Source organism: Mercenaria mercenaria, chromosome 13 (genome assembly GCF_021730395.1).
Source record: "Mercenaria mercenaria strain notata chromosome 13, MADL_Memer_1, whole genome shotgun sequence".
Lineage (NCBI taxonomy): Eukaryota > Metazoa > Mollusca > Bivalvia > Venerida > Veneridae > Mercenaria > Mercenaria mercenaria.
Genome location: NC_069373.1, coordinates 68,932,079 through 69,000,563, shown reverse-complemented (window position 1 = coordinate 69,000,563; position 68,485 = coordinate 68,932,079). Strand labels below are relative to the sequence as shown.

The following is a 68,485-nucleotide window of genomic DNA, read 5'->3' as shown; positions in this document are numbered from 1 at the left end:
AAATGAGGTAGGTGTTTTTTTTTTTTGTTCTTGTTGACTTTTTTTCCCCTCCAAAATGGGTGGGGGGCGTTAATTAAAGGGGGGGGCCTTAATTCGGGAAAATACGGTAGTTCCGTTTTTTATTTAAAAACCGCAGTCTATTTTCGATAGTTCTATCTCTAATAAATGTATTTCTAGCTATATTATAAGATTTTCTTGCTTCATAACACTCTCTGTTAAACCACTGTTTTTTACCGTCTCATGCATTTTTTATCTGAGACTTGGTATTTTGTTTACGTACTTTTCCGAACACATTGAATGCATTTTTTTGCATAAAATCAGTGAACGACTGAACCGTTTCATCAATACTACAATTGTACATACTATTTGTTATTTGCCGAACTGTGGTTTCTAAAAAACGTAGAATGAGCATATACCTGCATACGAAAGGTGTTAAAGGTTATTAATCACATTAAAAGGCGTTGCTTGGGCTGATTGGAAGGTGTTAATGGTATTTAATTGCATGAGAAGTTGTTGACTGACCGAATGAAATGTGTGAAAATTTTCCCAAAGTAGAATTAAATGTGTTAGTAGTTGCATGACTGGAGTGAGGAAATTATTTGTTATAAAAAAAAGTTTAATAAAAATTTTAATCTTATTCAAGAGTTTGAAAATAAGCAGCATCAAATACGGACATTTAAACAGCAATCATGTTGAGATTGGAAAGAGAAAAAAAAAACAGAAAAAAAACCACAGAAAATCCTCCTTGTTACATCCATCACTTTTAAAGCAAAAAGTTCTTAAAACAAACGAGAACTTATGTATATTTTTAGCATAAAATATACTTATTTGAAAGAAAAACCCGACTTAATTTATCATACTTTTTTCAAAATTCGTTTTAAAAAGGGGGCCGAAAAAGGGGGGACGAAATGACCAATTTGAAATCGCCAAGGGGGACGAAATGACCAATTTGGGGCGAGTTAACTGGGGGACAAGTTGACTGTAAATCAAACTGACAGCTACCTCTTCATTTTCACTTTGCGGTATGAATACTACAGCAAATATGCACACAAGCTGAAATATTGCACCAAGGAATAGGCCATAATATAAGAAATTGTCCAAGAATGTTGGCTCGTCAATCGTAAGAGTCGACATGTTGAAAACTGCTTTGCTTGATTGGAATTTTTTTTACCGATTAAATGCAATGGGAATTTCCCGGTATGACTGAATAGCGAAATCTAGTAGATTTCGCGAAATCTAATCAAATTAGCGAAATCTAGACATAAAATTTAAACTAATGAATATTTTTAAAAATCGTTTAAAGCTTTTATTAAAGATATAAATTTACGTGTGTATGCCAATTTTCAAGAAAAAATATTTATATTTAAGGTGTTTTTGAAGCGAAAAACGTATACGGGTCAAGATTTCGCCCGATTCTACATGCGCGGAAATCCCAAGTGTCAGGCAAAATCAAGATATAAAATCTAAAGTGATAAATTTTCTTTCTAAATCTTTTTAGGTTTTTATTAAGAATATATTTATAAGTTTGCATGTCAATTTTCAAGAAAAAATATTTATATATAAGGTGGTTTTGAAACGAAAAACGTATACGGGTGATGATTTCGCCAGAGTTTATATGGGCAGACATTACAAGTGACAAGTAAAATCAAGACATAAAATTTAAAGTAAAAAAAATCCTTTAAAGCTTTTATTCAGAATATATTTCTACGTGTGCATGTCAATTTTCAAGAAAAAGTATTTATATAAAGTTTGGTTTTAAAACGAAAACGTATACGGATGTTGATTTCGCCAGAATTTATATGCGAAGAAATCTCAAATGACAGGCAAAATCAAGACATAAAATCTAAAGTGATGAATACTTTTTAAAATCCTTTTAAGCTTTTATTAAGAATATATTTCTACGTGTGCATGTCAATTTTCAAGAATTTTTTATATACTAAGTATTAATTAGAAACGAAAAATATATACGGATGTTGATTTTGCCAGATGGTCAGTGACATGCAAAATCAAGTCATAAAATTTAAAGTAGTGAATAATTTTTAAAATCCTATTAAGCTTTTATCAGGAATAAAAATATACATTTGCATGTCAATTTTCAAGAAAAAATATTTATATTTAAGGTGGTGTTGAAGCGAAAAACGTATACGGGTGTTGATTTCGCCAGATTTTATATGCGAAGAAATCTCAAGTGACAGGCAAAATCAAGACATAAAATCTAAAGTGATGAATACTTTTTAAAATCCTTTTAAGATTAAGAATACATTTCTACGTGTGCATGTCAGTTTTCAAGAAAAAATATTTATATTTAGCAAGGTTCTGAAAAGAATATCCTATGCGAGTGTTGATTTCGTGCTATTCTGCGCGAAAGAAAAAAAATCAACTCGAAAAATTAAAAGTTTGTATTATTTATTAAAATCGTGTTGAGCCGTTATTGAGAATATAATTATGTTTGCACATGTCATATTTATCAATCATCATCTAAATTTTTTAATACCTGAAAGAGATTGTATTCAACAATGATTGGGGAAAGAATGCATATATGAATGACATTAAGAAAATGGGCCATATCCTAAACATTTAACTTCAATTTAATTCTTAGAAAGACGTTTTCATATGGAAAATGTGTTAATGAAAAATAAATTGCAAATCTAAATAATTACTGTTTGTTACATAATAAACTAATAATTGTCGGATGATATAAATCGGCACAATTTTGACCGAATGATTACCTGCTGCATTTCGCACCTCTTTAAACGTGTGAGAAAACCACCTTTAATTAAATTATCGTTTACCCCCGCTTAACTAATTGGATTTAATTTAATTTGATTAACTAATCAACTGTATATGCCGACCAGTGTGACGACCGTTGTATCTTCTGTGAGGTAAGATTAGAAATATTTAACTTACAGAAATCAAATTTTTGTAGAAAATTATAGTCTCTGTATATCAACGGATTGCAGTTCCGTGAAAATTGTTGGAACGAGCGTAAAACACAATCGCATTATTTAGATACATCTGGGATTATTTTCGTCATGTTGAAATCTTAATTTCAAATCCAAGTGATGTTTAAATATTAGTGTACTGATTATACACTCATAGACTTTTAAAATCGGTCAGGACTATAACTGCGATATTTTTAATAATATTTAAATTACACGCCTGAAATTTCATTCCTTAAAATTTAAAGAGTTTAAATTTTATGACCTGTCACTTGAGATTTCCGCGCATATAGAATCGGGCGAAATCTAGGCCCGTATAATTGTGTTTTTCGCTTCAAAACCACCCGAAATATAAATATTTTTTCTTGAAAATTGACATGCTAACGTATATTTATATTCCTGATAAAAGCTTTGTGTATTGTGTTGTATATTGCCACCGCGTGCATTGCATGTAACACTGTCCCACTGCAACACGGTCCAATTATTATCACACCTTCCTTATTTGATTAAATTACCAGATTATTATGAAAATAAGTAGCAACTTTAAAACCCAATTTAGATTTAATATTGGAATAATGCATCAAGATACACCCGTATACGTTATACAAAACAATACTATTTTTCGACATGTCAGTGTGGAATTATATAATAAATAATACAAACTTATAATTAACGATTTGATTTTGCTTCCGCGCAGAATAGGATGAAAGGAACACTCTTATAGGATTTTCTTTTCAAAACCATGCTAAATATTAATATTTTTTCTTTAAATTTGACTTGGACAGGTAGAAATATAGAATCAGGCAAATTCATAGGCTTTCTTTTCAAAGCCACACTAATTATCATTATTTCTTGAAACTTAAAATGGACACGTAGAAATATATTCTTAATAAAAGCTCACAAGGATTTTTTTTTAGAAACTCTCATTCCTTAAAATTTTAAGATTTGATTTTGCCTCTCAGTTGAGATTTCAGCGCATATAAAATCGGGCGAAATCAACATCAGTATATGTTATTAATCATACTAAATATGAATATTTTTTCCTGAAAATAGACATGCACACGTAGAAATTTATTCTGAATAAAACCTTTAAATGATTTTCAAAAAATATCCATCACTTTCAATTTTATGTCTTGATTTTACCTGCCACTTGAAATTTCTGCCCATATAAACTCTGGCGAAATCATCACACGTATACGTTTTTCGTTTCAAAACCACCTTACATATAAATATTTTTTCTTGAAAAATGACATGCAAACTTATAAATATATTCTTAATAAAAACCTAAAAAGATTTAGAAAGAAAATTCATCACTTTAGATTTTATATCTTGATTTTGCCCGACACTTGAGATTTCCGCACATGTAGAATCGGGCGAAATCTAGACCCGTATACGTTTTCGCTTCAAAAAACGCTAAATATAAATATTTTTTCTTGAAAATTGACATGCACACGTAAATTTATATTTTTAATAAAAGGTTAAAATGATTTTTAAAAATATTCATTAGTTTAAATTTTATGTCTAGATTTTGCTTGCCACTTGAAATTTCTGCCCATATAAACTCTGGCGAAATCATCACCCGTATACGTTTTTCGTTTCAAAACCACCTTATATATCAATATTTTTTTCTTGAAAATTGACATGCAAACTTATAAATATATTTTTAATGAAAACCTAAAAAGATTTAGAAAGAAAATTCATCATTTTAGATTTTATATCTTGATTTTGCCTGACACTTGAGATTTCCGCGCATGTAGAATCGGGCGAAATCTAGACCCGTATACGTTTTTCGCTTCAAACCCACCCTAAATATAAACATTTGTTCTTGAAAATTGGCATGCAAACGTAGATTTACACTTTTAACAAAAGCTTAAAAGGATTTTTAAAAATATTCATTAGTTTACATTTTATGTCTAGATTTCGCTAAGTTGATTAGATTTCGCGAAATCTACTAGATTTCGCTATTCAGTCATACCCGGAATTTCCATAGGAGCCTAAAATAGTTAAGGTAGTTCTGCACGTTTGGATCGAATTTTTTTCTACAATGTAGAATTTGATTTAACTCTGATTTTTCCAGAATATACCTAGAAAATTCAGCAAAGAAAAAAGATAGGGTCGTGTGCTTGACTTTTTGCTAGACTGATTTGAAAAATATGGACCTTGAGCATGCAATATTTCATAATGGAAGTCTATGGGAAAATCATAACTTTTATAACATTTTCGCGAATAGAATTTTTTCTACAATGTAGATTTTGATGAAGCTTCTCACAGTTGTGAATAAAGACATGGCCTGTAAATTGATGAAATAAAATGTATAGGTCCGTGTGCTTATTTTTAAGATATTTGACCATGATTAAAGTGAACCGGACATTTCACGCTTATTCTAAGACATTATTTTGAATTATTTAACGTGTTATATGTTTTTATCATGCAACTACTATGCAAAGTGCCTGATCTCACTTGCCTGATATTTTATTTTGTTATCAGGTCATTGACCTGATATCAAAATTAAGCCCCTCCCATATTGGCGGACTAGTTTTTTCATCATTCCAGATTGAATTTTATTACAGAGTCCAGTTTCGATGTTGCACAACATTTTTTCTAAATAGATTCTGTAATCTCAACAAATTTCCTCGAATATGGTTGTCTCTAATTTTATCACACAGACAACACTAAGCACTGAATGACGTCATTGTGAAACGTTCATCATGACATCACAAAGTTTACATGGATCTATTCTTTGAAAGGTTTACAATACACTTGACAATGTATGATATACTTATTCTTGTTTTATGCCTTATTTAAGGCATGCACATTTTATTAAGTATTAGCAAAAGTATTTGTGTTAATTATTATTCTTGGATCAGTTAATTATAATTCTTGGATCCGTGTAAATTTAGTGATTTTAAAAACTTTACTGTAGAGTATCCCAAAGACTCTGACCTGAGTCTGGAAATGGAAGTGAAATTTTCAGCGCTTTGGACATGTAGTTGTCTGAGTCAAAGAACTATAAAATACATTATTTTTTATAGCTCTTTGTCTGAGTCAAATGTTTCATAATATGGAAATAGAGCATGTTCTGGTTTATTCAAGCGGATGATTTTTTATTTTTTATGCAGGTAAGAGTTTATTTCATTGTTTAAAATGAATAACAGAAAGTCAGTAAACTTTGTCGGAGTTGAAATCAATATAGTAACTTACACTAATGGCCCTCTTGGCTGACCACCTGTTATGTAATGTGTGGTTCCTAGAAATTTTCAGTGAATAGACAGTGTTTATAAGTGTATATAAACTCGTTTGTGGTGTTGGATATTTTCTTATCGTCGATAACTCAATCATTACCCAGTTTGCAACTGGGGTTCGCCTTTGTTGGCGGGAAGGATAGAAGATACAGATACAGATATGGCTGCCGCATTGTTTCGTTCAGATGTTTCAGGGGCGGATGAATTTTCAAATCCGTAAAATATAAATTTAATTTTTTGCTTCAGTAGATTTTTTTACTAAATAAGAGATGAAGACATATGTTGTTCTAAGCAGTTTGTTTGAGTTTCATGATAAACAGAATAACAGGCTAAGTACTGTCTTTTGATATCAATGTTATCAGGTCTCGGCTGATATGGGCGGAAGGGGTTCGGTTCCCTCACCCCTTTCAGCCCATATCAACCTCGACCTGATAACATTGATATCAAAAGACAGTAGCCTTTTATTCTCTATTAATACCATATTTTTACTTTAGAAATATATCAACAGTGCTAATATAATAAATTACTCACAGGTTACGATTAATTTTATAAAATGATTTTCATTTTCGTACGCGGAATCCAGGCTTTATTCTACGTTTTTCAGATAAATGACGTTACGCCATCACTTCCGGTTTCTCAAACGTGCAGAGCTACCTTATGATAATGATACGCGCAAGCAGTGACTAAAGTAAAATTCTAGCGATAGAAAACTTAAAATGAACTTCTAAAGTACAATACATAATACATATAATATACAGGTTTTTGTTTGATTAAAAACGATATGGAAGACTGTTTAGAAAAATGGGAAAAAGAATGGTCAATGGAATTTAATCCCGATAAATATTTATGTGAAGTTCTGAGGAAATCCTGTCATATATCCTTACACCCTACATAATGTCCTCCAACTTAAATAACATAACATCCAAGGCCAGTAATGTCCTCCGCTTCATCAAAAGGAATGTAAAGACTATTAACAGACAGGTTAAAGAACATGGCCTATAAAACCTATGTCCGCCCCTAGGTCGAGTACCGTGTTCCACAGTCTGGCACCCCTGGCAAAATTATCTCGCTTATAAAGTAGAAAGGGTACAAAGATCTGCAGTCCGCTATGTTTTTAATGATTACCAGTATACCAGTAGCGTCTGAGATATGTTATCAGAACTAAATTGGAAAACCCTAGAACAAAGAAGAAATCGTTCCTCACTGGTTATGTTCTATAAGATAAGAAATGAATTAGTGTCTGTGAACCATTATCATCTCACACAAACACGAAATTTAAACTTCTTAAGACAGTTGAAGTTGAAGTTGAAGACAAAACACTGACCGGACCACTCGAAGCAACAGACTAGCCTACTGACTAGTCAAGTTAAGGTATTGGACCCGTAATAGAGTATTTTCTTTTTGAAGAGTATTCAATTCCTACCATAAACCTACTTTGACTGCAATTTTCAGGGGAGCGTAGGTTCAAACCCCACTGGGACCAATTTTTTTCTCCATGTTTTCTTTTTTTTCTAGTAAGTTTTTACTTCTTTCAAGACTAATTATTGATGAATTGTACAAAAGTGGAAAATTTTCATTTTATAAGCGATTTTTTGCTGTTTAATGTGAATTTACCTCTAAATCAGGAGGGGTAGAGTTAGACATCTTTAAAAATACTGAGTAACGTGCGGTAAAAGTTCTCTATTTTGCCTTCATTCGTTAGATTACATGTTGTGAAAGAAATGCAGGTAGGTTTTACTATTGCCCCAAGGATATTTTTGAATGAAGTGAGCAAAATTCAAAACAGACCCACCGGATTCGACCTTAATTTTTCAATGTTGGAGTTAGAATTCTGTCTCATTAAATCTGTTTACTTGAGGCACACTAGACAAAAATGATTTTTAAAGTTTTATTTTGTGTTTTATAATTGTTTAACAATAGTTTGATGTTTCTTTTATCAAAATTAATGTTGTAATGAATTCTCTGCAAGCATTTTAGATTGTGGCCATCATGATGCGCACATTTAATTTTGTTCATGAGGCCGCGATCATATTGAATAGGTAAAGTATATGCGCGCTGGGAAAATATTTCGCGATGGACCTGTGAATTCTTTACTTATGGGTAGAACAGGTCTCATAATCGTAAATACGACTAGCTTCTACTGATTATAAAACATACCGTACGATTTGTTGTGAATTAACTGTTGTTGTACTTTTAGTAGTTCAACCGCCGCCCTTGTTTAAGAGCTACATTTAAAAAAAAACATATTTTTTTTCATCCTCAAGTAATAAGGAAGTAGACTCGCCCAGTTTAATCAATCTAGACGCACAATCTAACTCTATACATAGAGCGCCTACTTCACCCGATTTACATTCGGAACATTTTCACGCGTTTCGGGCTTTATCGTATGTTTAACATGGGATTTTTGAACCGTCCAAAGATGTTGTAAATGTTTGTCTTATTGTTTATTTTTTTTTAATAAAACTGTTACTGCTTTCATTGTCTACCACTTTTTTTCCTCCCTTGCCTGAAAAAACAGCAATGAGTTTGTACACTGTTCAGACAATTGTACTCTGTTGAAATTTAACCAAACACAAGTTTACCTGCATAAACAGAAAGCATGATATGTCACCATGCGCGGATCCAGACGGGGTGGGGAGGACCGGGGTCCGGACCCCCTCTGGAAAATCTTTAAAGAAGCAAAGAAGACAAGAAGGAAAGAAAATGTTTTTCGAAAAAGGCAACATTAGGACTGCATGTAAAGTATATGCGGCTGCTGCTACATACGACCCCGACATAATTCATATTATTTATCTAAAAGAAACTAAGAATTTTACTTTCAAGAAAGCTTGATTTTATCATTTTCCCAAATTTAACAGGTTAGTCCATAAAACTGTCCCAGAATGCAAAAAATGAAGTGCTAAATTTCAAAATTTCCAAGGGGGGGAGGGGCAGGGGATCGGACCCCCTCTGAGAAAATTGGCTGTGTCCATGCATGGTCACTATACCTGTCCAGTACTGGACATTATGGTAAACGCTTTTTTCCTGCACAAATGACAATTTCTCAACTTCTGTCCGGTTTATACAAATTTCTGGCCGCGATAAACCATTTGACTTGTCTCTTCTTGAGCAAGAGGAAAAACCATATATTATACAAAATTTACACAAAAAAAAACGGCACGGTGAAAATTGTTTAAAATTTGCAACACAGTGCGAAACATGGTCACTTTAAGAATATATTGAGCAAATGCCATTTTTAAAACATTACTATTAGGGGTCCAATACCTTAACAGACTGGGTACAATTTGCAGACCACTGGTTTACAGACCAGATATAACCTATTTAAGATGACAAACATGTTATATTAAATGCAAAAAAAAACATATATGTTAGACACCACTTTGGTTGCAGTTCAAACAACCAGTGAAATTTTAAAGCACTTTACTGTCATAATTTAATATGATTATACTAGCTGAGAAAATTACCCAGCAAGGTAATCAACCTTTTAAAAGGCATGCGGCAGCTGTCGACATGTTTCTTCCTCATGTTGTTCTTGGTGAAATATTCAAATCAGGACATCAGATTTCACCAATCCGGATTACTGACCTTTCGTACAATACTGATTATTGATGAGGCCGCGATCATATTAAATAGGACAAGTATTTGCACGCTGGGGAAAATATTTCATGATGGACCTGTGAATTCTTTACTTATGGGTGAAACAGGTCTCATTAGCGTAAATACGACTAGCTTCTACTGATCATAAAAACATACCGTACGATTTGTTGTGAATTAACTGTTGTTGTACTTTTAGTAGTTCAACCGCCACCCTTGTTTAAGAGCAACATTTAAAAAACACGTTTTTTCATCCTCAAGTAATTAGTAAGTAGACTCGCCCAGTTTAATCAATCTAGACGCATAATCTAACTATACGAGCGTCTATTTCACCCGATTTACATTCGGAACATTTTCACGCGCTTCGGGCTTTATCGTATGTTTAACATGGGATTTTTGAACCGTCCAAAGATGTTGGAAATGTTTGTCTCATTGTTTATTTTTTTTAATAAAACTGTTACTGCTTTCATTGTTTACCACTTTTTTTCCACCCTTGCCCGAAAAAAACAGTAATGAGTTTGTACACTGTTCAGACAACTGTGCTCTGTTGAAATTTAACCAAACACAAGTTTACCTGTATAAACAGAAAGCATGATATGTCGCCATGCGCGGATCCTGAGAGGGGGGGGTACCGGGGGTCCGGACCCCCTCTGGAAAATCTTTAAAAAAAAGGAAAGAAGACAAGAAGGAAAGAAAATGTTTTTCGAAAAAAGCAACATTAGGACTGCATGTAAAGTATATGCGGCTGCTGCTACATACGACCCCGACATAATTCATATTATTTATCTAAAAGAAACTAAGAATTTTACCTTCAAGAAAGCTTGATTTTATCATTTTCCCAAATTTAACAAGTTAGTCCATAAAACTGTCCCAGAATGCAAAAAATGAAGTGCTAAATTTCAAAATGTCCAGGGTGGGGTGGGGGGGGCAGGGGATCAGCCCCCCTCTGGGAAAATTGGCTGAGTCCGTGCATGGTCACTATACCTGTCCAGTACTGGACATTACGGTAAACGCTTTATTCCTGCACAAATGATAATTTCGCAACTTCTGTCCGGTTTGTACAAATTTCTGGCCGCGATAAACCATTTGACTTGTTACATATGGGGCAGGTAATATGTAACAACTATGGTCAAACAAGCAGTGTAACCCAAATGCTTAAAGATCTCAACTGACAATCCCTTGAACAACGCCGCATCAAAAATCCCGTATTATATTTTTTAAAATAAAGTACACACACCTACAAGGAACCTAAATTACTTGATCCCACAATCTCATACGCAGTACCATAATCTAACTCCTTTTTTCCAATAACAATTCGTTCCTGGAATAGTCTTCCCCTACGCATACAGTCCAACCCCAGTTTGATTCTATTCACTGAGAGGCTGGCAACTGTAACCTTCTAATCTATATCTGTGTTTTTTAATCTTAGTAATTGTAGTTCTTTTTAACTTTGCACCTAATGGGCTTGCTCATCTTTTAACAGTCTGTCCCAGAAAAAGCGCCTCCCAGTTGTAATCAGAATTGATAGTTGGGCAGTACACAGTAGATGTAGATGTACGCCAGGACCAAGTTATCTGCTCCGAGAGTGAATCATGGCCAGTTGAGGCGGACAAATGGAAGATACGACACAGGCCATCTGGCTGGCCTAGCGAGGATAAGATAGGTAAAAAAAGATAAAGGTAAAGGTAAACTTAAGAACAGTAAAACAATTATACCTTACCCCAGCAATTTGCTGATACCCATTTACAGCTGGGTCGACTGAGGCAATTATGATAAAGCGCCTTGCCTAAGGACACACCGCGATGGGAATAGCCAGGAATCGAACCCGGGGCCTTCACCAAGGCCCTCCATAGGAAAGCGTCTTAGACCACTCGACCAATGCGTACACTTTAGAAATAGTTGTTCAGACTGGTTGCATATTTGCTCCAATAGGAAACAGAGTCAGCTCATATAGACATAGAATGGCGTATATAGGCCCCTACATGTAACAATAAAGGGGAGTCCCTGCTTTCTATGTCTTTCAATGATACGCAGCTACAGTGCTATTTTTTGCTAAAAGTATTTCACACAGAGGTATTAAAGCATGTATCAAAAACAAATGACATCGTTTATAATGAAGCATTTGGTGTTTTGGATGTCCGAAGTAATACCAAATGCGAAATGACAACCACACATTCCCGTGCAATGGTTCCTTAAATGCATCAAGAAATTGAGAGAATGGGTACGAGCACGATTTATGCCCAACTACTTCATAGCCGAACGAAACATGTTTTTGAAATCAGAATTTACCCCGCAAATGGTGTTAGACACTATTTCGGCAGTTGACGAACTTTGTCAAGATCCGAAAATTGCTTTAGATAAACTATAAGAATCGTTGAAACGACTCAAACATTGGAGTGATACCGACTCCGCTGACCCAAAAAAAGATGAGACTGTGTAACGAAATATGCCTTTGGCTAGAATGTCGACTTCAAATGACAGAAAATTTCTATTTAATCAGAAATCAGAATCTGCATACAGCACTTGTATTTTAGATGTTCTGAAGAGTATTGAAAATTGCAAGAAAATCAAATGGGATCTCCAGAAACAAGTAGGCTATTACATACCAATGAGCAACTTGTTCAAATTAGTCATAGAGTACTTTGTTTTGCAAATGCTCAGAAGCTGATGGATCCGGACAAACGTAAAAGGACGTTGGACTGACGTATTTAGAAGAAAGGGCTTTCCCGGATTATACTCACTCAAGACTTTACCAAGTCACATATCTTCTGCATAGAAAGCGATATGCCGACGCTGAAAATCTCATTTTAGAGTCAGCATATGCTCTTGACGCAACAATGAACGAATAATTTGGTAATTTAAATTATAGGAAACGATGTAAACACGTTTTAGATGCTGCAATGTGACTGCACGAAAGAGCAGAAAGATCTGCAGCAACTTCATAACATTATAAAGCGAGATATTATTTTCAAAGATTTAAAGCAAACAAAAGAAGCTGTAGAAGACAGGTTCCCGGTAATTTATGGAGCTTTGGTGACTTTCTGGGATGCAATATCTTTTGATATCATTTCCATAAAGAATCAGAAGTTTTGCACAAACCACTTGAAGCAATGAAGAAACAAAATGAGCTAAAAGTGAAGCCAGTTACCGGTATGGTAGCAGAGAAATCAACATCTGACGGAGGTTTTATTCATCCTAAAGTCTATATGTGATATCTAAAATATCTTGTTAATCTTGAAATGGCTAGATGTGAAGAAAACAATCCCAAGTTGCTAGAAAATGTCAAAGAGTGTAAAAAAGGTCTTCAATTTTTGGAAACTGTCGTCAGGGAAACAAGGCTTCCCGTCGAGCAACAAATGATTGCGTACAATTTGCTTGTATATGGCTTAACGGAGCTAGATGTTTGCTGGAGACTACTACGCACGGAACCACCGCTAGGTACTGACAATCACACCCATTCGGATTATGTCGCTTTCGATCACTTAAGAAACATTACAGAGGTACTTCTGAATGGTTACAAAACTGACGTGCATGAAGAAACAACCATACTATACGTGCGTTCATCATAGAAAGGTTTTGACACATTGAAATAAGTATAATCGAAACTTGCTAGGCATGCATAAATTGTTGCAGACTGAAGGAAATCATATGCTAAAAGACAATGGCTGTGGCTTTCCAAAGGTAGTTCGCATTTACTGTTGTTCTATTTTTGCAATACTGTACATATCTGTAAGTTAAGTAAAAACGTTTAAGCACGAATCTCCAATATAAAACAGAAAAAAATGGAAAGCCACAGGTCGCCAAACACGACATAAATAAAAATGTTGCACGCTAGGTTTGAGTGAGCCTGTTCAAGTAGTGGAAATGCAATGCAAACTACCGTCCACGCCCTCTAGCCCCGGGTAGAGCAGAACTCAACATTTACACATGTTATAAGTAGCAGAATATAATTTAGAGAAATTCGCAGATGTATTCATACGGCGATGAACATGTAACCTTCAATGACACACAAAGTGCAATTCCATGAAAAGCGGCGTATGCTCCCCAATTAAAATGATGCTTTTGCCCTAACGAAAAAAAAACAATGAGCAGAACTGAACAAACTGGAATTTAGAGAGGGGATCTGAGGTTATGGAACCTGCATATCACAGGCATTGCCAGAAGACAAAATTAAAAAGCAAGCAACATATCCAAGGGGTGATTAAACAATATCCAAAGCTATTAAACCGGGAGTATTTGAACCACCCAAGCCGAAATGTTCATGCTGAAAAATTAAACAGTATAAACTTATTTCGGGAAATACCCCCGCTGGGTCGTTCAAGCAGTGCGTAAGCTGGTACGATCACCACGTCTCAATAACATGAATGGTTATTGTATGACGTAAATGAAATTAACTTATCCATGTTAAAAACATAAAAAGGTAGCCTTATAGAGTTCTACTTTCCTAAAAATTACAACATGTGTTCATTGTTAATGTGCATAACTGCATCAATATAACTAAGACTTTTGCCCAAATTTTAAGATTCAACTTTTATAAATTTAAAGCGCACCTAAGAATTAATAGTATGCATACCGATCGAATTTATAAGGTGACCTTTGATCGTTTAAATCAAATCTATATTATTTTTGTGCACAAGAGTAGTATATGTAGAGTACTTTATATAACACCTTGCAGATTATTATCAGATTAACCTGATTTCAACACCGAAATGCCATGAGCGATTTTTGTAAAACGCAATAAAAAGTTTTCAAAACTTCTCCAACAACAGTCGACTACAGGATTTTCAAAACCTCTCGAAGCCTTGTAACCATAGACCTGAAATAAACATATTGTAATTTTAACAGAACTTTTTGTGTGTGTCATAACAAACCATCAAAAATAGATATTCAATATCTAGTTTTACATTTGCAGATAATAAACTTTGGTTTTACATGTTGCGAAATCGGCACAAGAACCATGTTTAACAGTTTTCAAATCGCTGCTGAAATTTCTTGCAAATGACGACAGCTACATTGCTTCCTACGACAGTATCACTACTATTTTCGGGTATCACTACTATTTCCGAAAATAAGCTACACAACAAGTGCCATTGATGCCATTTTTATGAGTATTTCAATTCTGTTAAGACGCGAATTAAAGTGATATATTTTTATGTTGAACGTTTGTTGTAGTACTTGCAATTGCAAGCTACTGCGTTATCTTTTAGATATCAGGTCGCTTAGTCAAATTTTACTAATAACTAATACTCTAAAACTAGAATTGCTGCATGTATTATCATTTTAATTGTTTTGTCATCACAAAAAGACATCATAATCATTTATTTTATAAAAGTAATTTCGGAATATAAAACTGCGCCTACAATTCTAAAATTCTTCTTATTTGTAAACTTGATCCTGGCTAGTTGGACACTAACCAATGAAAACTGTTTACTGCCTCCTTATTCAGAAGGAATTTTTTCGGGTTTTTATATTTATCCGTGCATGTGCATTTTTACATACATTTATATACATAAATTTGTAACTGTAAGAAGAACTCAATAACAGACTCAGTTGGACACAGTCAATTTATGATGGGTAATGTAATTGTCAAGAGTAAGCAGAATTCTGTTATAGAGTAATGTAATTGTCAAGTGTAAGTAGAATTCTGTTATAAGGTAATGTAATTGTCAAGAGTAAGCAGAATTCTGTTATAGAGTAATGTAATTGTCAAGTGTAAGGAGAATTCTGTTATAAGGTAATGTAATTGTCAAGTGTAAGCAGAATTCTGTTATAAGGTAATGAAATTGTCATGTGTTAGCAGAATTCTGTTATAAGGTAATGTAATTGTCAAGTGTAAGCAGAATTCTGTTATAAGGTAATGTAATTGTCAAGTGTAAGCAGAATTCTGTTATAGAGTAATGTAATTGTCAAGTGTAAGCAGAATTCTGTTATAAGGTAATGTAATTGTCAAGTGTAAGCAGAAATCTGTTATAAGGTAATGTAATTGTCAAGTGTAAGCAGAATTCTGTTAATAGGTAATGTAATTGTCACTTGTAAGCAGAATTCTGTTATAAGGTAATGTAATTGTCAAGTGTAAGCAGAATTCTGTTATACGGATACATTGAATGGACTCCATCACAAGGGACTAGTTAATATAACAAATCAAATCCATTTAGCTTTCTGTATACTGCATTACCACCGAAATCAATGGCGCTTACTGTTTTGTTGAACATTTTTCAATGACATTTATGCTGTGAATAAATGTATATAATAATAAAAACTTATACTGATTTTTTAGTGATATTGATTTAAATACGCTTGACATGCATGTACCAAGGATTTTCAATTATTGAATTAATTCAAACATTGAGTATCCTGGTTGTTTTGTCCTATTCAAACCCTTGGTAGCATTGTTTGTTTGTTTGTTTGTTTTGGGTTTAACGCCGTTTTTCAACAGTATTTCAGTCATGTAACGGCGGGCAGTTAACCTAACCAGTGTTCCTGGATTCTGTACCAGTACAAACCTATTCTCCGCAAGTAACTGCCAACTTCCCCACATGAATCAGAGGTGGAGGACTAATGATTTCAGACACAATGTCGTTTATCAAATAGTCACGGAGATCATACGCCCCGCCTGAGGATCGAACTCACGACCCCGCGATCCGTAGACCAATGCTCTACCTACTGAGCTTGGTAGCATTGAGACCTTGATTTGATTTACAAGCATGTCTTAACTATCTAATTTCTATGTTTTTCCACCGATCGGCCTATTGAAAATACGTAATCTTCAATCATACTTTGATTTGTGTGTAAAAGAATCTATTTGACTCTGAAATGGTTCCCATATATCATTTTACTGTATAACCTTTAAAAAGTAATGAAATGAATTAAGATCCATTATGTTAACTGCCCGCTGTTACATTACTGAAATACTGGACTGAAATTCTGTTGAAAATTAAACCCAAAGCAAATGTCATACAAAAGAGCGAAGTTTTATACAAAAGTAAACTTATCTTAATAAAAATAATACTTTATGCATTTTTTTATGAAAAAAAAAGAAAATGGTGGATTTGGGACTCAAACCCACGCAGAATAAAATAAGCTCCATGTCATCACTATATTTTGTACGATACCTCTGAGCTTTTTCTTTTGTTAATAATTAAGATTTTCTTATATTTAAAGGTAAAACTTTCTCCTAGGATACCCACTAAAACTGGACTAAAATGGTCTTTGATTTATCAGAACTGATTGTTTAACTTCACTATTTTTGAAGAAAATTGACTTCTTTACACATAAGCAAATGAAATGGTTTATCGTCCGGTATTTATTAACACTTGCTTTTAGTTACAGGTAATGTAAGGTAGTATATATTATTGGTAAATCTTTAAAACTCGAATATACTATGTCTGCCGACTTAACAGGTTATGTGCAGATGTACCAGATCGAAGTTTTGTATTGTTCAAGTAATGAGGTATTTATGGTATCTTATAACGGAAAACGATTAAATTTGACAAAGAACTTTTTCTATATAAATCGATATTGGGTATAAACCTTTGGCGCAAGTGTACAAACTTGAAAGCTGTCTATATATAACCTATTAACTGCTACCCATTTTCAATAATAAAATTTTATGTTCAATCGATCAGCAAGTATACACTGGATTATCGGACAGATGTCTTAATATTGATAGAAATCGAAGTGACCTGGTCAATTATAACTTGTGGAACTGACATATACTAAAATCTCGAAATATGAAGTAACTAAAGATACATGTGAAGGAATAGATCAAGCTTGTTTTATTTTGCATTTACTTTTATTAGTATTATGATGCACTTATTACCATCTTGAATTACATCTGATAATGTGATACCAATTGATTTGTCTGCATTAACATTTTGTGTACCAATTTCAATTTAGCTTGGATTTTATCAACTGTCGATTTGCTAATGTAATGTGCATAGATAATGAGTTATGTATAGGAGGTATTTGTTAGAAATTCAGCTTGAAGAAGAGAAAGAAATAGGAAACAACGAACTTCAAGATATATTCACAAACGTTGCTCTTCATGTAAACACTATCTCTTCCGGAGGACAGACAGATCAAAGTTACACAGACACAAACGCATTGTATAATAACAGTCTAAGTATGAAAGAAGAAGTGACGCGTTTAAGAGAAGAAAGTCTTAAACGTTTAAATGCTATCGCAGAAAAAGTTGCTGCTGATAAAGGGATCGTAAATCGTAAAGACGCAAACGAACATGTTCGGTATATATGCAGTCTTTATGGATCTTTTGCGGACAAAATGACACCAGAAGAGTTGCAGAACTTCCGGAATGAAGTCGCAAATATAATTGTTGAGAGTAGTATTTTAGAATATCTTACACAGGTCGTTGTAGCCTACCCAGCTGATGTGTATTCAAACATTGCAACGTATAAAGACACACATTTATTATTTCTGACGTTAACACTAATCTCATACTACACCGGTTGCTCTGACACATTGTCTGACGCGGTTGCAGAGACAGACATATTGGTATTTTGCAAGAGGTTTTTGACGCAAAATTCTGAAGGTCATCTCAATGGAGAGCTGAAGGTACGTACAGCTAATCTTTCTGTGTAATGTTCGGCCATGATTCGGAGATCTGTCCTTTTTTTACTTTTATACCATTTGTAGGTCTATAACATCTTTAAAAAACAAGGACACAATTCCAACAGGAACAGCCACATTCAAAGAACGCAGCCGCCCATTAAAGTCTAATAATGTTCATCCGGTTTAAATTAATCCCAAAACAACACAAAATTATCTCAATAGTTAATCTCACAGGTGTGACGTTATTCTTTTGCAGGACATTTTAGAAAAAATACTTCATGCATGTTTTTGCAAATTGCACAACCTTTCTATGAGGGAAGCTAGTGTAGAACGACTGAGAGACTTGGATTTCACGAAGGCAATACAGCCATACCTAAAATCTCCAGATGACGAGATTAGCTTGACTGCCATTGCAGTTCTTGCAAATACTGTAAATGAAACAGAATGCAATGTTATAGAAGCAAATGTACCGCTTGTGGCCAAACTGCTGTACTTCTTACAAAAAGGGATGGAAGAAGAATCTCGCACATACGAAGGATGGTCATGCAAGAACAGTGGACGAGGCAAGTCTATTGACTAAAAAGATACATTGGGATACATGCTTCTGATTTAACGAAACAACTCATATGATTTACATTTGATACAAGTTGAACTTTTCCCGTACTGTGACTTAGTGTTGACATAATGTTCTGGTCCTTTGGAATCACGGAGTCAATTCAAAGCTATATATAACAGATTTTCACGTACACCAATGCTACTGTGCGTGAGAGGTGTTTTATTACCTCTCAAGAACAGACTCTACCTAAACTAGTCCGCTATTTTTATGTCTTTTGCAATTTTACATGCCTCAGAAGTATATTCTTATAAATTTTACTTGTATAAGCTTTGTTTATTTCTGCCATCGCAAAAGCAGAATGACAAATATAAATCACCATATGTTATTAACACAACATCTCTAAAATGAAAACATACTGCTATGTAAGTATGAATATGTCAATGACTGACATCTACACACAATGCATAGACAAAGTAAAATAATTGGACAGAAAGGATAAACCAAATTAATAAAGGCACAAAGTAGGGCACCGCTTTGAAGCGACCATTGGCCAAAACACCACTGCGGAGACTGAACCGGTTTATGGTGCACATCAAGCCTCACTTCCAGTTTCCACCAGGACCGGAAGTGTCAGTTAAGGCTGTCACACAAAAAAAAAGCATTTACCCTGTTGTTAAAACGTTATAAACAAAAAGATCAGAAGCTTTAGCTGTCGTTAATGTAATCTCTACATATATTTTACATTTGAAATGATTATGCATGTTAGGCCATTTCTTTATGCTCTAAATGGCAGTACACTGTTATGTGATTTCATATGTAGAAGTAAGCCGTAAATGAAAGTCGAACTTGAATACTCTAGTAATGTTGTCAAAAAATCTTAATTTGACTAGTACGTTATGTCCTGTTTTTTACATACATTTATTGTTTTACCACCACAGCTGTCCGAAACCTTGCGAAAAATGATGCAAACAAGAAGTTACTCTGGAATTTGAATGCGATGCGAACATTAGTTGACTTGGCGAAAACAGGAGACGAGAAAGAACAATTAGGTATTACTTAGCATTGTGCAGTAATTCTTTAACTTAACAATTCACTCATTATTCGGTAGGTATGTAGCATTTCTTTTAACATTAATACACACAAAAGATATGTGGTTTTCATCACCTTTTCTACATTTAAAGCTGATACTTTGTCCCTAAAAATTAAAGATTTTCAGATCATTTGTAATGTTTAAACACTTTGTTTTGACAAGTGTAAGTAGAAGTTACAAGTGCAAAGTGAAAATATTCAACATGTTAAACATTTTAGCCAGTATCGAACCAGTTATTTTTGTGGTTTTATGCATCTTCAGTCCGACATAATAACAGCAACAAACGAAAGAATAAGATTACAGATTTGATAAACGTTTAGTTCTGCATTTATCTCATTCTAGAATATAACGACCGTGGTTCGTTTGGAACAATTTCAAACATTTGATTTTGTCTGATTAGTTTCAGGTACCGTTTGTCGTACATACATTTTGTTAAAGCCATATATGTATTTCAGAAAGTGTTCATGCGATATGGGCGCTATGTTTCGACGAAGAAATACGTAAAGACGTCGTGAATGATAAAGACTCGAAAGTGGTAAATGTACTGTTAGATCTAGAAAAGACAACAACAAATGACAGCATAAAGAATGCTTGCGCTAAATGCTTGTGGACACTTAAACAAGAATTGTCAACATCAACCAACAAATCAAATCAAGAAGCAGGTATGATAGATTTTTACATACGTTAATAATTATTTCTTATTTATGAAAGCTACATTTGTCTTTACATACATGTTTAAAATAATTTAAGAGGTAGATTTGGAACGGCAACGCTTTTCCCTGTATTCATAATGTACTTTTTATTAAACTCAGGTATATATTTTACATGTATTGTGAAGTACGAATAAAACGGTGTCGAAACAAGTTCACAGCTCTGCACTAAACCATTTTAGATATTACGGATCTCTTTTACCGGCTTTTTTGTAACATACACTGATACATTACTGTCCATCCAACGGGAAAAAATATTGACTACATGAGGGTCAGGTATTTAGGGTAATATGTACTGTTTCAATGATAACGTTTACACACAACCTTAAATTAGTTTATGCCATTGTAAACAAATTATGTTTGAATTTTTCCATATAATCCATTCCGGCCTTCTTTTTCAGTTAAAGTATTACCTCAGACAGTGAGCACACAGCCCTCCAAAGGTCACATTATGATCTCATATCAAAGCCAGAACCGAGATGTATTAATCAAAATTAAAGGAAGCTTAGAAGAAAAGAATTACAAGGTAATTTCTTGTACAGAGACCTTAGTATAATTAGGTTTATCTGACATATCTATTATTGCTAAATATCAAATAGCATTTTGTATACATGTTATTTATATTTCAAACATGTCAATTTTTATAATGAAAGCAATAGTGACGATAATGTCAAAACTTATATCGTGACAATAAAATGTACATGGTGATAATACATTATACATGGTGATAATTCAATGTACATCATTTAAAGGTGTAAACATGCTTTATCATGTGTGGAACAAAGCTTATTACAAAAATATTTACATCTTTTCTTTTTTCATATAATTTAAAATAGATACAATATTTTCTACATAATATATTTCACGTTCATGAAGTATAATATATGTATCTCAGAAACAGTTTCTAATAATTCAAAGATAACTTGATACCGAAATAAAATTCTGATTTACAAACTCCATCAAGCACTAATATTTTCAAAGGTGGTGCTTATTTCATTTTTTTTGGCATCTAGACATAGTCTGTTGATCATCTGCTTTTTACTAGAAACCTTACATGATCTGCGGAAACGCTTTTACTATGTTAGCCCTAACTTTTACAAAGTTGAAGAATTTCACATGTGTTTTACACCATTATTGCATTACATGAATAGTTAAAAGTTATTTGTTAAGAAGATATGCCGCCATTATTACAATTATCATGATGAAAAAGCTGGTTATGGTGATTACTTAACGTAAACCTAAGTGAACCTTGAAAGAAAATACATACGATACCTGTTTTACCACCATGAAGTTGTCTTATTTTAGTTATGACATATTTCACCTCTATAAAAGTATAAAATAGTTTATCTCAAAGTGCTCTTATGGCATATTTCACCTCTATGAAGTATAAAATAGTTTATCTTAAAGTGCTCTTATGGCATATTTCACCTCTATGAAGTATAAAATAGTTTATCTTAAAGTGCTCTTATGGCATATTTCACCTCTATGAAGTATAAAATAGTTTATCTTAAAGTGCTCTTATGGCATATTTCACCTCTATGAAGTATAAAATAGTTTATCTCAAAGTGCTCTTATGGCATATTTCACCGCTATGAAGTATAAAATAGTTTATCTCAAAGTGCTCTTATGACATATTTCACCTCTATGAAGTATAAAATAGTTTATCTCAAAGTGCTCTTATGGCATATTTCACCTCTATGACAGTATAAAATAGTTTATCTCAAAGTGCTCTTATGACATATTTCACCGCTATGAAGTATAAAATAGTTTATCTCAAAGTGCTCTTATGACATATTTCACCTCTATGAAGTATAAAATAGTTTATCTCAAAGTGCTCTTATGGCATATTTCACCGCTATGAAGTATAAAATAGTTTATCTCAAAGTGCTCTTATGGCATATTTCACCGCTATGAAGTATAAAATAGTTTATCTCAAAGTGCTCTTATGGCATATTTCACCTCTATGAAGTATAAAATAGTTTATCTCAAAGTGCTCTTATGGCATATTTCACCTCTATGAAGTATAAAATAGTTTATCTCAAAGTGCTCTTATGACATATTTCACCTCTATGACAGTATAAAATAGTTTATCTCAAAGTGCTCTTATGGCATATTTCACCTCTATGAAGTATAAAATAGTTTATCTCAAAGTGCTCTTATGACATATTTCACCTCTATGACAGTATAAAATAGTTTATCTCAAAGTGCTCTTATGGCATATTTCACCTCTATGAAGTATAAAATAGTTTATCTCAAAGTGCTCTTATGACATATTTCACCTCTATGACAGTATAAAATAGTTTATCTCAAAGTGCTCTTATGGCATATTTCACCTCTATGAAGTATAAAATAGTTTATCTCAAAGTGCTCTTATGGCATATTTCACCTCTATGACAGTATAAAATAGTTTATCTCAAAGTGCTCTTATGGCATATTTCACCTCTATGACAGTATAAAATAGTTTATCTCAAAGTGCTCTTATGGCATATTTCACCTCTATGAAGTATAAAATAGTTTATCTCAAAGTGCTCTTATGGCATATTTCACCTCTATGAAGTATAAAATAGTTTATCTCAAAGTGCTCTTATGGCATATTTCACCGCTATGAAGTATAAAATAGTTTATCTCAAAGTGCTCTTATGGCATATTTCACCTCTATGAAGTATAAAATAGTTTATCTCAAAGTGCTCTTATGACATATTTCACCTCTATGAAGTATAAAATAGTTTATCTCAAAGTGCTCTTATGGCATATTTCACCTCTATGAAGTATAAAATAGTTTATCTCAAAGTGCTCTTATGACATATTTCACCTCTATGAAATATAAGTATATCTCAAAGTGTTCTTATGACATATTTCACCTCTATGAAGTATAAAACAGTTTATCTCAAAGCGCTCTTATGATATATTTCACTTCTACAAAGTACAAATTTGCTTGTCAGATATGTTTCATCTCCAGGAAGATGTTTTCTCATAAAATACTGCTATGGCATATTTCACCTTTTATGGAGTACACCATATTTTATCTCAACTAATACAGGTATGGATGGACATCGAGCAGATATTATTAGACATATTTCACCTTTTATGGAGTACACCATATTTTATCTCAACTAATACAGGTATGGATGGACATCGAGCAGATATTATTAGACATATTTCACCTTTTATGGAGTACACCATATTTTATCTCAATTAATACAGGTATGGATGGACATCGAGCAAATGGGAGGCTCAACGTTACAAGCAATGGCTGAAGGTGTTGAAAATGCACTTGTTGTATTAATCTGCTATTCAAGAAAATACAAAGAAAGCGAGAATTGCAGATTAGGTAAGTGTATTATTTATCTTGATGAAATAGATACCATACAATAACTTTATAGCTCATTTGAGATAATTCTTACATACTGGTACTGATGATAAACCCGGACAGAAAATGAGTTTTTTTACCTGTAACGTTTTTTTTATTTCTGCAAATTGTTATCAGTGGTTGGTAACATTGGCTAAAAACTTTACATAATTCAAATTTATATTTAGTAAGCAAACTCACACGAAGTGAGGCCCTGAAACGGGTATGTAAAATGGGGACTTACGAACGTTGACTGGTGATAAATTCGACCACTTTGTCATTTACAAAATTTTCTTCCTGAAAATATATTGAAACTTTCCCAAAAATTTTGCAACAGTCATTCCGGATCAAAAATGAAAAGTGACCCAATGTCAGGCCTTCATGTGTTGACAGCGAGCATGCGCAAAATAATCCTCTTCCCCAGTAATTTCTGATAAATATTTTTTATACAGATAAAACTAAGTCATTTATTTATACAGAATATTTACCAATTTTGTTTTTGTTTACACCAGTTGGTGTTGTAAGTGGTTGCTATTGGACGGTGTGTTCATTTATATAAATAACCGATTGCAATCGAATAAATCCAAGGTGGTCGACTTTATCATCTGTCCGGGTTTAAGTGGCAGGGGCCAGTTTCGCATTTGGCCCGGGTACGTTTTTTAAATAAAATAGACATATGTACTTTACAGGCATATATATTCAACTGGTTATTTATGATGTTTATAGAACTAAGGATTCCTGCGTACGAGTGATTATTGTGTAAAATAAATATGTGCATGTATCGATTTTCCTAGCTCCATGTAGACGGCCGGGTCTAAAACTTTACCTGAGGTAACGCAAGTCAGACGAATTGGAAACGGTCCTCCATCCATCCAGCTTCAGCTCAAATTTGCGGAAAAAGTAAACGGTTATGTGATACTTTTCTTCCCACCATTATTTTCGTCTGGCCACATGCTTTAAAAATATGCATGTGTTTTAGGTCAGTCATTTGCAGATAATACGGTACAGGTCGCGCAAGGAGTGCATTTTGGGCCATTTTTGTGTAAAAATTTAGTGTCCTGAAACCTGCGTTTTACTCGTTTTTATCACAGAAGCAACAGAATCGGCAGACTGAAAATGTCACATAATGAAGTGCTATGTCTATGCGAGACATTCGCTAAAGAATTGCCTTGAATTTGTCGAAATTGGATTTTTTATGATTTTTTTCGCACTGGTATCAGCGCAGAGTTGTGGAGTTTTCAAATTTACTGTCCCTTGCCCCCATTATCATCAGTACCAGTATGGAATGGAATGAACAGTATGCGGCATTGATGTGATTGGTTCCCGTTTGTATACGATCAAGATGCATGCTTCTCTCAAATAATCTAAGCTTAAACTATTAAACAATAGTAAATCTTATTATCACTACAAAAGTGATTTTTTTGTTTGGAAAACACCGATGCAAGATTATGGTAACAACAATGCCTTTAAGCTTTGAGAGCCTATTTAAGCCCATCGTATCGTACTCAACATGCGAGTGTACAACTCAGTTGACGTTTGTTCTTTTCAATAGGCGTAGGGGTGTTTTTATACTTGTCTACTAGAGAGACTGAAAGGTTTTTCTTTCGATTATGCTGTACTTCTGCGAACAATGTAGTTAATAAATCAATTCTTTTTCGTCCTTTTCTCTGCCAATAAATCAAAATATTGTCTATAAAGTTAATTACAATTCTTAACATATTGTTCCTGAATTTACTTTCTTTTATAATGTCGAATTAGATTTTCTGACCATGCAAAACATCGTAAGGCTGCCCGCTTATAGCTCAATAGGGAAAGCGCAGACTTGCTGATCGCGGGGTCATGAGTTCGATCCCCGGGCGAGACGTTTGTTCTCTATGACGATTTGATAAAAGACATTGTGTCTGAAATCATTCGTCCTCTACCTCTATTTCACGTAGGAAAGTTGGCAGTTACTTGCGGAAAACAGGTTTATACTAGTACAAATTTCGGAATCACTGATTAGGTTAACTTCCCACCGTTACATAACTGAAATACTATTGAAAAAAAATGGCATTAAAACTTAAACAAAAAAAAAAGAAACAAATACAAAATCTTAATCTGCATAATTTAACACTGTAACATAATGATATATTTATATCGCCTTCGAGTTGATATCAAATACTAAGCCTTTTAATATCACAACAAGACACGTCTATTTTCTATTAAGTTGATTATCTTAATGCACCAGAACTTAGATCTATTTTATTCTTTCCTTAGAGGCCGAATACACACAAGAACTGAGAAAACCATTCATCCCTCTAAAAATGGAAAGAGGCTACAAGCCCGATGGCTGGTTAGGACTTATGATAGGTTCCAGGTACTTTGTTGAGTTTTCAGGAAAGTACAAATTCGAAGATAAGTTGGTTGATCTATATAGAGAGCTAGACAGGATCTTAAAGCCCGAAGCGGTACATTCAGATAACACAGCGCATGATAAAGCTGAGGTAAGTCTGAAACACTAATTCTGAGTGTAAAAACCTATTTTTATTAATCCGTGTAAGAATTCATTCTATTAAAATTGTTCACTTTATATTTTAAAGGTCATGAACTCCTTTGTTACGGTAACGTGTTTTAAATGTGAATGCGATTGTTGTAGTGTTCGGTTGTAGTTTTCTCCTACACACATTTTGCTTTCTCAATTTTTTTTTCAAAGTGTGAACATATGTACACTGCACGTGAACAGAATGAAAGAAAAAGATGGACAACAAGCAAATAATATTGTTTTATTAAAACATAAACTCAACATAAAAGAGACGTGACAGAAATGTTTAAAAGTATGTTTTTACCAAAGTTGCAGAACAAAACTCCGTCGGGAGATGTTGGCAATGCTGTTGAAGCAGGTATTGGTGACACTAGGAAAGCTAAAAATTATGGATATGATATCGCAACAGGCGACAGAACAGGAAATGCACAGGCTGAATATATAGGTTCCCGGAAGATTGCTTTAGAGAAAATAAAACACATGCGAAAGTGGAGCCAAGACGATGTGTTCAAATGGTTGTCTAAATACAACTTGCAGAAGTAAGTTTGCTTCCATATCCCTAAGTCAAATGGCATTGTCCGAACCGTTCTATTAAAAGAGCTTTTTATTACGATAAAAATTATGTTTCCCATGTTCTTATGTTATCTGATGTGTAAGTAATATGGAGTAAATTTACCAGATTTTGTTAAAAGTAGCAACTGCACAGTTACCTTGTGTAACGTTCTAATAGCACGTTGATCATTGCTTTTGAAATGTATAGTGTCAAGTACTAACTATTTTTTGTTGGATTTAACGTCGCACCGACACATGATAGGTCATATGGCGACTTTCCAGCTTTAATGGTGGAGGAAGACCCCAGGTGCATTAATTCATCTCGAGCGGGCACCTGGGTAGAACCACCGACCTTCCGTAAGCCAGCTGGATGAATTCAACGCCCCGAGTGAGGCTCGAACCCACATCGATGAGGGGCAAGTGATTTGAAGTCAGCGACTTTAACCACTCTGCCACGGAGGCCCCCGTCAAGTACTAACATTTCAGCTATAAATCATATTATTTTCAAATGTGTTATCGCATATATTAGTTCATATAGTCATACTTAAGTATGTTTTTGAGGCTGACAACTTTTAATCTAGTTCATGGTGTTTTTTTTTAAGATCACACTTAAACAAAACGAACTACAGTGCCCTAAATGTGACCTGGATCTTATTCCCACGTCTTGCTGGCACAAAGAATAAAATGTAAATGACTTTTTAATCGCAGCATTTTTTATCTTGCAGTAATGGTTTAGACGAACTGACAGGAGAAGAAATTTGGTTGCTGGCCAAAGTGATGTGTGAGACACCTGGTAAATTATATGATTTTATGGAAAAGGACTTAAAAGTGGATTCATTGCGGATGAAATCAAGACTTGTTTGGGCGCTGGATGATACTGTCACGTCATAACCCATTTAACTTATAGTACATTTTAATAAATACTCTCCCTAGATATAGGAATATCTCATCCAGATACAATCTTTTAAGTTTCAGTGTCGCATTTAAATTTTAATCTATTGCATTTCACATACATATTAATTGCTATTACCTCTCGGCCTGGGCAATGTTTAGAGCCCACCTCAAACTGTTTCATGTTGTTTTTCATTGTTAACTATGTGGCCACTGGTCAAAGGAATTTTTGAGGCAACTGGTAAACCTATGGATTTCTCTGAAAAGACTCGAATGTCAGTATATTCACGTGAAATCGAGACTAACAGTTGTTATATTTTCTGGTTCTGCGGGATCATTGAGTTCAATCAATGTTTACGTATGATAGGGTTCCGCTAGGAAGGCTTAGAGAAGTGTTGCCCTTTTCTTAACCCTCGTGAACAAACTTAGTCGAAATGAGCCTGCTTCTAATTTGCTTGGTTGCGTTCTATGCTTCCAAAAGATCTTCCTACAGATTTTATTGTTTGTTTGTGCACTGGGTGAGACTATCAAGTTTTATCCATTCTAACTCATTGAATATTAATCTTTCCTGATACTGAGCACCACACCGACTGCAATACATCAATTTATTTACCTTTTTGTTCACTTGAAAATGAATTTCATTGTGCTGCATTTCGCATACTTTTGTTCTGTACATTGTTAATTACTAAAGATGTTTCGGCCTGAGTAATGTTTATAGCCTAAATAAAAAAAAACCTGCCATATTTATGCCCCTGACCACTTCAAAGATGGAAATATTAATCTATCTTCTTTTAGATTTTATTTTGCAGAAAAATAATTTTCATGTACCGTTTCAAGAATAAACAATTCATATTTTGTCGTTGATGTATAAACTTATCCAACAAGCGATCGAACACTGTAGTGATCGCTGGTCAATATTATATATTTAGTAAATGTCGAATTCAAGAATACATATATAAAGTATTTTTGATGCTGTTATACCCCTGCAAGTATTGCAAAGGCATTTGCCAAAGGAACTAGTTTATACTTATTTATTGTCCAAAAGAAAAGAATTGATTTTGAAATAAAAAATATTTTGTTTTGGGATTAACGCCGTTTTTCAACAGTATTTCAGTTATGTAACGGCGGGAAATACAAACTAAACATTCTCTTATCTACAATATAAATTATAACAGTTGCGGAATTTCCACCAATTTTTGGTAATATGTGAAGAAATGAAAGTATTTTCTGGATATCTATCAAACATATATCGTACACGTCAGAAGTGTTCCGTATATAAATAAAAACGGCGAGCGTGTAAGACATCATTAATTATTATGAAAATGACATATTTCTAATTTTCTCATTTGGTTTTGCCTATCATCAGACACATTGTACTTGTATATATATAGCTTAGTATCCTTTGAATCAGTAGTTCCAACCTGAACAATTAATAACGCATCGGTACTAAAACCATTTGTGCGCCTTAGATACCACCGATTATAAAACTTCTGTGTAAAGGATATGCATGTGCGGTGATACTTTAATTTAATTTTGTGTAGATTTGAATGGAAAATACAAAATATATATATGGAAGCAGCGGTTAAAAAAAACTAATGCTTTGCACTCATTTTAAAGTCCTCAGAGGCACTAAAGCATTTCCTATTAATAGTGAAAATGTGTTTCCAAATACGTATAAAGAAAACACAATGTTTTTTAGTCGGTATCTATTTGCTTTCAGGTAGTGGACTGGTAATGGCATTCGGCAAATTACGTTTTCCTTTGTTTGCGATATTTACGTCCGAAGAATGCCGAATTGCCTAATGGAAACTACCGAGTTACATGATAGGTTCACGTCCTTAATGACGTAATTAGATTCTTGCAGACTATTTAATTGTTACGCAATTACGAAGTACGAAACTGAACACTTTATTTACAAAATGTATAACAATTCAAGGGGAAACAATCCATTCAGATAGAACCTTTCAGCCATCTTACTTTCCGATGGGCATTCCAGTCTGAAATGAATAAAATAAAATGAGAAATATTGGAGGGTTCCTTGAATGTAAATATTAGATTATGTGAAAACAGTTTTATTTCTTACATTACATATTAAAGAAAACAAACTAATTTCTTTAAGGAAGTGCAAGAACTTACTAGTATTCTTTCAAAACAAGCAATAATACGTCATCTCTCATTCTCAATTCTATAAAATATGTCTAGAAAAGTACAAGTTAAACAATGTCAGAAAAGAGTATACTTTTCGATAACAAACCATTTTTACTTCGTAACAGTTCTTGCTTATTTCAGTGTGTATGTTATTCTATAAACCTTTATATATCTTTGTACTTTGTACGACCATTTCTTACGGTACTTATTATTTCCTTTACTACGTATCATCAACTCCTATAGGGCAACGTAAAACTGTTCCTATTTTATGGCAACTGCTCCATAGGCCTTTCATCCCTTTATTTTTACAATATTTTTTATACTTTTTACTTACCATCATGCAAGAGTCTGGTATTTTAAATACAACTGATTCATCATCGCTAACACGATACTGAACAATGTCGACATATAGCACAGTTTCTACAATTCTTTCACCTAAAACAATAAAAAAATACGTTAAATTATATCACATTTAACACGCAAATCTCTAAAAGGACAGCAGTGGTCTAGTGGTTAATATGTCAGCCACTCAACCCGGGTTCGTTGTTTGAGCCCCACTTAGGTCACGACCACGCCTTCTCATATGACACCAGTACTGGTTTTTCGAATAATCGGACTTGAGAATGGTTCAAATAAACTTGAAGTTTCCATCACAATCGAGCTAAAATGAATAAATATAAACTAACAAATAAGAGGAGTTCTTTTGGAAGCATACAATCCAACCAATCAAGATAATTGCTTACCCAGTTTCAATTAGATAATGAAAAGTACAACAGTCCTCACGATCGATCCGAAAGGACCCATCATAACTAAACATATCACTAAATGTGGTCCATACCCGCACTTAAAGCCGCATTGTTGTTTTTTCAATGTACTCATTGTATCCTATTGAAAACAAGCTCCCTTAATCTTCATTTTCAAACTTGAAATATCAGAAATATTGGATACTGCAGCTTTAGTACTTTTCAAGTTCAAAAGGGGATACATTTTTGTGAAGACAAAAGTCAGAGTTATGGGACCTGGTATTTTGTGTTATTTGTGACGCATACAACTTGTTTTGAAATTCCAGTGGAATACACCTTCACTGATTTCAGAAAAGTTAGAAATAAAAGGGGAATATGTTGTTAAAATGAAAGGTAGGGCAATGTGTTGTTTGAAGATGCAATCAAATGGAGTCGATAAGTTTTTGAAATATTGAAGGAAATGTCAATTTTTGAACATTTTTCGAGTGAAGAAGGAATTATTTTTTTGAAGAGTTTTGAACCTTGTTTTAAATGTGATGTTTTTTATACTTAAAACCCGTTTTTAGTTTTAAAATGACACGAGTTTCGGTGAAATTTAAAGAAAATTAATTGCCACAGACGGGACGGGGCAGAAACGGATACAAAGAAGTGATTCCTAGTTTAGCCCGCACCACAAAAGATAAGAGCAACAACAAAGTTTGTATGGATATAGTAGCATTACAACGTCCATATACATGGAGACATCTAACTTGAACGCATGTCCTGTTTCCAGTTTTAAAACACCTCAAAGGTACTTCTAATGCGAAGCATTTTTTCTGCTTATGTTTTAATATAAGCAAACATGTAAAACGAACATAATTATCTTTCGACATAGGAAAACTGTTTACCATCTGGATTCATTCCAGTACGGGTCATAGATACAGGTGTGCAATCGTTGACTGAAGTTTGCATACTGTAGTAAAAGTTGTTATACATGCCCTCCCATGAATTTACATGTAGAGCCTCAGGACCGGATCCATATGTGTACATAGCATCCCATTGTAGAGTGCCTAGAAATAAAGCGATATAGTTATAAAACATGAAGAGCCTCGGGACTGGATTGATACGTGTCTACCAACTGCTGGGTGTCTAGCCAAAAGCAATATAATATAGAAATGAATACAGAATCGGACCCTGATCCATATGTGTACGCAGCTGCCTAGACAAAAGCGATCTAGATATCAATTTACACGACCAAATCCAATAATGTACATAGCTGCTCACTGCATAGACAAAGGCGATTAAGATACGAAATTACAGGTAGAGAATTGGGACCGGATCTATGGTGTATGTAGCTGCCCGTTGCAGAGTGCCTAGACAAAAGCGATAGAGAATCGGGACAGGATCCATATGTGGATATAGCTTCCCATTGTGCCCAGACAAAAAGCGAAACAGAACTGTTGGAGTGTTATCCTTTTTAGTTTAGGACCATTCAAGAATGCAGATGTTATGCTCGAATTGGTTGATAAAATACATCAATCTGTGGTACCTTATCACATTACATTTCTAAATAGGTAAATACAATCTTCTTTTTTATGACATATAATATCTCATTAACACTAGTCCAATCCCTGAAATTATACACTTTACCTATACTACAACTTGTTTCATGTCCTGCCTTTGTAGCTAATATGATGTCTAACGTATATATATGGGCGTCATTGAAGTAATAAACTTCAGTATAGTCCAATAAATTGTTTGGAAATGGAGAACCTTACTTGGTACACAGTGTGAGTCCATTTCAGTTTCAGGAGGAATCATTGATATATTGCAATAATTTCCCATATCATTCAATATATATCTTTTACCCTGAAAAATAAATATTCAAAAGAAAAACACCGTTAGTACGCAATGTAACATCAATATAATTGTTTCCTACAGTTCATGCTTCAAGTCTCAGCACGTGTTCTTTGTCACCTCATACGAATGTAAAGTTACAATGATAATGAAACCGGTATCAAAATATAACCCTCAGCTATTACAATTAATCCGCAAAATTTAAGTACACTGGCAAGCGTAACATTACAAAACTATTAATTTCATCTCTGTAATATTTGCTCTCATTTAGTTAAAGAGATTCCTTGCGATTTCCATTTTTTTAATTAACGATGATACTATACAATAGTCGTTTTGTTGCGGGAGCGCAATCGTTTGCATTTTGTATGAAACCACGTTCTGGTTTTCTTTGTTTTGTGCGAGTTTAACACCGCTTTTCTTTACAGCAATCAGTTAACCTCACTAGAGTTACAGAACTGACTTATACTCCAAAAGTAACTGACTACTTCCCCACAGAAGTCACAGGAAAATGACTTCGTTAAATACCGGTTCTTTCTTATTTATTCTGTCAAACTGTACTCCTGTCTCGGAGTATATTTGCATCACTGCAACCCCTCTTTTCATAGCAATGCCCTCTAACTTAAAAGAGCTATCCGGATGCTTATTCGGTTGCGTTTGTAAAAGACTGAATAAAATTATATTGTAAATAAAATAATATAAAAAAAACTTACATTCATGAAGTCATTGTACACGGTATAGTTGGAGGCTGTCATTCCCATGGGACCGTCGGAGTGGATAGTACCATAAATCCTTTCCATTTTCATATCCATGTCATAGTCCATCATAAGACGATTCTGAAATTTGTGAAGATAATGGAATATAAATCGCTTGATCTCTGTACGTTTAACTCCTTAAGTTGAGCTGTTAGTGTGAATTTTATAATTTGCGATAATACACGAAATAATCTTAATTTTGTCATAAATGTTCAAACATGTATGTACAGGTATGCACAGTGCAGAGAAAAGCAGTTTTAAAATATAATGGACCAGGCTCTAATTTTCCAACACTAGCAGCCGCCCGCGCCCCTACTTCCCCTCTTGCTGTTAATCTGTTAATAGTATGCGTTCTCCCACTCAGTCTCTATGGAATATTGCCCCAGTCGGTGCGTTTATGTCATACCGCGTGTTTGTATAGTTTTTAAATTTAACAGACAACTCGATCAAATTAACAAACAAAACACACACTGATAACACCTACTGTTATTAATAATACTTCTTCTTAGATCGAAAATCTTCAAAAACCATGCTTTCCCGATTTTGCATCAGGAAAAAGTAGATCATTTATAAAAATGATTTTTTTTTCATTTTCCAACTACCACATTGATGTTAAACATGTTTATCATCTATTTAGAATAGGAACAAACTGATATTTTATTTACAGTCACTCTCTAGTCATAAAATCATTTTCATGCTGTAGACTTTAGTAAACACACTATTTCACCGAAAAGGCTACATTTCATCTTTCTTTGCCGCAGCGGGATACTTTGATTTTTTTCTGTCTTTCTTTCATAATGAAACAAAAGAGCAAGATTTTTTAAGTTAGTTCTGCACGTTAGATAAATCGAAAGTGATGGCGTAACGTTATTTATCAGGAAAACGTAGAATAAAGCCTGGATTCGGCGTACGGAAATGAAAATCATTTTATTAATTAATGGCAATATGTGGGTAAATTGATTACAATGGCACTGTTACTATCTCTTTAAAGTTAAAATATGATATTAAAACATCTGACACGTTAAATATTTCAAAATAATGTCTTAAAATTAGCGTGAAAAATGCGTTCGCTTTAATATTGGTCAAAGATCTCAAAAATAAGCACACGAACCTGTACATTTTATTTCACCAAATTATATGTCATATGTTTATTTACAAATGTGAGAAGTTTCAATAAAATCTACATTGTAGAAAATGCTATGAAAGTTATGATTTCCCCACAGAATTCCATTATGAAAAAGTGCGTGAGGTCCAAATTTTTCAAATCAGTCTAGCAAAAGAGCAAGCACACGACCCCATCTTTTTTATTTGCTGATTTTTCTAAGTATATTCTAAAGTTTTGAAAAATCAGAGTTTTATCAAATTGTACATTGTAGAAAAAAATCGATCCGAACGTGCAGAACTAGCTTAAAGTAGTCGACCCGTAGTTGCGTATTCCCTGTAAGCAATGTCGGCATTTTCCGGGTTTTTACGGAAAGTTATTTACGCGTTGAACTTCGTCCGAGGAATGCCGATTTGCCTTACGCGAATACGTAACCACTAGGAAATTACCAAGTGTCAAAACGGGATCCACTGACAGCAATATTTTGAAAAGGAAGAGCCATCATAATATTAAAATTACCACATTGCCATTTCAAATTATAAGACGCCTATATATGTTCGAAATGCTTAAAATGGTAGAACAGAAAACAAAAACATCATGCAAATACATTAGATTAAATATTTAATTTTTTGTATTACAAAATGAGAAAATATCTTACGTCTGAGACGGTCGGGATAGTGCTTCCGTTTTTTAAAAGTACTGTCGTGATCTTTAATTTACCAAACCATTTTTTACTGATACAGCATGGCTTCTCCATGGCGTAAACAATCCCAACGAAAAAGCACAAAAATAATAACTTCAGTGACGGAGACATCTTGGTATTTTGGATTCACTGGCGTCTATGCTCTCGAGGAATAATTCTACTTGCTATTTATACAATCTTGTGACAATTTAATCTACTTGTTGCGTTTAATTACATTAGGTCAGGCTGACATTTGGCCGAAGTGAACAATTTCACATCAAAACGTCACTGATGATTAAAATGTTCTATTAGATGAAAAATGGCTTCGATATTTTTCGAATTTATTGACGAAATTATAGCTTGTGAACAATTCAGAAAGTTAATGAACAATTCAGTTATCATCGGTTACCATAGTATTCTTCCTTGTGTTCTTTCGTAAATATAGAAACATCTGAAATTTCATCTCCTATTTTTCATGATACCAAAACCAAGAGTATTTAACAAGAATATAATGACTGCAGTAAATATTTTGACTTATGTTTTACAATAAAATCAGGTATTTCTACGATGCTTAAAGTTCGTTATTTTCTAAAACTGTTTATTGTTCTCCTGATTCAGTATTAGTGGTAAATGACCAATTTCTGAAAAATATGGTGTCATTTTAATAAAAATAACATTCGTGCCAATTTAAAGAATGTAGCGAAACAAGAAAATACTGATTTTCTAGTATAAAAAGGCCATTTCACATCTACATCGAAACGGAACCGAACTGATGCCGTCTTTTTCTCCGTTCCTGATTCGGCTAGATCTTTTACACGCACACGTAAACACACACCGATATTTTTCTAAATCTCTGCGTAAAAATGTGTAGAAGCACATGTGAAATGACCCTAATATAGATGATGATATAGTATTGTTTGGGTATTGATAATACCGAGACTCTGAAGTCGCCTTTGGATAATAAAATAAATAAATGAGCCGCACCATGAGAAAACCAACATAGTGCGTTTGCGACCAGCATGGATCCAGACCAGCCTGCGCATCCACGCAGTCTGGTCAGGATCCATACTGTTCGCTAACGGTTTCTCTAATTGCAATAGGGTTTGAAAACAAACAGTATGGATCCTGACCAGACTGGTCTGGATCCATGCTTGTCGCAAATGCACTATGTTGGTTTTCTCATGGCGCGGCTCAAATGTGTTTTCATAAACACAGAGCAGCTACATAGCCTGAGGATCACGGACGATTTTTCGGCAAACAAGTAAAAAATAATGTGACCATTTTTATCTTTTCAACCAAACTAGGATTTTAATTTGTGCACAATTGATCATAAATGCGTTCTATTTTTTTTCTGTTCGGTTTCAGTTCCGGTTAGGTATATATGTGAAATGGCCAGAATGTCAATTGCCAGAAGCCAAAATCTATAGCCACGAAGGTATTTTGTGTATCATTCAAGGTATCTGATGTTATCTTATAGAAGTACTTTTGAGTTAATATACGATTGCATTGTTTTCGGAAAAGAAATACTTTTTAAATTGTGTAGGTTTTCCTTAATGCATTTTTTACCCAATATATCATGATATTATGATATTATGATAGAGATGTTTTGGAGACAACGTACCAAGCAAATTAATTACAGACTCGGTATGATTAAATCTGTACATGTGAGTCATAAAAAATTGTGACAATATCGTAATGTAAGTATGTTAATAATGTAGTTATCGTGAAGTATACTATATTTGTTTATATTTGTAAGTTCTATGATCAAATTTAATGATTTTTTTGTTTTGTTTACAAAGATATCAAATGTATTAGATCGCTTAAAAGATTTCGTTTCCATACACAGCTGTAATACAGTCCGTTTTAGGATAATTATCTAAAGTGATGTAACTGTTTTATCAATTAGTCCCGTTATGCGACAGTGACATAAATTTATGATAGGTCCAAAATGTGTACATATTGTTAGGTCAAAAAGTGTGTACATATTCTATAGACCTTGCTTTTGAACTTTAAATCCTTTTAGTCCATTTTTTGAAATTTGACCAAACAAGAACATTTAATTTGATGATATTAAATAAATTCTTTTTATTTCTTTAGAGGGTGTTTGCTCTACAAAATATTAGGCATCATTGCTTACCCACAAATAACATTTAGCTGAACAGACAAGCTAATCCGTTTTTATATTATTTTGCTCATTTCTTAAAAATATTCAATTGCTAAATTTAGAGTACGCACAGAACAGCATGTCTTTGATAAAGTGTCAAAATTACAACAAAATCAAATTATGCCACCATATAAATTTACTCAATCAACTTTCATCCATCTTTGAAAAATCACAAAACTGCATAAAAATGCCAACAATTTATAAATTAGCTAAAACCATTATGAAACAAGACAAATGGAAACAAACAAAAAAACAATGGCTCCGCTGACACACCCTATCGTACAAGATTAAATTATACGTTTGTGATATTTAACCATTTTCCACTTCAGCTGCGGTGGCCTAATGGATAAGGCACCTGCCCCGCAATCGGGAGGTCAAAGGTTTGAGCCCTGTCAGAGGCGGGACTTGTTACTGAAGAGAGACCGGTGGGTGAGCCGCCAGCTAGTTAAATAATGGTTACCGATTGCTAACCTGTCTGGTGCCTGGCATTATAAAATAGGAATCGAGAAGTAATACTGTTCAATGTATGTAGGTGTCTCATAAGCCAACTTGGCTGGCCCTTTCAGGAGGGGTGACACATTGTACTTTCATAAAGTCAATCATAGAAGAAGAAGAAGAATATTTAGTTTTCATAAATTCTAAAAAAAGAACCTTGAGATTTATAATCAAAATTTATAATTAAAATTTACATAATTGTCATTTTTCTTTACACAGTAATATCTCACTGAATCAGTTCAAATATATTACTTTAAATATACTTAAATTTTGTGTATAATTAAGTATACTTGTGGTTAAGTTCACATTGTGATATTACAGCTTAGTGAGCTACTCGGTAAGTTGTCTTCTCAGACAACTTATACGAACGCAGCGTATTTCCGTAAAATATGGGCTCTTCAACGGCATATAAAATGGAACAGTGAGGCAACCAAAGGATGTCCTCATTGTCCGTGAATTTGAAAGTAACGCTATTCCTGTAGCTTCCTTCTGACATGAACGAGATTAGGTATGGCCCTCCCTGTCATAATCTTGGATAACCCCAATATACAATTTTCCGTCGTAGAGGGCTGCTACGTATATGTTTGTTGCATACTGTTGTCCAACGAATTCATCAATAGTGGTGGACTACTGGTGTGACAGTACCAGCCACATGAACAATGTTTTCTATTGAAACGTTAAGAATAACCGATACTTCTCGGTACTGTGTCACTTCCGAGAAACATTCATTACAGGAGTATGAGGTATTTCACATGGCAATATAAACGAGCCTATACACACTCATGCTACTTTGACGGGCTTATTGTAGACTTACACAGTCTGTTGAGATTAAACATTTCCCATTTTATTTATTTATTTTTTTAAATATATATCAAATTTTCTGTAGCTCCCTTTTACTGTGGCATATCTCGTTAGAGACAGAGGCTAGAGATATTGTAAATTTTATGAGAAAGTGGTATCAGAGAGGATTTTATGGCCAAGTGCTTTACAGGTAATGACTAACGACTGATGCCAGTCTAGGCTTATTGTTAAGCCGTTTCAAGCTATCTGATGCATTATTAGGTTTCATATTTGCAACTAAGATATATTCAAGATGAGCGGAACCCAAGTGCATTTTCAATACTATATTTGTCATATCCACCAAATTTGTTTAAAAAGATCGCCGTGAACGTTGTATTTTGTCTTCCAGATCAGAGTTACGGTCCATGGTTATGTAAAATATGTGCATAAAGGGCTTAAAAGTGTGTGCCGCATGTATCTCAAAAAGCATTTGGCCTGAAGTTATGAAAAGACTGAAACATTGTTCATCATTATATATATTTTTGATTTTGTACACTATAGGTTTTATCTGGGATTTACACCCCCACTACACCCTATCCAACCCAAGACAGAATTATATTTTTGTACACTTTCTGTTTCTTTTAGTTTATGGATCTTGGTGATGTTCTAAAGTATCCATTCACCCAGTCCTCTGATGGATCATACCCGATTCCGTGGAAATATGAATATTTACTTAAAGCAAAATTTGTTTAGATTATGTAAGAATGTGTTGATTTATAATATACAAGCTGGCTTATATTACAATAATTATTAATCGTTGAAAGTGTGACCAATGTCACCTGTGCACGAGAAGTTCCTGCTGTAATTCATACAGAATTTACAGCTGTACATTTCAAGAAATAATTTTTTTAATATGGTGAAAAACACAAAAAAAGCAAATTCAGTGAATATCCCCCTCCGAATGTATGAAGATGAAGCATTATCTGCCAATAAAAGGTACTTAAATGCAGTTGAATTTCAGTCTCTCTGAAAGCTACTCATTCCGTACTGCATCACTAAAACGATTCTAAATTTAGTTACAATGACCTTGACACAACCTACCTAATATGAAACAAAGACCTTGGTCTCTATGAAAATTACCTTTTACCAGGTTTGGTCTGCTTACCTTATTGCTAACTGAAGTTATAAAGAGAAAAACATTTTTTTATTTTTAGTAACAATGATCCTGACCTTGACCCAAACAACCCAAAATACATATAAAACCATGGCCTCCATGCAAGCTTCCTAAATTCCAAGTTTGAACACAATATCCTATTCCTTAGTAGAAAAAAATATTTTAGTAACAACAACCTTGACCTCAACCGCACTGACCTGTACGCATACCGTACTTTCTATGAACTAAGCCCGGTTATAAAATCCTATAGCAAACCTGAACCCTAAATGTCATTAAAGTTTCAAAGAAATACCCTATACAGTAAACATTATATAAGTACTAACGGTTAATACTCGTGTGTCACTGGAGCAATTTTGCGTGTCCCTGGAGCAATTTTGCTGACATTTTCAAAAACAGTCACTATTATTACCAGGTTCTATTAAAACCTTTCAAACCATGTTTGAGGTACTTCGAATGGCTAGAAATTGGAATAGAATACTACTTGTGTAATATATTATAAGTACAAAGGGCCATAAATCTCGGTTTCGTCATGCAATCTGTCTGAAACTTGTGGGGCCGCATTTCCCTACAGAAGCTAAAATTTCTACCGAGTGTTATTTAAAACCATTCAATCCACTGGCACCAGACCAAAAAGAAAATGCCTCTGTACACGTTATACCCTACCCTTAGGTATTCTATAAGAACCATGGTCATGAACGGGAAAATATACTAACCCATTTCAATCGCGCTTTTCATACCTAAAACACGCAGTTCGGTAAATGTGTACTATGGATGTTAAACAAGTGGTAATTTATCTACCATTGTGTACCGGTTACATTTCTTCATTACTTTTTATCCTAGAAAAACAACGCGTAGTTTATAGTTTTTTTTCAACGTTACACAAAAAAAACTTGCTTGAACTTCCCTGGTGAAGTTCCGGTCTAGATTACAAAATCATTCTGATTGGCTGATGTGAAAATGTATGTCATTCGTCATTTTACAACACGTGTACGATCAAAGTATATGCAGCACAAATGTGCAAAATGAATTCAATAAACAGAACAGATGTATACCAATGTATGATTTCAAATTCAAAATCATATCCAAGATAAATTTCATTCATCATTTCGAGTTTTATAGTAAAACTGTGAATATTTTGCATTCTGTTTTTGTTTGTTTACATTTCGCCGAACATGTGCACACTGCCGTGACCTCTAGACCGGATGTTCATTAGGGGAGTTCACGCAAGTTTTTTCTGTACCTTTGACGAAAGCATAAATATGTGGAGCTCCTCTGCAATATGGAATATTGAGATAATGTGACTGGTGCACGATGGAAGATAAATTATCGCTTAAAATTGTTCAATATACTAGGTACCCATTCACCGAACTGCGCGTTTTATAAGAGAAATGTACGATTGAATTGGATTAGTGCACTTTCCCGTTCATGACCATGGTTCTTATAGAATACCTAGGGATAGGGTATAACGTGTACAGAGGCATTTTCTTTCTGGTCTGGCGCCAGTGATTCAACCATACCTGAGATGTGACTCCAGACGGACAGAAAGCAGACTATCTATGTATCATATATATGTATATATGTATATATATATATATATATATATATATATATATATATATATATATATATATATATAATTACAAAGGGCCATAAATCTTGTCTTCCTCAAGCAATCTAACTGAAACTTGAAGGACCGCATTTTTATACAAGTTAAGATTTATGTCAGGTTTTATTGAAATCCTAGAAACCAGTTCTGAAATATGATTCTATATGGATAAAAATTGGTAAAAAACTCTATTGTATATATGTATTATATATGTAATTGCAAAGGGCCATAACTCTTGTCTTCCTTAATTTATCTAAATGAAACCTGAAGGGCCTGTATGAATTAACATTACTAGTATACCATATTTTATTGAAATCCCTTCAACCATGTGTGAAATATGACTCCAGACGGTCGGAAAATGGAATAAAACATTATACATACATTATATAGAACTATTGAATTACTTCCTAGAAACTAGTTTGTGACTTTTCTATTAAACTTTAAAAAATTCTAAGCGAGCGTGTGAAGTCATATATGTGTATACATATAGGGCTGCATTTTCTTACAGCAGTCAACGTTTCTACCATGTTTTATTTAATACTCAAAAATCATATCATAGATATGACTTCGGATGGACTGAAAGACGGACGTTCCGACGAACGGACAGCGCCAAACCTATATCCCTCCGCCCTCGGCGAGGGATAATAAAGAAAACACTTACTCCCTTAAGAACCTAACCCCTTGAAATAGTATAAAATAATTCTGAATTGCTATACATAATACAGTACGTGGTGAGAATTGGTGGTCTTGCAGTCTCCCGCAGAAATAAAACACATCCCTTTAAAGTCAAAACAGAATAGAATATAAAACAATTAATTATTTTATTTTTATTTACAAGAAGTTTAACAATTAAACAATTAAGTCCATTCAGATTACATTTGTTGTCACTTTACTTTCCGATAGGTACTCCAACCTGAAACATAAAACAAAACATAATATAAGAAATATTGCCCCTTGGAGCAAAGGAATTCTTGGATGTGAAAACAGTATTGTAACACATTAAACGGATTAACATTGAGTCCTGCCAAAAATTCTTACGGCAGAGATTCAAATAGAATTAAATGACCATGTCTGCAAGCCATTTTAGTTTGGTCTAGGTATTAAAAGAAAAAGATAATAGACTATTTTTAGAACAAAACATAATTAACATTACTATTTACCTGTGACGTTGTATTTTCGCAAAGAATACCTAAATATTAGTAGGTCCCCATTAAAAGCACCAAAAAAGGGGCAAAAAAAATTATAGAGTAGTAACTTATACCCTTAACTTTCCGTTAACAGCAAACTTTAGCCATTCAGAGCTTTAGTTTCCAAATTTCCCCTAGTATAGTCGTTTGGCAAAATAGAAGTAAAGAAAAATTGAATACATTAAAATTTGAAAATTGACGAAACCTTTTCAATCGGTATAAGGAGTCAAAATATTTTCAACTTATTAATTGTTCCTTTATATATATAATTGGAAGTAAAAATTGATACAGAAAATTGAAAGCTTTGGGGGTCCTTTTTGGACAAAATTAGACAAAATGGTCTCATAAGGATAATACTCGTGTATTTTTATCTTTTTGGAATTCAAATTAATGTGAGCCAGTTAAACAATGCAACATAAATTTATTTACCGTCATGCAAGCGTCTGGTAGTCTAAACACATCTGATACATTACCGCTAAGTCGATCCTGGACAATGTCGACATACAGTACAGTTTCTACTATTCTTTCACCTGAAATTAGAATACATGAGATACAAATAAATCTAACATGGTGTAAACGTTCGTGTATAACCACAAGATTCTACCGGTTGTGTCGCTGTGTGTAATAGTCAACAATATAAAGCATTTCAAGCTGAAACACATTTTTAACAGGTATGAAACAGGTTTTTCAGAGAACAGTCTTTGAAACACAATTTGCTTTTAAGTTGCTTAAAACCATATTGTAGATAAACCAAGGAACTTCTAATATGAAGTATAGTGATGCCGTGGTTCTGATATAAATATGTGATTTTACAGAAAGAATATGTAACAAAAAACTTTCTTCATAAGAAAACTGTTTACCATCTGGATTCATTCCCGTTCGGGTCAAAGATACAGGTGTACAATCGTTGACTGCAGTTTGAATGCTGTAGTAAAAGTTTTCATACATTCCCTCCCAGGAATTTACATGTAAAGCCTCAGAACCGGATCCATACGTGTACCTTGCTGCCCACTGCAGAGTACCTAGACAAAAAGCGATATATATTAGGATTTTACATGTACAGTCTCGAAACTGCATCCATACGTGTACGTACAGTACCTGGACTAAAGCGATATAGATATATTAGATTTTGAAAATGTCACGCATCATTTAAATTTAAGTATCTCATGTACACGTATTTTTATTTATTTTACAGCTGATTCACTTTTATGATTAACTTCGATATTTTGCATTTACTATCTTGTAATCTTGTATCAGCTGAAGGCTAATGTTCAAACATTTTCATTTGAAAGTCAAGAAAACGATGCAAAAAGATTGAAAATAATCATTAAATACAAAAACATACTTGGTACACAGGTCTTGCTTATTTCTGCTCCAGCTTCCAGCATTGTAACGTTGCAATAATTTCCCACATCATTCAAAACATACCTTTTACCCTGAAAAAAAGTAATTTGAAATTGCGGTTGAGATGCAGTAAATTATAAGTTTTCCTGTCATGAGTGCTTGCCGGTCTTCGATAGTCTAGGTAGTCGCATGATCTAATTCAGCCATGAGGAGGTGTTAAAAACCTGTATGCAGCCAAACATCTTACCTGATCGTACCAACACTCGTTGTGCTACAAGTCTTTAGTGGTTTTACGGTGTTGTGGTTGATTGTGGGGTTATTTAAGCGCCCAGAGTTCGCATGACTATATATGACTATTCAACCGACTATTCAAAAAGGTCAGTTTGCATGTGATCAGCCAACAGCGACCATTCTTAAACTGATCCTTGACAACTGTTGGTAGTCTTAGGTGGTATTGCAGTCAATAATCCTCAAGACTATTACGGGACTATTAGGCTGACTTCGCAGACAAAGAACTGCCGCCGAACCAAAACCTCTCAAGATCGAACGACTGACGCAACTCATTTGTGACAATGGCATTATGTCAGTTTGCATGTGATTAGCCAACAGCGACCATTCTTAAACTGATCCTTGACAACTGTTGGTAGTCTTAGGTGGTATTGCAGTCAATAATCCTCAAGACTATTACGGGACTATTAGGCTGACTTCGCAGACAAAGAACTGCCGCCGAACCAAACCCTCTCAAGATCGAACGACTGACGCAATTCATTTGTGACAATGGCATTATACAACAGCATAAATATGCTTCAGAGATGAAGGAAAAATGATTTCTGACACAATCTCTTCCGTCAGATCATCAGGGAAATCACTTGCCTTCCCCGCAGATCAAACTCATGACCTCTCCATTTGTAGACATGTGCTCTTCATTCTAAGCTTAGTGTATCACATTTTAAAAGCATTTAAAATACAAGTGGATAAATTTTACTTACATTCATATAGTCGTTGTAAACTGTATAGTTTGATGCCATCATTCCAGTGGGGCCGTCAGAATGAATACTGCCATAGATCCGTTCCATTTTCATATCAAAGTCATGGTCTATCATAACTCTATTCTGAAATATTATTTAGATGATTTACGTATGCGTGTGTGAGTGCGCGTTTACTTTTTAAGGGTTTACTTAGTCTCGCCTTGTGAATAAGTAACATAAGACCTACAGTGGCAGAAAGAGGGGGGAGGGTACCAGTGTCCTACAGAAACACATCTAGTATTGTACAATAAAATATCTTACGTCTGTAACTGTTGGAATTGTGCTTCCGTTTCTTAACGATGCTGTTGTCGTCTTTATTTTACCAAACCATTTGTTGCTGATGCAGCATGGCTTCTCCAATGCGTGAACTATCCCGACAAAAATACACAAACACGTTAATTTCAAAGCCAGGGACATTTTCGTTCAAAGTTCAACTAAGACTATTTGTTTCACACTGATGTGTTCTGTTTAATATACAAGATTTTAGACATCTAATAAGATTGTGTCATCCCTTTATTGCGTTATATTACATGAGGTCCAGCTGACATCTGGCCGAATTGGACTTTTTCGCAACAAAATTGAATTAAATAAAATTCAGAACTGTCTGCCAAGTTTTCAAGTTTAAATGTCATACTAACCTACCTGTCAGTGATGTATGTGCAACGTTAAATGTGCAACCCGTAAATGTCCAACACTTTATGTCGCAAGGTTGAGTAAATGTCGCAACCACCGCTAAATGTCGCAAAATCGCCTGCCGCTAAATGTCGCACCTTTAACGTTAAATGTCGCAAAAATTTGCCCATCGTTATATGTCGCAACTCCAACGCTATTTGTATTACATAACCCTGTTAATTTTTCTTCCTTCAAAAAAGTAAATATACACAAGGAATTGATAGTCATAGTGTCATAGTGCGACATTTAGCGTTGGTGTTGCGACATATAACGGTGGGCAAATTTTTGCGACATTTAACGTTAAAGGTGCGACATTTAGCGGCAGACGATTTTGCGACATTTAGCGGTGGTTGCGACATTTAACGTCAACCTTGCGACATATAACGGTGGTTGCGACATTTAGCGGCGTTGCGACATTTAACGTGTAGTCGGTGTGAACGCTTAATTTGATGGTGGTGAACCAATAATCTGAAATGTTCATTTATATACAGAAAAGAGTTGTGTTTTATATGAAGACTGAACATTAAATAAAACATTATTATCATGCGACTAAAAAATTGTCACTTTATTGACATATGCTTTTCAGAGTTTATCAGAACCCGGAAAGTGACGCACACTTCCAGATAGCTAAAAAAATTAATATGACACTTTAATCTTAGAACTGTAAAATGTGTACATTTTGTGTCATTTTTTGCCATTTGTAGTTCAGTCTAAGATATGTAAGTGTTGTAAAGAAATGAGCATTCTGATTTTTATGAATTCTACATGATTCGTTCATAAAATAAGAATATAAATCATAAAATGAACAACATCTTAAGCAACAATCTACCTGTCCTATACATGTTTTACAGTACCCATCTGTCTGGTGCTGTTCATACAAATACATATTTAAAGTATAATCGAAACGTTTTAAGTTTATGATTAGGTGATGAAAAAACTTTGAATACCTACTTAAGTGCCAGCTTATTGGTAAACCCATATCAGATAAATGCGTTTTTAGTACTAGTCTCTGGTATTTGATGAAAAGCTGTATACTCACTACGGTGACATTTTATGGTTACTGGACAACATGATTTGATAGTTAGATAGTGCCAGTGTTCACTTGCATTTAACTGTAAATAGTCTCCTCACATATCTTGCATCAGAAATGTGAAAGAATAGGTATGCAGTAAACATTAACATTGTTTCATTTAATGCAGGCTGACCACTTGTCAGAGCATTGAAAGGGATAAATTTGATCGTTCCACGCCACAAATATGCCGGTTTGTCTTAAGTCAATTATTACTAATACTGGGAACATAGTATTGTTTTTGTGAAGACAGAATTGTAAAGAGTACATTTACAGTTATTTGATACGAATAATCAAGTTTGACTTTTCTTACTTATGCAAAGTCAACATATCCATTATAGTGGAACGAAATTGCCGTTGTTACGAACTTTATCGAAAAGGTTAGGTAATTATTTTATCACTAATTCCACACAGATATAAATGTATACCAGGTCAAAATATCTGCACATGTTCTAAAGTTCATGTAGACTTATAGTCTAAGTGTTTTTTCACAAACAAGAGGACCATAATGACCCATAGAATCGCCAGCACATAGAGATGACAGCATTGTGACTCAGTTTTGCACATGAAACATGAAATGTGCCATGATGTTTTAGTATATGTCTATACATAATATGTTAACGGGCGTCATCGACTTATTATGGTGAAAATAGAACTCGACTGGACACGAAGAGTCACCATAATTGTTGATCTCTTAGTGCGACTAATACAATGTGTACGGAGTAGAAATTTGACAAATCTTTTACCAGAGGCCTTAATATTCGAGACAGAGGTCTGAGTCTGGCTTATGACACATCATCTTGTTTTAACAAAAGTATGCGCACAAATTAAAAACACCTACAGCCTTTGAGCGCTATGTGTGCATTGAGGTATAGATGTTAAAGTAAACGTTTGTGGCAACTAAATTGATTATCCGTCCGTGTAGATCGGACAAAGAGGAACAAATTTAAATGTCTGAGTCTTCCGTATTCTATGCTGAAGATGTTTATGTACAGCGCATAAAATAATTTATATTTTTGATGTCTAGAATGTTCGATTGTTATCTCCAAACTTTCTCCAAAATTTATGGCACTAGCAACATGGTACAAGAATAATGTGAAAGTATATGTCTTTGAAATACAGCTAATGTCACTCTTTAGCGCACATAGATTATGATTTGCATTTATCAATTTTTCTTTTGAATATGCCCCAATTCTGATCTAATGTGTTTGTATTCATTTTGGAAGCTTAAAGGGTTAGGGTTAGGGTCAGATCTAGATCAGCATTTTATAATTCCCGCAACATACAAAGTACGTGAATAAATTGGAACCATAAATGAGTATTTTACTTGATATGAGTATGATACAGAAAAAGTAATATAGGTGTCGGGAAAGCACAAAGCACTCCAAAACACTCCATACACCGCCTCTGTAGCCTTCTGGTAGAGCATCCGCTTCGAATGCGGCTGGTCGTGGGTTTGATCCCTGGCCGCGTCATACCAAAGACATAAAAATGATACTAGGAGCTTCCTCACTTGGCGCTCAGTATTAAGAGGATAGTACTAGTATTCTTTAAACCGGAATTGCCTCTCCCATGGTCAGGCTAATGTCAGTATTATGTGACTGGGTGGGGTATCATGTCGCGTGTCTATGTCGTGATATTATAGTGAGGCAGCACTATAAAGTTGGGCATTGTGTTCGCTGCTACAAGCAGACACCATCGTTTATATGACTGAAAAATTGTTGAAAAAGACGTTAAACCCACCCGAACACACACAAATGACCTATGAATGAGATTATATATATTAATAATAAAGAACTAAACAGGAAAATTTAAAGCCGGATCGTTACTGAGTGAAGCCAACGAAGAACGTATACCTGTATTTACCTGACATCTGACATTTAAAAGAAGTTAACAAAAAAGTGTTTTTTAAAACGGCTTTGATTTACCACTAAGCACACCACCATCAGTTGCAAGGGAGATAGATGAAGATCTTGTAATGGCGGGTTTAGCAACATCAGTCGCAGTTTAGTATCTTTATAACACCAACTCAATTTAAATAGCGCAGGTGAAATGCAAAATTCCTAAAGGTGTATTTAAATTACATGAAAACACAACAAATCAATATTAAACAAATTACTTGAACTTGATGTAAAGTGTCTTGTGATATCAATCGTAGGTGTAATGCCTTATGTTCAAAATTCATTTTGGCTTTAAGCTTTAAATCAATGACATATCTGTGTCCTAAAGTTTGTCAGTCGGTTCAGTGTCAAACACTTATACTCGAATATCCGTTATAATTTCATCTTTATTTGCTTTCATTTTGCCTATCATTTTGTTATTGGAACACATCAGGGGATGTGGAAGAGAAGTAGCACAGTTAAATGCTGACAATTAAACCGTGTGCTTCCTTTGCTGTTACATGTAATGTTTCTTCATTTATTGCATAAAAATCGCATCTATGAAGCAATCCCATGGATGGTGACTGTGTAGAAATAGGCGTACTTAATATTTTACTCAAAACGTGCATTCCGTATATCCAAACTAGTTTGTGGGAGAGGATGTCAGTAGCACATACATGTATCAGTGACATTGTGTGTTTTATTGATAAGATATTAAGAGAGCTTGTACGTTGATGGACTTTTACAATATCTAATAAGGAAAGATCTGCAAGAGTTGCACATGTCATAAAGAGTGATGTACATTTATATGCAGGTGCCTTTCCTTATGTACCTATGAATTTACTTCGAAAGTATTTGCTACCGCGTTGACCTATTTAGATGGGAATATCTATAAAATGTTTGCTCCGAAATAAAATAAAATGGTGAAAAAAAAAACGAAATAGTGTCTTAAACAAAAAAAACATTCAACAAATAAAAAGTTATCCGGCATGACATTAGAAATGGACTATTCCTTTCAAGTATCGTTACCTTCAAAATTTCTTGAAATTAAGAAATAAAGACATTCCGTAGACAATGTCTATACAACACTTACGAACTTCTCTTTGCAAAGGTAGTTTTACAGATGAAATAACTTAACTCTCATAAATTTTATTTACGGTAAACATGTTTCCTTTGCTGGTTTATTTCACTCGCTGTCGAAATAGGGATTACAGAGCAATAACAACGTCATTCTAAGGTATTTTCATAACTTTCAAAACGACTCAACGACAAACGTTATGGCGCCCCATCGATCTTGGCCGCGTTTAGTGTTTTCTAATATGATATACATTTCATGTAGATAAAGGTATTATTTGTGAATGGGTAGCTTTAAGTCATGTGTGGCGACTTTCTCACTTTAAGACCTTTCATACCGCTATCGGACAGTATCGAAAACATGACTGGGCACCTGGGTACTAAACCGTCGGCCTTACACATGTACAAGCCTTAGGTATCGTAGAACGTTTAGAAAACATGCGATTTCTCATTATAACTCGACAGTAAATTCTTTGCAAAAAAGATCTTTATTATGATCTTTTTACAGAAAGAATATTGGTAATTCAACGTTGACACCATCGCAACTGAAACTACCCCAGTGGCATCGTATTAATGACCTGAAAATAAAACATAGCAGAATATATCCTTGCAACACCGGTCGTTTAATTAAAAAGAAATAGCCCAAAAGGGAAAAAGCGAACAAACAGTTGTATTGACGGGAAAAGACCATCATTTGATACGTTTAAGGCAGAAGTTGTGCGTAAGTATCATCGTAAGAGTATTTGGAAATACTTCAGCTGTATAAATTCTGTGTCAATCAATGATTAAATATGTACCTGGTTACAGCTATCAGGTATTGCAAATGCTCCTGTCCTGGTAACATTCTGAACAACGTCTAAATACATGCCATTTTCTTTCATATACGTACCTGTGGAGAATTTTCAAAGGTATTAGCATGATTTTCATAAGTGTTCAAATAGTGGCCGAACATGCATAGAACATACACGTTACAATTTTAGATCAATGATAAGACCATTTCATTCCTTTGTTAAAATAAAAAGTCCCAAAATGTGTTTAATCATTTCATACTCCATTTGAGCCGTGCCATGAGAAAACCAACATATTGGGTTTGCGACCAGCACGGATCCAGACCAGCCTGCGCATCCGCGCAGTCTTGTCAAGATCCATGCTGGTCGCTTTTAAAGCCTACAGCAATTAGAGAAACCGTTAGCGAACAGTATGGATCCTGACCAGATTGCGCGGATGCGCAGGCTGGTCTGGATCCATGCTGGTCGCAAAGCCACTATGTTGGTTTTCATATGGCACGGCTCATTTATTTATGTATGTACAGTTTTGTAAAAGCGAACAATGTGACAGTTAAGGTTACAATAAATACATTCATCTAGTTATTTACATGGGTGTGGGGTGCAGTGTTTTTAACCTCCAAAATGATGCTAGATATATACTTTCACAAAACAGCAATATATAAAACAAATCGTTGCTGTATTAAATGCAGACTTACTAAAGAGTGGTAAACAAAGCATACTAACTAAATTATTTTACAGGTCAGCTTTTCAAGGCATTTCCGAAGCGTTAATCAAATCAAAATTTAGAGACAAACGAAAATGTATCAAAGTCTCATTTGCTCTTCTCATCCGGGCACATGTCATATTCATACATGAAGTCATCCTTAGGCAAAAGTAGATTAACTTACCGTCGTCCTCAATTCCAAACCTAGAATAGGTGATAGGAGCACATTCGTTAGCTGTCCTCTGCATGCTCCAGTGGAAATTGCCAATCACACCATCAAAAGAATTAATCAAGACAGAATTGGAACCGGATCCGACAGTAAACGAGCCGGTGAAGTTAAGGGAGCCTGTACAAATATACAAATATATAATTAAATCCTCATATTTGTTTACTTTCAGCTTGCGTTCATGAACAAGGTGCTCTAAAATCGCACGTCGACATTCTGTTGCAATTTTAAGTCTGATATTGCAATAAATGACAAAAATCATATTCTGAAAATATTCCCACCTATACTTGATTTCAGCCTTTCTCTGTTCTCTATTAGCATATAAAATTTAAAGAGATATTTAATGATCCTAAAACGACTACGCTCTAAACCGTTATACTATTGAAATATTCCTACATTACCCGAACAAGATATAACTACAGTCTAATCTCAGTCTATCAAATAATTCGAAGATACATTACTTGGAACACAACCGTTGTCCATGTCTTTTGGATCTATCTGTGTGACGTTACAGTATGGGGTACCAGAATATACACCAAAGTTGTAAGCCTTCCCCTGAAAATAATTATGATATCCAGGGTTTTCTAACTAACAACCCGTAGCTAGAGGGTGTGGACGGTAGCATGCATCAATGAACAGGTTCAATAAAACCGAGCCTGTAACATTTTCGTTTTTGTCGTGTTGAGCGACCTGTGGAGTTTACACTTTTTCTATTTTGATATCATTCCTTCTTTAAACATAAGCTAAAAGCTGACGACTAATATCTAAAATAAAGCTTATCGTGAAATAGCCTTTGGCATCAATGAATATTTATCTCTTTTTGATCCTACTCAATAACATAGGATAAATTATCCAGACATTTGGTCTCCAAAATCACGTTGAAACAGTTTTATACCTTTATATTAGGTTAACATGGATTTTGGCATAACTGTACGTGCATCATGAATTATCCTCAGTATTACTAGCATTGCGACTGTGCAGCAGTATTTAGATTTATTTTTATATGGCAATGATTTTCTGTCTAAAATGTTTTCATTATTCAGAAATGAAATACATCTATTCAGAGTAAGATTAATCCGAGTAATCCGAGTAATCCGCAGTGTGAAAGTCTGACCTCACATTGCTTGAGTCGTTTTTGTAACCGCATAACATATATTCATACGAAATCCATAACATAATGTGTATAAGGGGAGAACTATTTTGTTGATACGTCTTGTTTCATTTTCTGCATAATTTCGTTGTTCATGGTCAGTGAAGGTATAAAGGGAAAATTACGTTCATGATTGTACTTTAATTTTGATCTTGTAAATTATGTAAACGTCAGAGATATATGACATTAGACAAACTACTCATTAACAAGCATTACGTTAAAGCAGAAAAACACAATCATGCAATTTATTTAACGTTTGTTTCTTTTGTTATTTTTCTATTATACGACAATTGATTTTATATCAAACTGTAAGTTTTCAATGATATTGAAAATACATATGTTATAGCTAGCTATAGATAAAGATATACATTTCCATAGTCACTGATATTTGTGAAGTTCGTAGTGGTTTCGTCATTGCCTCCCATATTCTCAACAATAGTTCCCATATATTTTATCATTTTCATATTCCTGTCATAATCTTCCATAACTGTATCCTGAAAAGCAAAGCTATGTAATTTAAGGATGAGCAATCCAAAGAATCCTAAAGTATAATGTTTTCATCCTGGTTGGAATAAAGACCTGCCTACATGAATCATGTGGGGTTATTCCAATCCTTTCCTCGGAAATGCTCCTTTCATTTTTGTGGAATCGGATCATTTGGGTACTGCGTATTTGTAGAAGGACATCAGTTCTTCTGATTTCATTTTACACGTACTTTAAAGTCGCCGTAATAAGTCAGAAGGTACTAAATGCCTCCGCTGTTATTGTATGTAAGCATAAACATAATTAATCAGTATTTCAAATCCTTTCCTTTTGTCGAGACTATCCTTGTTTTAAAAGTCTGCCCATGTGGCAATCAAAACATATAAAAAATATGAGAATAACCGTAACGCAAGGAAACTATGATCACGCGACTGAGCAAGTTGATAAAACGCTAATATTGCAAAGTTAGAAATACATCAGAAATACAATGTAACTACTTTCACTTTTATTTTGCCCGACAGTTTCAACACAAATTTGAAACCACCTACAGAGATCCCTTTTTACAATCAAGAAAGCTTATATCTAGCATGAAAGGAGGGGCCTTTACTAGGAAATGGTAAAATTTACTGATATGGACTACCTTCGAGTGAATTGCGGAGGCATATCCGGCAAATAACTACATCGTTCCTTAGATGAGCTGCTGTATGTATAAATACGAATTTAAGATTGTATACACATATGTCCATAGAACTCTTAACCTGTTCTTCGATAAAGTCCATTTTATAACGCTTTTGACCGAAGCATCAAAACTATTAGGCTATGCTTTTTATTTCTTATTTCCATACGATATATGAATGTCAACCAGTTAACCTTCACCAATCATAACGATTCGACAAACATACGCACCGCAGAACACTACCGTGAGATCCTAGATTTCTGTACAAGAAGAACCTGGTCACTTATAAATACATTTCACACACCTGCTTCCAGATAAAACTAGGTATGCACGTAAAAAACATGCAGATGATATTCTGCATCAGTCGTAAAATTGGTATACCTACATTAAAAACGAATACTACCTTCAGACATAAAATAATTTACATTATAGTAACAACTATTAAGATATCTCGGCTTACAGAAGCTAAGTTTTGAATATGACCTAGATTCTAAGGTTCACTTGGATGTAAATATTAACACTAATTGCGTGGCGAATAAATGACCGAGGCAGTCAGCTGACAACACACCTTCTGACTTGATCTTCTTATGAACCTAATATACTTTTGAAATGAATATTCATTAACAAATTCGTAAAATAAGAACCGAGAATCTGCATATCTGGCCTGGTATTCGGATGTTTTCGCGCTGTCAAGTGTGTTCAGTTCTATGATATAGTATACACTTACTGACATGCTTTCTACTCAGCAGACAAAAGTACAGCCTGAGGCCCGAAAAATACTAATCAACACCGGTAAATAGAAAACCGAGATCAGGGGCGGTAAGTGCGAACTTTGAGACTGAAGTCTGCAATAATAATGGTTCTTATAGGTTCCTACATTTTTAAAATATGAACTCCTTTATCTAAAGTGCAGCAAACTATATATTTTTCTCTGTAAATATATCAATCTTTCAACCTCTAGGAAAGAAAACAAAAATACAAAATATTGAAAGAAAGAATATCTTACAATATAAAAGGTAGGTGTCATACTCCCGCGTTTAAGAACAGCTATTTCAATTTTAATGGCTGCATGAAACCGGCTACTTGTACAGCAATGTTCTCCAGTACCACACACCAAACCAATCCCAATTCCACAAAGCAAGAAACTTTGGAATATCGACATTTCTCTCTGATATTTTCAGATTTTTCTCAAACAATTCTTTTTTAAATCATCCCTAAACGTTATAACATGTAAATACGTATTTTGCAATAAATGACAATTATCTTATCATGTGATCCACATGTGGCAACCTGTTGCGCTAGACTTTCTATGTAAGTTCAAGACAATGGTCACAACATTGGTATCACTCCAGTGACAATGAACCTTTGAAGGTCATTGTTAGACTATCTTTTATTTTGTCCATTCTATATTTTTGCTAGGCTGAAATTGGTCGCTTAGCATAAAAGTGGATATGAGTAGTAACGAGAGTTAATATTAAAAAGTCTGTTCATATAGCATATATATTCTAGCATAATTACATTGCACGGATCTTTTCCGGCCTTTTCAAGATAACATTTTACGACTAGTTGTCTTCGGTTGTCACAGAAAGTATTGTGAACCTATTTTTTGCACAACATACCTTGATACGTTAGCCTTTATACGTCTGACGAATATTTAGATGCCTACGTCAATACAGATAAAATTGACAAAGGTCAGACAGCAACATAACGAAACATCTAGGTTTAAAATTTATGACATCAATGTATATCATAGATAACAAGCAGAAAGTATTGCCGAATGTAGGCCCCTTCACATAATATTTGTAATCCTTATTCCTTAATCTTGTTAACGATCAATATGATGGCAAATAAATACGAACTGACAGAAATCAAAATCCGTTTGACACAAGATGGAAATCTTATTTCATATTTTTCCCATTTCTGGACGGTTTGATTCAGTGGAACTTAAAGTTAGATTTGGTTAAAATAAAACTGACAAATTATAACAGTAGCTTGATTTGGGATGTAAATATTATTTTTGCAAGGACTGGATCACATGGAGGCGTGAAAAATTTCAGATGTTTAAACCTGACAAACAAAAGATGTATATATTTCAATTTAAATGCTATCTCCTTACTTATCTTTTCCGTTGTGTCCTCTGATAAACTGTATCTTGACATACAACTTGAATGTCTCCGAGTTGTTTAAACCAACGTAAATCCAGCTACTATTATTTTAAGACATTCAGCAATTTGGTTACAGCCCTTTTACAGTTGCACGTTATGCTTTCGTCTTTGAAACTGGTTGTTGGACCAGATAATATACTCAATGATAGGTAGCTCTAAAAGGCCCATCCTACCCCACCACTTGCGACTGAGCTGTGTTTTGTCCTGTTACGTTTGGCCCTTTATAGACGTATCTCTTGCCTGACGTGGATACTTTTTATTTCCTTTGAAACATGGTTCAGGATTAGGAGAGAGACTTCATGAGGATGTTTGCCATTTTCCGTTTCAGGGGGATACCCCGCTATGTGCGTTTTATCTATTATTTTTTGTTTCCGTCGTCAATATGTATTTCGATTTTGTATAGATATATAGTACGTTCAAATTCATAAGTACATACACTTCAATAAGATTCTGTAACTGTAGGACTTTTAAGACTTCAGCACCTACACTTCTTCTATTAATCAGATTGAGAATTTTCAATATTGACATTTTCTACCAGTCATACTTGCTTTGTACAGGTCAGTACTGCAGTTTGAATAATAATCACAGTCAAGTCGTTCATACCTTTCTCCATTAAAATATTCACAATCAAGCCGTTCGAACTATGCCTGAAACAACATTCACAATCAAGTTCTTCTCACTTAACAACAATCACAGTCGTTCATACTAGTATGGACTGACATTTAATCACAGTTGTGCCATATTATGGCATATTGTAAATATATAACATAGTCTATAGAAAAATAATGAGAACATATGAAAGACATGGCTCCAGCTAAGATGCCTCGAATTAACATAGCAGTACGAAGGTGCAGAAAACTGTTGTAATAAACGCAGAATATACTAGACCTATTAGGAAATTGATGTTTCTAGTTATTCCCACTAACGAGAAACGATGCTTTCAGAGATCTCTAGGAAATGATATGATAAATATTTATATGATTGTTTATACGTAAATTGCATTTTGTACGAATTACTGTTAAAGAACAAAAATACAAAGCAAAGTCCGAAGCAAGATAAAAACGTCCCCCGAGTCTTTGTACATTTGTGTAAGAATTTTTATCATTTATGCTTAATACATGAATATGTACATGCATTACAAAATGAGCACGAATACGGATGCTAGGAAAGGGGTTATAACAGAAACTATTACAACATGTTAAAAACCCATCCACGCAACAATTGACTGAACTAATCACCAGACTTTGGATAAAAAATGGGGGCTATTACGTCTGTTTCAACGTACCCATGTATTGGAGGTTTGTAGCAAAGTGATTGACAAATGAAACAAACATTATGTACGCATATGATAAAATGCAACATTCGACCGTATGGCCGATAAGTTGAAAACAACCCTGTTCATATAAGACACAGTCAATCCGTAGGCCTGATGAACGGCCGATCACGCGGTCAATGCCCTCTCTAACGGTTAAAATGCGCCCGCCTTATCTCACCAATAATAACGATGTCCACATGAGCGCGAGGATGCTGCTACAAGAAGGCTATCCTAGAAAAGTGAGCATTTTTAGATACTCTCGTAGTATCGTCAAGTCTTTCAAAAACATGTCAAAAATGTTGGATCATTATAAAACTTTGGCTCACATAACACGGACAATGTACATACAAAACAAACACAGAATAAGACCCTTGATACCAAGCTTCAGACCAAGTCTGTAAATTAAATATCATGAAATAAGTCACGACTACAAAATAATTCACTAGATTAATAAGAAATTGACTTAATCATCCCTAAGACTATTTTTACAAAGTTGAAAACACATCACTAATTTGGCTCACAAAAACGTACGTATACTTAATATTCTGTATTGAAAAGTTTATTTCAAGCATATGTAGTTTAACGACATCTAATATTTATTTCTAACATGGCTCTATTTGATTTCCAGTTAAACAAAGAAGGAAATCAAGCTTTGTATTTTCTGCGATAAACAACGGTTGACGCGCGGACCGGTAAGAAAACATTACGCCGCATGACGTCCGATACATTACTCCTCGGGTAAATGAAGTCCAGCACAATATTAATTAAAATATGTCAATGAGCATGTCAGAATGAAAACAATCAAGGCCTTCTTGTCATTTTTCGTGTAATTTACCACGGTTCATCGTTCATATGCTTCAGTATTTAATAATTATGCGGGCTATTATGCGAGACTTCATTTACTCGAGGAGTAATGTATGGGACGTCATGCGGCAATTTGACGTCATAATTGACGTCATAATGTTTTCTTACCTTTCCGCGCGCCAACCGTTGTTTATCGCAGAATATACAGAGCTTGATTTCCTTCTTTGTTTAACTGGAAATCAAATCGAGCCATGTTAGAATCTGAATTAAACATTTAGTTCATCAATAGTTAATTCTGTCCTGAATAATGAATTTCTTTCAAGTCTAGCACACCATCCGTTTTGTATACCGTAGATTTTCGAAGCGGTGTGACATGTTTGGCGCAGCAGTAAATTTGCCAGAAGCAGGGACCAACGGCATGGTACAACATTGTGATACTGAAATATATCAAACACGCAGAAATGTGTTAAAACAATATAGTTACGACATCGTGAAACTGGGAAGGGTAGGAGGAAATTTTCCATTACGAATGTTCTTGTCACTACACTAAATGTCCCCATGAAACACCCGTGGGATTAAAACATGTCAAACCAGTATTTGAACTGATATGACTATATATATAAATACAGGCGCGGGTAAGCAGTGAGGCGTTACGTTAAGCAAGACAAACACCCAACAAAATTAAAAGAATTCAATTTTACTTATTTAAATACAATCAAGATTTTTTAAATTTAGCTTTGTATACTTGTGATGATCTTTCTTTAAAAACAGATCTGAAGGGATTTCGCTTTTAAATGTTACTTTTCAAAATACATTCTAGTAACCCGATCTTATCTCGGAAGATGTAAAAATAATAAAATTGTAATGTCCAGTTATACAGTTTAAGTGGTGAATTAAAGCATTTCAAAATACATGAAAATTGTAATCTATAACAGTACAGAATTCAACCAAGTAAAATAATAGCCGAAGCCCCTTGTACCTTCTTAAACGGAATTCTGTTACAGATAAACATTGAATAGTTTCTGTGACCCTATACTTACTCAGCCTGTAAAGACTGCTGTTGCGGTAGTTACAAACCCCTGATGCACTGGCGTGTGAAATATGCCAAATGTCATAAGATAACAGTTAATTATTTCAAAATATCTGACATCGGTCATTTTGTGTCACAGTTTTTGTACTGACTGTAGTCTTTAAAAGAGCTTGCAAAGTAGACAAATTCATCCAGTTGATTCAGATACGCGCAACATGTCTCTAACTTTGCAATTGATCGCTGTTTGTGTCGTCGTCGGCACCACTTTTGCTGCCGAGCATCCATGTTGTATAAGTAAGAAATTCTTTGCGAAAGGACTGATAGTGACCGCTACCTTGAAAAGTGGGAGCAGTATACCGACGATGTCGCAGGTAAAAACGTTGACATATTCTTTTCCCTATTCTGACAACATTCTGCCATATAAAATAGTTCAGCATTTTAAACGATACCTCAAACAAACAACACATTTTTCCACCGTAAACTATTATATTTTGTTTCAGGAGAAGAAAATAAAAACATATAATATGTCCGTTGTTTTAATAAACAAACTTTTTTGACTGTGTATTTTGTATTAAAAATTTAAGTTTACCTGTCAGCACTCTGGTAAAAAGCAGCAAAAAGTCAGTCCAAATTTTAGGTGTTTCAGAAAGTTAACAATACGCAAACATACAATCCTATTCATTTAACTAACTTATCTCCTTCACAAAAATCACTCTGATACACGTAAAATGTTGGGTTTTAGGAAAAAGAGTGAATACTATTCATAAGTACCGAAACAACGATAGGCCATATGGCGACATTCCTGCTTTGATGGTGGAGGAAGACCCCAGGTGCCCCTCCGTGTATTATTTAAAGACAGGCGAGCACCTGGGTAGAACCACCGACATTCCGTAATCCAGCTGGATGGCTTCCACACATGAAGAATTCAACGCCCAAAGTGAGGCTCGACTCCTACATCGGTGAGGGGCAAGTGATTTGAAGCCAGCGACCTTAACCACTTTTTCAAAACTCTTTGAAGTCTTGAAAAGAATAAAATTTTATGAAGGCATTGTTTGATTGTCTTCAAAGTTTAAGATCTTTTTTAACGAAATATTGTTCTAAGCGTATGCTTGATTTCGAGATTTCGAAAAAAAATATCTATAAGTGTTTTAAAGGTATTAGCAAAATAAGAAGTTTTGTTCAGTATAGTTTATTGTTGTTGTTGTTGTTGTTTGGTTCCTGAATCGTCACATATATAAAGTTAACACCCTTGACTGAACGAAACTTTTTTATTTGTGAATTGCATTAATCTCGTTGACAGCGGCTGCTCACTTGAGATATAAATCTAAGTTACTATAGTCAGTCCCACCTAATTTTGGACCTCAACTTTGGGCTGATATGAAGAAATGAAACGGGATCAAAGATCATAAAATATGTTTTTGTGAATAAAAAAAAGTCACCCTCGAGAATTTCAAGGATTTTTGCAACAATCGTCTGGTTTTCCCATGCGGCTAAATTTCCATTTCTCTATGGGAATTCGCTGTTGTTTATTTCTGGTCGCCATTGCCAAATATTCTCTATTTTGGAGATTTTCGGGAAATTTCACGTGTTATTCCTCGGGGACGTTTCAGACTTATTTTTTTACACTTAGCTAGCTATTTTTCCTCCCGTAACAAACAGAATGGGTTTGAAATAGAATATACAATTTAGTATACAAACGAAATTTTGAAAAATGTAAAAATGAATAATAAAAAAAAGAATTTAGATTCTACTTTGCACGAAAGAATCCTGCCATTAAGTATTCAGTTATAAATTCCTTCAATCATAATTCCATTTATCCTTAAATCCTTTCAATCGATGTCCAGTTCAATGCAAAATTTTCGAAGTCAGAAGTTTTACACAGAAAATCCATCATCCGAAAATTAATCCAGTCAATCTGCGGCGGTGTTTCGAAGAATTTCCGGCAAATAACTGAACTATGCATTTGAAACAATATCATTAATCACAGTATTTTTCAAAAGCATAATCCAGGAAGAACCTGTACGATACAAAGGCGTCAGCTGCTTCGGCCTTTCTTAGAATACAGCCTAGAACTACACATTTAACAAGCTCGCCATGACACAATAAACTTTTCAAACGCTAAATTCCAATTATTTCATACAATATATGACGTCATTAATTAAAAAGCCCGAGCGATCAAATGCATAGGCGGCACAGTATATGGGCTCTTTTACGCATATCAACCCCAACGACAATTACTTTAGTAAATATTGAAGCTAACTGAGTCCCAAAAATTAAAAATTAAAGTAAATTAGTTGTCGACTGTGTCAGTCTGACTACGCGGATAAAATTTAAGTCAAAGGCGGGAATTGTTCAGTTTGCATTAAGTTTGAGCCCAGACCTAAATCTGAGAAGGAAGTTAATTTGTTACCTTTATAGCATATCGACACTGCTAATTTAAAAGAAAACGTGTAAAAAGGGAATTTTCTATTACCGACAAAAAACAAACAACCTTCACGTTACCGGTTATGGAAGGTGCGTTATATTTATAAATTTGAAATTTCGACTTCTTACCTGTAAAGTGTAGATGATTGTTAGCTAGAATACCCGAAATTATTAAGGACTGCCGAAGATCATGAAAGAATATACATTGGCTCACATTCAGTTAATGTTTACACCGACTCACGTAATACAATTGGACAAATAAATGTCATACAGAAAATTCAAGAATAGTGGAAAATGTTCTGTATTAATAGATCTAGTTGTATATCACAAAAATTTAAGTAGGCCTACATGTATTTGAAAAACAAACATTTGTCACATACACAGATCAATTCAAACTTTAGTTTCGAAGATCATTGAAATTTCGTCAAATATTTTAAACGGCACGTGTAGTATAAATAAAGCGACAGTGAGACTTATATGCCTTTAAATTAGAATTTTAACAGTTTTGGGGTGTATTTCAATTGCCCGCCGTTACTTAAATTGGCTTCTCGGCCGTGTGGTCGAGGCTGCTTACTTCGAATCACTTGCCCCTAAACGCCGGTGGCTCGAAACAGTTCTTAGTGTGTAGAATTCGTTCATGTTAGGAAGCCATCCATGCAGCTGGCTTTTGGAAGGTCTGTAGATCCGCTTATCCGTGATAAAATAATGCCCGGTGGGAAACCTAGGTTCTTATTCCGCCACCAAAGCTGGAAAGTCGCCATTATGACCTAAATTATATCGGTGTGACGTAAAACCAAGCGTAAAAGTAACAACACGAATGTATCGCTGTTAAAAGCATTTGGTCAACGTAAGTTCTGAAGTTCCATGAGAGTCCGTATGATGATATATGCAATGAAAATCTATTTGGCATGTGACTATATCACGGCATATACATGACCGTAGTAATATTCTGTGTATAGATTTCTATTTTGCATTAGCTGTGGCCATGGATACCGTCATTTTTGCCAGAGTATATATTTGTAATGAAATGGGTAGATGTATTTAATAAGCTAGTTATACACAGTACGGTAAAGTTCCTGCAACTACGAAATTTTCGACTGAATATCTATATAAAGTTTGAATTGCTACAAATCATTTTTTACCTGTTTGTGGGGGGGGGGGGGGGGGGGGGGGGGGGTTGCGTTCAACGTGTTTTTTGGTTGAATTTACAATAAAGTTATGTACTGCCCCGTTCGTAATAGAAGTAAATGTTTCGTATACGTACCTTTGGCGAAAAAACAACAACAACAAAAACATGTGTGTTTTATATCATAGAAAATGAAAGTAACTGACGTGCTTGAACATGCATCTTTTATCTAGCTGAAGAACAAAATACCCCTTCAAAAGGTCATATGAGTCGCGCCATAAGAAAACCAGCATAGGGAATTTGTGACCAGTATCCGCGCAATCTGTTCAGGATCCATGCTGTTCGCTAACGGTTTTTCTAATTGCAATAGGCTTTGAAAGCGAACAGCATGGTCCCTGACCAGATTGCGCGGATGCTGGTCGCAAATGCACTATGTTGGTTTTCTCATGGCGCGGCTCATATTTTTATTTTGACTATAGATCTACCATGCCTATCAATAGCACAAAAATGTTTAACATGCCGCCACTCTACTTTGGATTTCACTGAACGGCCGAGCATGAGAAATAAAGATGCGAGGATGGAATTGAAAAATTGGTATTATAAAGAATAATGGCAATTATTAATTTGTTTACCGTAGTCCCTTATACTAGGCGGTTGTCTCAAATTGAAATATGTATATTTTAAACCATTAATTGCATTGAGGAATAATGTTTTACCTAGATTGAACGGTCACTAAAATAGTGAACACAAAGGTAACAGTCAGTACACAAACATGTATTCATGATATTTAAAAACAACCTTTTAACAAACTGTTATCAACCGAACTTTTGATACGATTATAAACAACAGTAACCCATTATGAAAATGAGTTAAATGGGTTGCGCGCATCTCCGCTGTCCCCACCTCTATTGTGATATCTACGGCTGAAACAATGATACGCACTTGACTTGAGACATGTATTTATTTTACGTCAATGCAATGAGTATTCAGAAAAAAAGCTGAAACCCTGAAATGGAAATAACTGATTAATTTGAAGTAAAATGTTAATTCAGGGTCTTCTGTACAAGAAAATCCTACAAGTTTTGAACAAAGCTTGTTTTAATTTTCCATGTCTGTTATTCAATAATAAATATATCAGACGTCGCTAACTGTGAGCAATACCCCAAATGACGTTTGTATGGACGCCGCCATATTGAAATGGACGTCGTGTCATTTTACAATGCAAGTCTATGGGGAAAAACATAAAATCTTGATTTTTAACTTCATTTTACATTTTTTCAAAAAAATGAAAAAGGTGCCTAGAGATATTAACCGTCTGGTATTAACGATGTCATTTTTGACAATTTTATATACAGTATAAATAAATTATGGGAGGTCCAAAATTAGGTGGGACAGACTATAGGTCAACATTTTAACTCTGAAAGAAATTATAGCAATAGTTTGCTTACACTTTGCCCTAGGTTCTTATATACTTTGCACTGATCCTCTCTCTATTCTTCCATGTACTGCCTACAGAACGCTTTTGCAGTGGATCAAGATTACGACAGAAAACTTCAGGCAGTGAACGGCACAGTCACAACAGAGAATGAACACGGCGAATTCGTGAATTACTACCAAGTGATCCGCGATTTTCATAATGTAAGTATTGATTAGGCCGTACCCAAACATAAAAGGCCAAACCAAAAATTTAACCAAATAGTAGAAAATGCGTTGTTTATCAAGGTTATCAAACGAGAATCCTCTGTATTGTCACATAGATATTGCCACTTCACCACCATATCATCAAATGGACTAAATAGGTTATTTTAGTTAATATCAAGAGAAAATCAATTATTGCGTAAACAAACGAAACGCCCGAACATATTGGCGAAGATAACTTACGGACAATAAATATAGAAATAAAGCCAAGACAGAAATTATAAGAGCGGAAAACAATTAAAATCACGATAAGAGATAAAAAGCATTGATCAAGTATCCATCAGCGTAATAACGCAATCAGTCGCAATGGTTATGTAAAACGCACGCCACGCGCGCGTAGTTACGCCAGACCGAGTGTATTTGACCGCCAATCCTCACGTAAAATGACAAACTCTGATCGTGATAATCAGGTTTTCAATCTTATACGCAATTCATTTAATTTTTAAATGATGGTCCGTTAGACTAATCATTTAAGTGAAATGTGCATTTGATGAAAAGTACAATTAACGAACTTGAAAATAGTGCCCAGAAGACGCCATTTTACGTGAAGATTGGCGCTGAGATGCGTTGGGTCTGACGCTCGATCTGACACTCAGTCGAGCGTTTTGCCTAACCAGTGTAATTAAGAACGTTAAATATGAAACTCTTCAAATAATATAACATATGTATGATTAAAGCATTTAATTTATGAATCAAATACAACAGATGAAGACCTATAATTTCAACGGCACACACTGCCATATTTATCCCATTGTTGGCGAAGAGTTGCCTGACGGATGTGTTCCAAGTAAGAATTTGATCAGTTTCATTGAAATAGTTATGTTCTATCTTTCTTACCCTTACAGACAAGGAGGCGCGGCTTCAGACTTTACTCTATCGTAGTTCTAGTTTGTAGACCCGGTCTGAAAATAGAAGTTTTGTAATACTATTATTTATTTTGGTTCGAGTACATTTTATCAGACAAATAATAAAATACAGAATTCCAAAGAATTCACAAGTACTTTCGACCTGTATTGATTTTCATCAGTTTTTATTTTATTTTTTTGACAGAACACAAATTTATTACAAGTACAAAAACATCTAGCAATACTCTTTAGTCTGTGTCTTTCTTTAAGTTGAGTAACAGACTGTTACCTTACTTTAATGTGGAATTATGCGAATTTTTCAAGTAAAAATCCAGTTGAAATAGATGAGTGTGTCAAAAAGGTGGAGGATATTATAGCTTTTAACCCGATATACCAAACTCTTCCTGTTACCAGTACGAAATACTAACTTTCCATATATTACTTTTCTTATTTTGACTGGGACAGTCCTTTTAAGAAAAATCAAACTGCACGCAGGAGTTGTTTCCCTTTAACATCAGAAATCTCTACCTAAAGGTAAGGGAGATTACTGCGTAGAAGATTGAAGAAAAGAAGTATAATTTTATTAGTCCGATTTCTTTATTTGTAAAGCATCAACTTCAAATATTTATGCAGCATTATCGTTAATTTAACACAATTAAATGCACAGCAACCGGAAATTGCTTTTATAAAACATTCACCAAAAACACACTATGTGCAGTAAGATGCGCATATTGCCACTTTAAATAAAATGTACAATAGTGTTATTCCATTTTGGATGGGCCCTTTTTTTGCCGTAGAATAAGATACCGGTAAATAGAAGTCAACCTTTTCAGAAGCACTAAAATGTAAATCTTAGAAAGTAGAGGGTTTTGCAATAAGAATAATGTAACTGTAGTATCATTCGTGTTTCATTTTAAGTGTGTTGAAGTTTTTATTTATATACAAGTGAATGAATCAGGTACTTGTAAGTCTATTGACCTTTAGAAACTGTCATTACTGTTTAAAACACATGATTTCGACAGCTTAATGTACCTTATTTGTTTTTTAAGAAACGCTTGCCCACTCCGGAACATACACGATGGGATCTGGAGACCAGACGATGCACATAAATGGCTGGTACGGAAAAGTCGGGAACGAAACATTGACCTATGCCACTACTGTGAATGACTGTACGTTGGTTTCTTTCACAAGATTCGGAACACTGCCGGATGGTAAGTGCATATATAAGAGGATGGTAAGTTTCATATAACATATAACATACTACCAAAACATTACATATAAACTACGTGGACAACCGTCATAACGGTATACGGAACCGATGTTTGTTTATGTCTTTGAGAAGTTTCATCAAACACTACATTAAGAACAATTTCTGTTCGCTAAAATGTCATCAAAATTGTGATGCCAAAAACTCTATGAAAACGTGCATGAGGTGCAATTGTTTCGAAATTAGTCAGCCAAAAAATCAGGTAAGCGACAATCGTTTTTTGTCGAATTTTCTGTATATATGATGACATTCTTGACAGTGGTGACCTTTATTCTTTTTGTACTGATAAGGACTATAATAAATGCGGTGATATCTATTTCGGGGTAAAAAATCTTTTCCAAAAACGTATAGGTTTGGACTCTTTCAAAATGTCTTATAAAAGATATACAACAAACTTTTTAAAATTTAAAAAAATATCTCATAAAGCGTTATACGCAATGTCTATAGTAAGTACCAATGAGAATGCTGGCTAAATAGTGGTCTTCCTTTCTAGGAACAAAGATAACAGAGTCTGCTCAATTTGTTGATGTTGTACAGTATACAAACAGCTATGATAGTGTGTTCAACATTCCAAATTACTGCAATACAGTAAGTGCCACTTCTTTTCTTGAAGGATACTGACACAATAACGCTTAAAGGTTATGAACGCGTGGCTGTAGAGCAAAGAGGATGGAAAGCACACATTTTCAGACTAAGTACGATGTTCGCCTGAAACCAGTTTTGTCACGTGTCCCTGAAAATGTAATTTACCTCTGAACAGTTTCTCATTTCTCACTCGATCAGTTAGAAATTAAGCAGGTAGGACCATACTCTAGATGTTTAAGTTTCCATAATGCACTGTTAAATGGTACATGATATCGCGGTGCTCAGACATGTCAAGCTACTTAGTGTAAAATGGATATTTCTTCAGTGGTTAAACGACATATAACGGTGTTTATATTCCTTTATAACGGTAATATTTGAGTAACTTTTTCGAAAATTAGATATTTCATTTATACAGAACCATGTTTTAATTGTAGTAATACTTTCATTTGAACTGAAAATGATAAAAATGTATGATTTAAACAGTACATACATAAACTTGTTTCGTCCTACGAAAGTTCAATCGTGTCGCCACTCTGGAGCTCAGTCAGTATGTTCAAATTATTTGGCACGATCGTGTTGAGTAATTGTCTGCGTACTCAATTATCCAAGTTAGATACTGGTTGTACGGTTTTCTTGTCGAAAAAAGGTGTAACAGTGTAAATGTGTAAATTAAAATTCAATATAATTATAAATTTGCCAGTGCGACACATATTTAATGCAAAACAGTAAAAAAGCAAGCAGCTCAGAATAATTTCGCTTGCTTAATGATCTAAACTGATCTAAAACTTATTTTGATGCCCCAAAATATGTAGCCCCTTTTTATAATCTTGTATCTACTTATTTGCATAACATATTAAATTTAATGTAACTCTATTAACTGTTTCGCATTTGTTTTGTTCTTTGCAGGGTGGTATGGCTGTTGGAAAATAGTTTTGTCTACAACTGATATAAAAGTTCAAATAAAACAAAAGAACAATCTGTGTTTGTCTTTGATTGCACAATACACCTACTGACTTTGTCATGTTTAACTTGGCACAATTATAGGTCAAATGGCGACTTAGATACTACAGCTTTTAATGTAATGGTGAATGAAGACTTCCCTAGGAGCAACTCAAAGCAGTATTTCATCACAAGCGGGCATCTGGATAGATTTATCTATCTCATATTTAAAGACCCACCACGACCTAGTGACCTACTTCTTCCTCCCACATGAACTTCGCGCAAACCATTCTGATAATACTGGTAAAATACAGCTATTCTGCAAGATGACAGGTGGACAATTTAGGCCCTCCCTGAATTAATGTGTTTTAATAACTTCATCTGAAAACTTATCCACTCATTCTCTTTTCAGTATAGTTTTATAAACATAGGGTAATAACTACCTTACACAGCAGAAACAAAGTGTGGTCTAAACTCACCTTAATACATCAAGTACTGTGCATACTACTACAT

The 68,485-nt window shown here is 34.4% G+C and overlaps 5 protein-coding genes across 5 annotated transcripts; 2 read left to right on the top strand and 3 right to left on the bottom strand.

Moving 5' to 3' along the window:
- The first annotated feature begins 11,306 nt into the window (after positions 1-11,306).
- On the top strand, positions 11,307-29,057 carry LOC123529776 (uncharacterized). The gene is made up of 10 exons (XM_045310295.2): positions 11,307-11,438; positions 17,748-18,346; positions 18,600-18,906; positions 19,838-19,948; positions 20,445-20,651; positions 21,101-21,225; positions 23,904-24,030; positions 26,305-26,531; positions 26,879-27,108; positions 27,847-29,057. The coding sequence occupies exons 2-10, from the start codon at positions 17,900-17,902 to the stop codon at positions 28,010-28,012; spliced, it is 1,947 nt and encodes a 648-aa protein (XP_045166230.1). The 5' UTR covers positions 11,307-11,438; positions 17,748-17,899; the 3' UTR covers positions 28,013-29,057.
- A 1,090-nt stretch (positions 29,058-30,147) lies between these two features.
- Positions 30,148-35,430, bottom strand: LOC123530177 (uncharacterized). The gene is made up of 6 exons (XM_053520965.1): positions 35,252-35,430; positions 33,450-33,572; positions 32,661-32,751; positions 31,791-31,952; positions 30,495-30,595; positions 30,148-30,210 (listed from the first exon to the last, which is right to left on the bottom strand). Exons 1-6 carry the CDS (start codon positions 35,405-35,407, stop codon positions 30,148-30,150), a joined length of 696 nt encoding a protein of 231 aa, XP_053376940.1. The 5' UTR covers positions 35,408-35,430.
- A 6,953-nt stretch (positions 35,431-42,383) lies between these two features.
- Positions 42,384-45,615, bottom strand: LOC123528542 (uncharacterized). The gene is made up of 6 exons (XM_053520964.1): positions 45,315-45,615; positions 45,015-45,137; positions 44,027-44,117; positions 43,542-43,703; positions 43,111-43,211; positions 42,384-42,407 (listed from the first exon to the last, which is right to left on the bottom strand). The coding sequence occupies exons 1-6, from the start codon at positions 45,468-45,470 to the stop codon at positions 42,384-42,386; spliced, it is 657 nt and encodes a 218-aa protein (XP_053376939.1). The 5' UTR covers positions 45,471-45,615.
- A 4,602-nt stretch (positions 45,616-50,217) lies between these two features.
- Positions 50,218-55,121, bottom strand: LOC123528427 (uncharacterized). Its single transcript, XM_045308125.2, has 6 exons — positions 54,781-55,121; positions 52,984-53,109; positions 51,927-52,020; positions 51,424-51,585; positions 50,546-50,637; positions 50,218-50,326 (listed from the first exon to the last, which is right to left on the bottom strand). Exons 1-6 carry the CDS (start codon positions 54,934-54,936, stop codon positions 50,300-50,302), a joined length of 657 nt encoding a protein of 218 aa, XP_045164060.2. The 5' UTR covers positions 54,937-55,121; the 3' UTR covers positions 50,218-50,299.
- A 4,092-nt stretch (positions 55,122-59,213) lies between these two features.
- On the top strand, positions 59,214-68,009 carry LOC123529708 (uncharacterized). The gene is made up of 6 exons (XM_045310210.2): positions 59,214-59,459; positions 64,154-64,276; positions 65,042-65,123; positions 66,231-66,392; positions 66,942-67,036; positions 67,940-68,009. The coding sequence occupies exons 1-6, from the start codon at positions 59,304-59,306 to the stop codon at positions 67,961-67,963; spliced, it is 642 nt and encodes a 213-aa protein (XP_045166145.2). The 5' UTR covers positions 59,214-59,303; the 3' UTR covers positions 67,964-68,009.
- The last annotated feature ends 476 nt before the right edge of the window (positions 68,010-68,485 follow it).

Excerpts from the sequence above, each read along its gene's own strand:
- LOC123529776 (XM_045310295.2), top strand. The coding sequence starts at position 17,900 with ATGAAAGAAGAAGTGACGCGTTTAAGAGAAGAAAGTCTTAAACGTTTA. Across the intron at positions 18,907-19,837 it reads ATGCAAGAACAGTGGACGAG|CTGTCCGAAACCTTGCGAAA; the intron begins GCAAGTCTATTG and ends TTACCACCACAG. Across the intron at positions 26,532-26,878 it reads CAGCGCATGATAAAGCTGAG|TTGCAGAACAAAACTCCGTC; the intron begins GTAAGTCTGAAA and ends TTTTTACCAAAG.
- LOC123530177 (XM_053520965.1), bottom strand. The coding sequence starts at position 35,407 with ATGTCTCCGTCACTGAAGTTATTATTTTTGTGCTTTTTCGTTGGGATT. Across the intron at positions 31,953-32,660 it reads GGACTCACACTGTGTACCAA|GCACTCTACAATGGGATGCT; the intron begins GTAAGGTTCTCC and ends CTTTATTTCTAG. Across the intron at positions 30,596-31,790 it reads TACTGGAATGAATCCAGATG|GTGAAAGAATTGTAGAAACT; the intron begins GTAAACAGTTTT and ends TTATTGTTTTAG.
- LOC123528542 (XM_053520964.1), bottom strand. The coding sequence starts at position 45,470 with ATGTCCCTGGCTTTGAAATTAACGTGTTTGTGTATTTTTGTCGGGATA. Across the intron at positions 45,138-45,314 it reads CAATTCCAACAGTTACAGAC|AATAGAGTTATGATAGACCA; the intron begins GTAAGATATTTT and ends ATAATATTTCAG. Across the intron at positions 44,118-45,014 it reads TTTACAACGACTATATGAAT|GGTAAAAGGTATGTTTTGAA; the intron begins GTAAGTAAAATT and ends ACTTTTTTTCAG.
- LOC123528427 (XM_045308125.2), bottom strand. The coding sequence starts at position 54,936 with ATGTCGATATTCCAAAGTTTCTTGCTTTGTGGAATTGGGATTGGTTTG. Across the intron at positions 51,586-51,926 it reads GGACAACGGTTGTGTTCCAA|GCTCCCTTAACTTCACCGGC; the intron begins GTAATGTATCTT and ends ATATTTGTACAG. Across the intron at positions 50,327-50,545 it reads TACCTGATAGCTGTAACCAG|GTCATTAATACGATGCCACT; the intron begins GTACATATTTAA and ends TTTTATTTTCAG.
- LOC123529708 (XM_045310210.2), top strand. The coding sequence starts at position 59,304 with ATGTCTCTAACTTTGCAATTGATCGCTGTTTGTGTCGTCGTCGGCACC. Across the intron at positions 64,277-65,041 it reads TGATCCGCGATTTTCATAAT|ATGAAGACCTATAATTTCAA; the intron begins GTAAGTATTGAT and ends CAAATACAACAG. Across the intron at positions 65,124-66,230 it reads GCCTGACGGATGTGTTCCAA|AAACGCTTGCCCACTCCGGA; the intron begins GTAAGAATTTGA and ends TTGTTTTTTAAG.